The sequence below is a fragment of the Telopea speciosissima genome, chromosome 11, assembly GCF_018873765.1.
Source record: "Telopea speciosissima isolate NSW1024214 ecotype Mountain lineage chromosome 11, Tspe_v1, whole genome shotgun sequence".
NCBI classification, from domain to species: Eukaryota; Viridiplantae; Streptophyta; class Magnoliopsida; order Proteales; family Proteaceae; genus Telopea; species Telopea speciosissima.
Genome location: NC_057926.1, coordinates 38,383,435 through 38,455,523, shown reverse-complemented (window position 1 = coordinate 38,455,523; position 72,089 = coordinate 38,383,435). Strand labels below are relative to the sequence as shown.

General features: G+C 39.2%; 1 long non-coding RNA gene and 1 pseudogene across 1 annotated transcript; one reads left to right on the top strand and one right to left on the bottom strand.

Moving 5' to 3' along the window:
• Positions 1-3,715: 3,715 nt before the first annotated feature.
• LOC122645909 lies at positions 3,716-5,729 on the top strand (annotated as a pseudogene).
• A 51,897-nt stretch (positions 5,730-57,626) lies between these two features.
• Positions 57,627-63,606, bottom strand: LOC122646534. Its single transcript, XR_006330641.1, has 3 exons — positions 63,597-63,606; positions 59,557-59,567; positions 57,627-57,758 (listed from the first exon to the last, which is right to left on the bottom strand). It is a non-coding gene; the product is annotated as an uncharacterized LOC122646534 (long non-coding RNA).
• Between the last annotated feature and the right edge of the window lie 8,483 nt (positions 63,607-72,089).

Genomic DNA, 72,089 nt, shown 5'->3' with positions numbered 1-72,089 from the left:
ACACATGCCTTTAAATTATTCAAATTGCATTTCACATTAGAATCCAAATAATCCTAACACCTAAGGCAAGGGCTTATAGAAAAAGAAAACTAATATGGAAGGGACGGGATAGTTAAATTATCATATCATCGACCAAGTCAATTAATGTGAATCAATTGGGACAACACAGAAGATGAATAAACAAGTTAACCAGTGATACATATTTTTGCAGGCAAAAAGAAGAGACATCTTTAAAGTTTCAAGAACTAAAGTTAAATTTCAGAGAGGAAAAAGAAAAAACGGACAAATGGAAGAAGGAGAAATTTTTAAAACTTAAAACCCTCACAAGGCATCTCATTTCGGCATAACAACAATGATCTTGGATGAATACTGACAACAGGTGGTAGAGACCAATAACAGAAGGTTGAAGTCGAAGTTCAAACTTCAAAATTGGAATCATCGTAGGGCAGGTAAGGGGCGGCAATAGCTGTGGGAGTGGTACTCAAACAGCGGGCAGGTGCAAAACTTAGGGACTCTCAAACACCGTGAGAATCAAGGAGTCGAACACTGCGGACTCGAACACTCAGGCGGCAGCAGCTACGAAACCCAATGGAACTCCGAGGATTGCTTCGTGTTCAAACCACAACCCTAGCCAGAAGTTAGGGTTTTTCGTTACTGTTTGAAACACAGACCAATTGTACAGGTCTGGTTGAAAAAAAAATGCGAGAAATTGGGAAGAAGAGAGAGAGAGATGTACATACCAGAGAAAGGTAGACGAGATTCGTGTAATCACTCTCTCGGGGAAGATGAAGTGAGTGTGACTCTCGAGGAGATGAGGCATTGAGACGACAAATGTGAGTTGATCTATATCTTTGTTCATTGCAGATTTACATATCGGAAAAAGATGGAACCAGAGAGAATGGGTTTACCGATGAACAACTATCTCTGATGATTTCGTAATTAGCATTCGGTTTGGAAAAGTCCTTTCTTTTGAGAAGGGAAACCCAGGAGAGAAAAGCTTGGGAACCAAGGAGAGCAGGAGTGAGGGATCCTGTATCTCCCAACCTTCCAAAGAGTAAAAACACAGAGAATGGACGTGTCTTTTGAGTTGATTTTGGGAGGCATCCCGGGAGAGGTATTTTAGTACGCTTGAAAGTATGCCAAAGGGAAGGGTACCAATGTTTTAAAATTTGATTCCATATGTCGTTTGAGAAGGTAAGGTCAATTTTGTCCCGAAGTACCAAAGAGAAAGGGGTATTGTAGTCCAATGAAAAAATTGACAAAAAATGTAAAGTACATAATTTTATAGGATACATAAAACTCCTTATTTAATTAAGAGCGGTGCTGTCGCAATGCCCAAAGACATTTCTACATTGGATTTGTAAGCTACCTTTGATCAAATTTCTAGTTATCTTAGCAAAGTCCTTGTCTTTCTGTTGCAATTCTGCAACTAATTAGGTCCCCTAGGGGACATAAGAGTCAGGAAAATTCCTTAATTGTGCACAAGTTTTAGAAGTGGAATATTGGATCACCAATCAAACCAGTAGAGGACTAATGAGTTCTCTTAGTCAATAGGTTAATTTGGAATGAAAAAATACTAAGGGTGGAGTACAGCAATATGGAATCCAGGGATTCCATGTGAGCACGGATCAGGTCCCAATAAGGTCAGTCCTTGTACGTGGACATGATCCGTACTCCTGCAATTCAGATCTTCTATGGCGTGCTGCCCGTAGCGGCCCAAACACACCACCGTGTGCAATGTCCGCCTTATCCCTGTTCGGACAAAGGTAAAGCAGACATTGCGCAAGGTGGTGTGTCTGGGCAGCTATGGCTGCTACGGGCAACGCACCATAGACGATCACCATCCGAGCTCCCGAGGGTGGTGCATATTCCAAGTTCCAACAATTGCAATTCAATTAGGACTTTGGTGTATACTGGGCTGGCTATTCATCTAGACACCGTCCAAGATTGATTTGGTTGATCAAGAAGTCAAAAGAAACTACTTATTGAGGACTAAGAGGTTCTATCAATTTCTACCAAAAAACAAAAAAACAAAGGTTCTTTCAATTTCTGGGCTATTCATCTCTTGATTGTATTACTGAGGACTAAGCTCAAAATACAGTCTTCGGTCTTAGGGTTTCTGAAGATTAAGAAAACAGAGAGGTATACAAATCATATGAAGATGGGTGGCTAATTTATAACGAGGAATAGAAGATGCTACTTAGCTTATTTTTTACACTTAGTTTGTTCATAGAATTGGAATATATAATAGAGAAGACACTATACAGTCAATTCAAGGTAATCACATAAACATGGCATTCTCGATCATCCAAAACATGCATGTTTACATGAACAAAGCTAATTAGATTCGGCTCGTCTGCGGTCTGGGTGTGAGCGACCATCGTGTTGCCCAGGATAACTAGTGCGCCACATGGATTTCGCTGCTTCTAACGATTGGGGTGTAATCATTTCAAATAAATTCAAATAAGGTGTTTAAACCTATCCCATAGTTTAATCTCAACCTCTCCAACCATGCATGGTCCCAGCTATGCATTAATGGACATATTCATTGATATTGATAGAACAGATAAAGATCCTCTCCAATTCTTTAATCTGATAGGTCCTGGCATTACCAGCTTCCCTGCACGACACATGACGTTAAAAGATCCTATGGTGGAGATTGAATTGCTCCATTTCATGAAGCCCAACCTAATTTGGCTTCCGGATCAATCTCAATCCGATGAGATTCTAAACCCAAAACACAGAGTAGGAATGAAAAAACAAAAAAACACAGAAAGGGTATACACTTTCAAACCTCGACTTTCCCTCTCTCTTTCTCTCTCTCTCGGTTCATCACCTTCCCTCCTTCCCACCATTGGAGAGCTTCAAGGTCTGAAACCAGGTTTGGTTTCCTTTGCAAGTAGACCCACATCAATGGTGCTATGTTTGCTGGTGCCCAGATGCCACTGTTTGCTCTTGGGGTTACAGATGCTCTTGTTTCCTATTACATTGACTGGGACCCGACTCGCAGAGAAATCAAGAAAGTTACTTTTCTATTTTTGCGGAGGTGCTGTTTTGACTGTCATCTTTCACACCATTGAGCACCTTAGTTTTGGAATCATCAGAGAGCGACTAACTCTGAGGGTGCGAGAGAAGATGTTTGCAGGTATAACTATCACATACCAATCATGACTGAAAATCATACACATACAATCATAGACATAGAACAAATTCAATCTGTCTTTTAGAATTTCACAAACCAGTGCCTCAGTAGATAGATAAGTGATCCGGATTTCGGACAGTAGATATAATTGTCCTAAAAAAAGGGATAGAAGAATGCAGTGATATGACAGTAATTGCAGTTGATAGGTCTCTTATAACTTGTCACAAGAAGGTCGTGATTGACGCATTGGTCAAGTGCTCACTTGCTGAATGCTTTTTCTTGAGTTCTAGTCCTGGAAACAGCCTCTCTAGAAACAGGGGTAAGGCTGCTTACATTTGACCCTCCCCAGGCCCTACTAAACGTGGGAGCCTTGTGATCTGGGTATGGCCTTATAGGTCTCTTATAACTGCAATAATTCCTGGGGAACAATTAAGAACATATCTTCGATTGCCAGCAGTTGAACCTGGGTTACCTGGGTGAAATTTATTTAATTTCTCTTCTCCATGTTCCCTGCACTTTTTTATGTACAACTTAAACTTTCAGATCTTTGATTGCAGCCATCTTGAGAGTTCAATGCTCTCATCACACCTAGAAACTGATGCAACTCTACTGCGAGGAATGGTTGTCGATCGATCTACAATTCTCTTACAGAACATATTTCTTGTTATTACCTCATTCATCATTGGCTTCCTCTTGAATTGGAGGATCACACTAGTGGTCATTGCCACACATCCTCTGATTGTTAGCGGCCACATCAGTGAGGTTTTTCTTTTTTCCATCCTCTTGTTTAGCTGCTAATCATATGATGCATTGTTTGACTTCACATTAAATCCTGTCTAACTAGCATAAGAACCTAAATATATGTTACAAAAACTCTTCATGAAAGGTTATGGTGGTAACCTGAACAAGGCTTACCTCAAAGCTAACATGCTTGCAGGTAAGGCAGTGAGCAATATTCGCACCATTGCTGCATTCTGTTCTGAGGATAAGATAATTGATTTATATGCACATGAGCTTGAAGACCCCTCCAAATGCTCCTTCCGTCGTGGCCAGATCGCCGGCATTGCATATGGTGTCTCCCAATTCTTCATCTTCTCATCCTATGGCCTAGCCTTGTGGTATGTCTTTTGGGTTTTCAGAATGGTGAAAAAGTTTTGTGAATTACTTGCTGTAGTAAGCTTAGTATCAACTACAAAAGCTTTAAGGCCCAAAGCCATAAGAGAATTTGTGCAGGTATTGTTCTGTTTTGATGGGGAAGGAAATCTCCAGCTTTAAATCGGTGATAAAATCATTCATGGTTTTAATTGTGACAGCATTGGCACCAGATCTTCTAAAAGGTAGACAGATGTTGGCTTCAGTCTTTGATGTATTGGACAGGAAGACAGGTTGCAGGGGATGTTGGAGAGGAAGTGACAAGAGTAGAGGGTACAATAGAATTGAAGGATGTTGAATTCAGTTACCCTTCAAGGCCAGACATTCTGATCTTCAAGGATTTCAATCTCAAAGTAACTGTGGGGAAGAGCAGGGCATTAGTAGGGTCTAGTAGATCTGGTAAGAGCTCTGTGCTCCCCCTTGTACTTCAGTTCTACGACCCAACAGCAGGGAAGGTGATGATTGATGGCAAGCATTTCCTACAGTTGAATGATTCGACCCACCTTATGGTTTCTTTAATGGGTTGGAGACAGTTTGGCCCAAGCACAATTACATTCATGGTGCCTCACCCTTGTAAACCTTTGAACTTTATAGATCAGTAACCTTAAAAAATGGCCAAATCATGAAAAGGTTTAACAAAGAAGGCTAATGTATAAAATTTTAAAAGTCAAATGGTTAACCCTTCTCTATACATGAGCTGTCATGGATTCCTGCAGGAAAAGACATTAAGAAACTCAAGCTCAAGTCCCTTCGAAAACACATTGGCCTTGTCCAACAAGAGCCAGCGCTATTTGCCACGTCAATCTATGAAAACATTCTTTATGGCAAAGATGGATCATCTGAAACAGAGGTCATTGAGGCTGCCAAGCTTGCTAATGCACATAACTTTCATCATTAGCCTCCCTGAGGGCTACTCGACCAAAGTAGGAGAGCGAGGGCTGAAGCTATCAGGTGGCCAGAAGCAACGGGTCGCCATTGCAAGAGCTGTTCTCAAGAATCCAGCAATTTTGCTTCATGATGAGGCTATCAGCGCTCTCGATGTGGAGTCTGAGTGGGTTGTTCAACAAGCCCTTGACAGGCTAATGAAGCATCGAACAACGGTTATGGTGGCACAGAAGTTGTTTACCATCCAAAATGCAGATCACATATCAGTTTTGCAGAATGGAAAGATCATAGAGCAAGGGAACCACTCTACTCTAATAGAGAACAAGAAGGGAGCCTATTATAAGCTTAACAATCTACAGCAACTGCAACAATAACAGAAATAAAAGGAGTAAATGACCAAGATAACTGGTTACGATTGAACTTGTATTCTTTTTTTCCCTTTTTTGACTATTTGCCCCTTAGCTATGTGGGATTTATTGTTTTTCTTAACAGAGAATAAGTATACATGATATAAACATCTTAGAAAGTTAAAATATTATCAAATTAAATAATTAAAGAGTAAATGAAGAATATTAACCATTACTAACACTGATCTTCAGCTCAGTAATTACATTATTGAAGTGTTCTTAGAAAAAGTAAAGAAGAACATCTCAACGTAATAATTACAAACATTTGAAAGGCAAGTGTAATAGCCAACTAGCATTGCAAGAGTACTTACAGAATCATGAATCCAAAATCAGCATTCAGCTTCCTCCCCCCCTCCTTTTTTTTGGAGAAATTTAGAAACAAATAAGTCAGAGACATACCAAAACCAGACCCAACTCACCATTTGACACCCTTACCCTAAAACTCTCCCTAAAAAACCCTAACACGAAAATGCACAAATCCAACTTTTTCTTGCTTACACAACAAGACAATAAAGCAAAGAAGGCAAGGCATTTAAAGCCTAGTCCTGTAGTCCATCTTGTTGCAAACCCAGATAAGAATGAAGTTATTAACGACAAGCCCTACTCATAAATTGTGTTATAAGGGCGAGTCAGCTCATTTTGAAGCCTCACAATCTAAAGCTGAGTATCCATCATCTGCTCCGCCTCTTGCTTTAATGGTTTCTCTTCTTCATCTTTCAGACCGCCGCCAACTGTTTGAACAGGTACCCGTGTCTCCATTTGTTTCTCAGCAAGGCTCGCTGTTGAAGCTTCTCCTGCGTCAAATATGGCACAACCCAAATGGGTTCCATAGTCACACTCTTGACAATAGTAGACCCAGCATTCCCTGTCAACGACACAATGACAAACATCACACCAGAAGGTATCTGATTCATCGACAGGGAATTCAAAGCAAAGGGTTAGAGCATGTTTGGGATGATCTTTATGGACTATGGTGCGAGGCAAAGAGGCACATCGAATGTGGAGATCAAATTCACAAGGGGCACAGCTTAAGCTAAATGATTGACCAGAGGAACGACACCCATTACACTTGAATGAGCCCTCGGAGTAAGTTGGTTTGGGAAGAAGGGTGAGGGCATGTTTGGGGTGAGATGGATGCTCCATCCAACGACCTGCGTTTCGACATTGCTTGTGGAGAAAGTATCTACAGTGACTGCACCCATACAATAAACCTGAGGCAGGGAATGGACAACCAGAACAATGGATTTGTTCATGTTCTAGGGCTTTATAAGTAGTTAAAGGATGGGGGTGGCTGAAGTGATTCTCCTCCATCTCCATCTCTGTCTCCATAACTTCTTCTGTCATTTCTTTGGTAGTTGGATTGTTGCGTTGCGGCCTTGCAGTGATAAAATATATATAGGCTTTTATTATTAGTGTTGCAAAAGACGAATTTAAAAAACAAAGGGTAAATTATACTGTCACCCCCTGGTTTTCAAATGAAACTCAGATCACCCCTTAGTTTTTGAAAAAACTCAAATTATCTCTTTTCCAGTAATGGTGTTAGTCTACTGTTAGTTATTGATGTGAAATGATTATTTTACCCTTGTACTAAAATAATAGAATTAAATTTATAATACTATCCTTCCTTCATCTTCAACATTGGTCAAGGGTAGTTTAGGGATTTAAATTTATTTAACTGGCTGACATCATCATTTAATAGCATAAAAGTAACAATAGGGACTAATTTGTTATATTGGGGTCTAAACCAGGAAGTGATTTTAGTTTTTTCAAAAATCAGGGGGTGATCTGAGTTTCATTTGAAAACCAAAGATGACGTGTAATTTACCAAAAAAAAAAAAAAACAGACGGATTTTCCTCCACTCAAGTTGTCGATCTAAAATTGCCCTAGCAGTACCCCCTGGGTGGATGACACGTGAAGAAGACACATCCAACGGTCACAATTTGAAAACTTCAAATTACCTTTCAACTTAACCGTGGTTACAACACCCCTTATGCTAACCCTGGTAAAACAATTAACTCATCCTAACCTAACCCTGGTCACGACCAAGTCCTTCCTCACTCTCCCCTTCGTCTACTCCAACGAACTTCTACCTGAGAAAAATCCCAACTCTGGATATCTTCTCCTCCTCCACGGAACTCTACCAGAGAAAAATTCCAACTCTACCAAGGAACCCCAGGAGCTCGTAGTCCTCTTTTTGTTTAGGTGTCAATGATTTTGTGTGGGTGTATTACTAGCTCTTGTTCTAGACGTTTTGGAACAGGGGAGGAAAAAACCATGAAATTCTTTGTCGTTCAAGTCGAGGATGGAAAGCCAGTTGTTGGTCCTTTCTACAGGAATCGCCTCGCCAAGAACGATTCACGATCCAGCTCTCTTTCCGCCTCGCCTCCAATGGCCTCCATCGTCTTCCCTCTTCCCTCTCTCGACCATGCTTCCTCTGCAAGTTCAAGCTACAGAACGAAACCAGATCTCCTTCGTGAATCTTGGGCAAGGATTGCTTTGCGGTAGAAACCCTCTTTTGCGACATCTCATCCTCTGCAGTGCGATACGGTAGAAACCCTAGACATCTCCATAGTGATCTAATGCTCCCATGCATGGGCTAGTGGGAGATGTTAATCAGATCCGGGTCATGGAACCAATCCATGGGGCCCATGAGGAGTGGCCAATCCAACCGGCAAGAAAGGAGGGGAGTCGTTCTCTGTATGTGAACGACTCCCTCTCCCCCTTCCTTGTTTGAGTGAAAGACTGTAAGGGGGGGGGGGGGACTTAGGGTTTTTGCCTATAAATAGAAGCTCTAACCCTAAGTCCCATAATAACATCAGTAACCAAGATTTTTCTCTCTCTCTCTCTCTCTAAGTAATTGTGTGGTTTTGGGATTCCATCTCCACCCAAGGATTTATGGTGTGGAGTTCTTCTTCGTGGAGAAACCTTTCAAGATATTCGAAAATCATTTGAGTTCGTGAAGATTGTAACCAAACCCGTATGAGATCCTCTTCCGCTGCATTCTCATTTCCTTTCAGGTAACGCCCTAACAGGTGATGAATTATTTACAATAACAAATTGCAGTTTAGCAATGGTAAGGCCTTACCTATTACTCACATCAGTTCTACTTCTTTTCTTCGCCTTCTAAATCTTTTATAGTCTCTAATGTACTTCGTGTTCCCTCTCTCATCAATTCTTTACTCTCTATTAATACCTTTGCCAATGAAAATAATGTTTATTTTTAATTTCACAAATCTCATTTTTGTGTAAATGAACCGAAGACCCGTGGTACTCTTCTTCGGGGCAGAGTAGGAATGGACTCTACCGGCTTTCGTTACCTACTGCTTCCCCTTCCACTGCCAATTTTGCTGCTTCCTATGCTTATGATCATTGGCATCACCGCCTCAGTCATCCAAACGATTGTGTCCTTCGTCTCATGCTATGTGACTAGAAGTTTCCCTAGTCTGACTGCCCCAACTCCACCTGTCAGATAGGCAAAGCATGTCGCCTTACCTTTCGGGAAACACCCACTCGTAGCTCTTTTCCTTTAGAATTAGTCTTTAGTAATGTATGGGATCCATCCCCCCACGGTATCTTCTATTGCAATAAATATTTTATAATTTTCGTTGATGACTTCAGTAAATATATTTGGTTCTTTCCTTTAAAAAATAAATCTGATGTATTCACTATTTTTAAAACAATTTCAGGCTTTGATCAAATGACAATTCTCTAGGTAGACAAAATTTGTTCAAATAGACTAGGGTGGTGAATACCACTCTATCTCTCTCTCCTCATTTTTCACTGCCTTAGGTACTCAACATTGTTGTTTGTGCCCTCACAATCATAAATAACAAGGGGCTATTGAACGTCGTAATAGGCATAATGCTGAAACTGGTCTTACCCTTCTTGCCCATGTAGATATTGTATTTTTGCCACCCCCTCAGTGATGATGACTACAGGACACGGATGATTGACAATGCCCCCGCCCCCGCCCCCGCCCCCGCCCCCGCCCCCGCCCCCAAGATCTTTAAACCTCTCCAAAGAACCCACAATACCCCTCAACCAAGAAATATCAATTGCAAAGCTTAGGCCAAGCTTCTACGGCACCACGGAAAGGAGGAAAATCCTCCCATACATTGTAAGGGAGGGGGAGTAATAATTGAAAATCGAGGGGAGGAAATTTTAATTAGGGTCAAATATAGGGGAGGGGTCAATAAATTTCTCTTGTTTTTGTAACCTACTTAGTTTATACTTTATAGGCTACAAAAAGACAAATCCTTTTAAAATAAGGAAAGAATATTAAATGTAACTGTGGAAATTGGAGAAAATTTCTTGAACTCCTCTTAAAACATTATCATATAGTTAATTACAATTAAAACACCCCTCTCTCTCGGATGGAATCATCCTAACTGTTTTAACTTCTAATTCAGTTAAGATTTGGTAAAGGTTGGACTTTGGGATCCTAATGCTGCCCCCTAATTTATTTGATTGTTTGGTGATTGATACCCAATGACCCTCTTGTGTTCGGTCTCCTTAACTCTCAGTTTATTCTGAAATCGATTGAAGCTGAGATGGGCTTTTTCTACTTTGGAAGAGAACTAATAAGTGGGTTTTGATGTCTGGTGGTGTTTTGGGATTCTGGGAAGAACCATTGTCAACAGTGAGAGGATAACCATGGTACTGCCATATATGGAACATTATTGTTTGGTTGGCCAAGATGGTGGGTGATGGGTTTGAGAGATTGGATCTCTTCCTGCTTTACCTTCGCCGATGAAATTGCTGATGCCCTCAGAAGCAGGAATGGTGGCTCTGATAAGTTCGGGTTTGTTGGAAGAAAAGTTTAAAATCACTTTTTGGAACTTTGACTCTAGAACATGGTTTGAGGTATAGGATCGGATTGGCCGATATTAGCCAGATCGGATCGGTATCGGTCGAGGTGGATCCCGACATTTGATCGATACAACAAGATTTGACTGGATCGCTTAACTCGGTTGGATTGGCCGATCTGATTTGACCCTTGACTAATCCAATTGAATATTTTTTTTTTTTTTTTAAGTTTTTTATATTATCTTGATCGATATTATCTTGATCGATACCAATCGATTTTGACCAATCCGATCCCGAGATCACAATATCCACCAACTCTGGCCGATACATGACCCGGTCCATAAAAAAATGATTTTGGGGGTTTTTTGATCGATCCTGACCGGTTTGGATCGATCCGATCCCTGTCCAGAAAGGTTTTGGCCATGACCGATCTCAAGTCCGATACCAGGATTTTGAACCTTGTTCTAGAAACAATACTTTTAAATATAATATAAAAACATTATTCTTTTGCTCTCTTATCCTTCTCATTCTGAAATTGAAGATTTTGGTTGATATTTGTTTATGATTTTAGAGGTATGGATTGGTTTTGGCAATACTTGTCCTAGTTGGGTCGATCCAACCCGCAAGGGCTTCACCCCTGCACCCCATACAAGATTAGTGATGGGCTCCAGGCTTAGACCGATAGCTAGCCACAAACCTCATAAAATTTCTCTTTCAGATCACCACCAATAAAATGTCGAAATTGGAAAAATTTTGAAACGAGTACAAGAATTCAAGACACACACAAAACAGATACGTATTGAGATTTTATTTCTTGTGCAATTTATACATATATAGAGCAAAGAAGGCAGCAAGGCCCTTAAAGCCTAGTCCTGTAGTCCATCTTGTTGCAAGCCCAGATAAGAAGGAATGAATGAAGTCATTAACGACAAGCCCTACTCATCAGTTGTGCAATATAGCGAGTCAACTCATTTTGAAGCCTCACAATCTCAAGCTGAGTATCCATCATCTGCTCTGCCTCTTGCTTTAATGGTTTCTTTTCTTCATCTTTCCTTGATAAACCGCCGCCAACTGTTTGAACATTTACCTGTGTCTCCTTTTGTTTCTCAGCAAGGCTCGCCGGATGGCTCAAAGGCTTGCTTGAAGCTTCTCCTGCGTCAAATTTGGCACAACCCACATGGGTTCCATAGTCACACTCTTGACAATAGTAGACCCAGCATTCCCTGTCAACGACACAAAGACAAACATCACACCAGAAGGTCTTTGATTCATCGGCAGGGAATTCAAAACAGAGGGTTAGAGCATGTTTGGGGTGATATTTATGGACTATGGTACGAGGCAAGGAGGCACATTGAATGTGGAGATCAAATTCACAAGGGGCACAGCTTAAGCTAAATGATTGACCAGAGGAACGACACCCATTACACTTGAATGAGCCGCCTGGGTAAGTTGGTTTGGGAAGAAGGGTGAGGGCATGTTTGGGGTGAGATGGGTGCTCCATCCAACGACCTGTGTTTCGGCATTGCTTGTGGAGAAAGTATCTACACTGACTGCACCCATACAATAAACCTGAGGCGGGCAATTTACAACCTGAGCATTGGATTTGTTCATGTTCTTGGGCTTCATAAGGAGTTAAAGGATGGGGGTGGCTGAAGTGATACTTCATCTCTCTCTTTCTTTTTCGGTTTTTTCCTCTTCCTCGTTACTTCTAATTGTGTTCTTTCCTTGGTTGTTGCATTGTAGCCTTGCAGGGATTCATTATATATAGGCTTTTTAAGGACTATATATATACATGCATTCTCTGCTTCTTTACCATGTTCACGTTAAGGATGGAGGGAGTAGCTGAAGTGATACGCCATCTCTCTCTTCATTCCTCCTCTTTCTCCATTACTTCTTGTGTCCTTTACTTGTTTATGTTTAGGCTTCTTACGGACTGCATTCTTTGCTTCTTTACCATGCTCACGTTAAGGAGCTTCTTGGCTTCAGCCCAACCCTAAGGTCTCTTAACTCAGCCCAGGCCCAATTCAACCCTAGGTCAGTCCAAACCCAGGCATGTTGGGCTCAGGCAAACCTTACTTGGACCTGGTTGGCCTGGATTGACCCTGATCAGTTATCGTGATTGACCATGGCAGTCCCGTATATTGCCATTTTGAATAATTAGGGGTGTCAAGAAGCCCGGCCAACCTGATCCCGGATAGGGCCTGGGCTAAGCGTTTCAGTTTGCAGGGCTGGTTTGTGCTGGAATTTTTAGGCCCAATGCTAGGCCGGGCCGAGGGTGAGGCCTTGGGCCGAGCCTGGCCCGATCTTGTGTATATAATAAATGTATTATACTAATATGGGAGAAAGTTCTCTGTCCGGGAGTGTGGTCTAGGCTAGCACTCCCATGAGTCTATCTCTCTCCTTATTTGAAAAGACACCTCTATCCCCTTGTTTTAAGGAGGAGAGCGATAGACACATGGGAGTGCTAGCGTAGGCCACACTCCCGACAGAAAACTGCTTCCCTACTAGTATATACAACAAATATATATTATCTTACTATATTAACATATAAAATGCCATGCTTTTTTTTAAATGTCTCCATTCACCACCCACACCTTTTTTTAATCACACCACTTACGTCTATATTTACTTCTTTTTTGTTTTTTAATATATACAATGTTGGCTTTCAAAGTTTTTTTTTTTTTTGAGAATTGGTAGTTTTTATATATTTATTTTTGGGTAATTTACACATACCACTCCTGAGGTTTAACGAAAGTATAATTTCCCCCCTCCCCTAGTTTTGGATAATTTTGCGTACCCCACCCTGAGGTGTAAAAACATTAACAAATACACTCATTCCATCATTCATGACTAATAACATTAAAAATATATTATGAACTAACAGAATTACCCTTACAATAAGAAAAAAATAAAAAACAAACCTACAACTCATCATCCCCAATTGATGAGTTGCAGGTATGGGAACACCATTATGTCGGTTTGAACTCTGAATAGGGCAGTAGTTGTCAATCCATGGCAAAGAAAGACCAAAACCGTTTCAAAACAAAAAAGCAACATCTTCTTCTTCTTCCTCTGCTTCTTATTCTTCTTCTTCTCTTTTCCTTCTTTTAAAATGAAAACTTAGCCACATTAAATCTCTCTCTCTCTCTCTCTCTGCACATATGTGAGGGTGTAAGAATCTGGCAATCGTTATCTCTCGTTTAGGGTTCCTTTTCTCTGCTTTAATTTTGGGGCAAAAAACTTTCTCTTTATTAACTTTGAGGGACCCCTCCCCCAATGAATTTCTCTCTGCATTCGGAGATAACCCTAGAAATTTAAAATTTCAAGGATTACTCCGTCTGCGTCTGTCTTTGCTTTTCCTTCAATGTTTTTCTTTACCTAGGTGTCAATATTTGTAGGAATTTTTCGTTTTCATTTGTTTCTTTTTTAGGATTTTAGTTTAGAGTATACAATGATGGATGGATTTGATGGTGGACATGGTATTCAAGAGAACCCTTTCATGTGATTAGCAGAGACTTCCTCATGTCAGCTTCTTGTTTCTAGCTTGATCTATGATTTCTTTCAGCTCGTAGTTGGTTTTAATTTGCTTCTAGATCTGGGTTTAGGCTCATGTTTGAATTTTGATTGCTCTCTTCTGTGATTATTTTTTTAATTCTACTGCTTGATTGAGTTGCATTATGTTGCTTCTTGATCTGCTTAGCTTGAGTTTAGAGTTGTTGAACAATTTGTGGGTTTTCTCATAGTTGGTAGAACTTTGGTGGGTCTTAATACGATTCAGTAGCTTGAAGGCCATATCTGCGATTTCTAGAGTTTGTAATTGGGATTCGTTTGGGTTGTACGCTGCATTTGCTTTTGTATGGTTTAATTTCTAGTTTGATGATTTGGTTTTCACCCCCTTGAGTTCAGAGTTTAATGGTTTGGTTTTCAGACCCATACCTGCAACTCATTTTCCCCAATCGATTTTAGGGAAGATGAGTTGTTGGTTTGTTCTTTTATTTTTTTTTTCTTGTAAGGGTAATTCTGTCAGTTCACAACATATTTTTAATGTTGTTAGTCATGAACCGACAGAATGGGTGTATTTGTTAACATTTGTAAACCTCAGGAGGGTACGTAGAATTATCCAAAATTGGGGGGGTAAAATTATACTTTCGTTAAACCTCAGGGGTGATATGTATAAATTACCCTTTATTTTACTTTTAAAGGGGGGAATTGGGGAGGGAAAAGGTAACAGCCAAGAGACTTGAACTCGAAACCTCCTGGTGAGCATGGTTATGAAGTGCAACAGCTCACCAATTGCGCTTTCAAAGTTTGAGTCTTTGAGAATCAGCTGGTGAATGATACTTCCCTCTCTTTCCCTAGAATAATTATCACCTCCAATCGCTGCCCGCTCCAATTTCCTCAAATTCCTCACATAGGAGCGGAAATGACCACCCTAACCCAACTTGGGCAGTGTGTTCGGGTATGGAGTAGGGTGGTCATTTCCGCTCCTATGTGAAGAATTGGAGGAATTGAATTGGGCGAATTGGAGGGAATAACGATTCCTTTTCCCACCATGTTACAATACCGATACGTCAAACCATGGTGAGGATAGAAAGGGTATTGAAAAATACATGACATTGTTTTTTTGATCTACTTAGGTTGTACGTTAACAGTAGACAAATCCTTTTAAAATAAGGAAAGGATGATAAATGCAGCTGTAGAAATTGGAAAAGTTTCTTTAACTGCACTCCTCTTAAAACATTTCCAAACATAGTTATTAATTACAAAACACCCCTCTCTCCCTCTCCAATGGAATCATCCAACTGTTTTTACTTTTAATTCTCAGTTTCTTCTGAAATCGATTTTCTACTTTGGATTTTGGAAGAGAACTAATAAGTGGGTATTGATGTCTGTTGGTGTCTGCGGAAGAACCATTGTCAACAGTAGTGAAGGATATATATAACAATGGCACTGCCATGGGACATTACTGTTTGGTTGGCCAAGATGGTGGTGATGGGTTTGAGAGGTTGGATCTCTTCCTGCTTTACCTTAGCTGATGAGATTGCTGATGCCCTCAGAAGCAGGAACGTTGGCTTTTCCTATGTTGGCTTATCAACCTTTTGACTATTACACTTGGGTTTACCTTTTTAATTTTAAGTTTATGTTTATTCTTTTGTTCTCTCGTACTTCTCATTCTGAAATTGAAGTTTTTGGTTGATTTTTGTTTAAGTTTCTGGTTTTATCACAAGCAGCCGAGCAATCTGTTGGGATGGACAATGACTTTTCATGTTCCCTCATTTCTAGGGTTGCAATAAGGTCAAGTTGGGCCGGGCTTTTTAAAACCCTAACCCAACCCTGAGTCCCCTTAGCTGGGCCCGGGCCTAGCCTGGCCTTGTCTCAAAGCCTGAAAAATCCAACCCTAACTTGCTCTCAAGGGGCAAGACAACTGTGATGCTATATTTCTTCATTTTTATGTTTGGATATTTCAGTTCATATCAAGCTATTTCGCAATTTTAATGTTTGCTAGGCTTTCGTTTAGGATATGGTGTTTTAACCACATGGTTTGAAATTCTGTCTATTTTAGTCTAAGGTACATAGGCTACTAAGGTACATATGGAAGGTATACGTACATTCCCACTAACGTACTAATATATCTATTATTATGCATTTTTTTTTTGGTAGAAAAAGTAGTTGATATTACTTATCGTGTAGAACACATAAGTTGTGAAGTAGAAACAAACTCCACAAACCATCGATCGGAATTAGGCCATACTGTCGAACACGTTACGGTCCTCCTTGCCAGGGAGTCAACAAAGATATTTATCTCCCTTGGAACATAAGCAAAAGAACAAGATACAAAAGATGAAGATAATAAAAGAATATCTTCCAGGATACGCAACACCTCCATCATAATCGATCTGCCACCATATATGTTGTAGAAAATTGTCAACACCCATATGATCAAATTCCACCAACAAATCATTATAACCTGCTGTAACACCATCCAGTAATGCAGTTCGGATTGTCAAAGCTTCACCCACCATGACATTATTAAACATGGCTGGAACAGAAACCGCTCGAATTGGCAAACCCAGATGATTCCGAAAAACATAACCCAAACCACCTTTGCCTTCGGAATTGATTAAACTTGCATCACAATTAACTTTAATCTTCCCAACCGGTGGAGGAACCCAAACATTATCAGACACCATATGAGGCATTGAAGTTGCAGCCCATTTTTCAAATTTAGTAGGATTTTGAAAATCTTCAAAATCACGAGTTGCAGAGCGAATAACCTCTTATGGTGTACATCCTCGCCATCCAAAAACCATGTCACACCTAGCCAACCATATATGCCAAAGATAGAATGAAGCAAGGGTGCACATTCATTGACCATAGTCTTTCCCTAGAATGAAGAAAGATTTCCACATTCTAATAAAAGAAGAAAAATGATCAACATCCAAGGCTGAAGGTGAGAAACCAAAACTGCTACCAAACCATACCGCTTTCGCAAAATCACAATTGATAAGAGTATGAGTAATAGACTCAAAATGGCCGCATCGACAACAAGATGGATCAATAGCAAATTTGCGATGATGAAGAACCTCCCCAACAGTAAGACCAGAGTTACAACTTCGCCACATGAACCTCTGAATTTTAGGTAGAGACTAGAGACTTGCACTTCCATACAATCTGCCAAACATCATTAGAGATCCTACTAGTCGACAAAGAAGTGGACCGGAGGTAGTAGCTCTTTGCCAATCAATATCATCCTTCATAGTGGATAACATATGATATGCACTCTTGACAGAGTAACTCCATTTCGAGAAACCACCCATATCCTCCTATCTTCATTAGAATACATGCGAAGATTGATCCTTAAAATACGATCAACATCATCTTAATTGGAAAAAATAGAAATTCAATAAATCGGGTTTCCATTGCATAGACTCTTGATCAATAAGATCAGCCAAGCATGATAAATCCGGATTCAAAAACTTTGATAAACCAGTCTTCATTCCACCATCTATTGGAATCCATTTATCATGCCAAGGATCAATGGAAAAACCCCTTCCCATACTCCATCCCAAACCATCAAGCAGAAAATCTTTACCCAACAAAATACTGTGCCACTCCCAACTAGGATCATTGCCTGCTTTTGATTTAAAGAAATCAATATTTGGAAAATAAATGGCCTTCATAAATCGAGAAAACAAACAACCCGGATCAGACCATAGTCTATGGGCAGTCCTAGAAAGTAATGCTCGATTATGAAGAGTTGGATCACAAAATCCAAGTCCCCCCTTCTCCTTTGACAAACACATACGATCCCATGACACCCAATGGACTTTAGGTCGTCCCTCCTTATCAACCCAAAAGAAATTTGCAGCACTCTTTTTCACATATAGATGATGAGAGGCAGGTAATTTAAAACGCAAGCCAGCATAATTACCCATAGAAAAAACCTCAGACTTTAGAAGAACTTCTTTACCTGCACGAGATAATAGCTTTAACTTCCAACCTTGGATTCTTCCATCAATTTTAGAAGTAATATCCTTGAAAAGAGAAGCCTTGGAGATACTAATATCTATTGGCAAACCCAAATACTTCTTAGGGCCAAAACCATAGGGAATCTTCATAATACGAGAAAACCATCTCTTCAACTCTTGATGAGTGTTTGGTGTAAAAGTCAAACAAGATTTTGATAAATTAATGGATTGACCCGAAGCCTTGCAATATGTAGACAGAATATCCTTCAATTGATAAATCTCTTCCACCTTTACTTCTGAGAAAATAAGGCTATCATCTGCAAATAATAAATGAGTAATAGGAGGAGTCCTATTCTGTACTTTGATGCCATGAATGAGAGATTCAGATTCAGCTTTCAACAGAAGACACCTGAGAGCATGACTACATAAAATAAACAATGCAGGAGATAAAGGATCACCTTGTCGTAAACCACAGGATGGTGAGAAAGATCCCAAAGATGCTCCATTATATGATAAGAAACAGATCTCAAACAACCCATAATCATATGGACAAATTGTGAACAAAAACCCATACGTTAGACCAACCTCTCAATAAACTCCCATTCAATCCTATCATAAGCCTTCTTCATATCTAATTTCATTACAAGATATTTCTTCTTACTTTTCTTCCTTTTTCTGATATAATGAAACAATTCATGGGCCATAAAAACATTATCAGAAATGGACCGATTAGGGATAAATGCTGATTGATATGGACTAATCACATCATTTAAAATCAGTTTCAAGCGGCCAGCAATAATCTTGGTACTCACCTTGGAAACAATAGTACATAATGCTATGGTCAAAATTGGTCTGCACTTTCACGTTTTTAAACCTTAGGGACAAGACATATCAATGTCTCATTTAGAGCACAAGAAAGAGTACGAGTCTCAAAGAAGTTGCAAACTAAATGATGTAAATCATCCCTGATAATATTCCAATACTTCTGAAAAAAGGCTGGAGGGAAGCCATCAGTACCTAGGGATTTAAAAGGGCTCATAGAAAATAATGCATCACGCATCTCATGGAACTACATGAAATCGGTACAAACCAATATCATGCTAATATGCAATACGTTGATCCATACTGGCCAATCCATATCGATTTCGGCCTTAGCTGATAGCATTTCCTTGCTGAACTCATATCCATGTAGTGGTTTAGATAAGGGCAAGAAAATTAAAAAAAATCAAACTTTTAAAAGGGCTTTTTTCAAATGCACCCCTAAACTTTAACTATTTCCAAATACACCCCTACTTTCCAACTCTGTAACACTCATAGTCCAGTCCGTGAGTCTGGGACGTTAGACATTAGTTTCAGGGAATCTAATGACCAAAATGCCCTTATGATAAAAACCCACCAAAATTAAAGAGTAAAGTGACCAAATTGCCCTCATCTTCTCCAAATCGTTTAGGGTTTGAAACTGAAAAATTGAATAAAACATAAAATCATCCAAAAAAGAGGGGAAAGTGGCTCCTAGGGTTTTAAGGTTTAACCCTTCTTGCTTAAAACCGTCCTTTGCGGAAGAAAGGAAATAGAAATATAGAGCGTGATGGCTTCATTCACCATTGCTTTCTGTCACGCCCCATCCCAACAAGGGATAAAATACATTATAAGGGGTGACTAGGACGACGCTTGTCATCCTACTAAGCTGCCAGGATCACGACACGGTGTCCCAACGCATGATCATAACTAATATTAAAATAATATAATATCGAGTGCGGAAAGGGAAATATTACATTCCAAATGATCACTAGTTTTGCGGAAGCGTATAAAATTAATAGTTACAAGATGATCAAAGCCTAGATGATAAATACGTAGTTAATCCATTTTTCATTACCATTTAATAATGTTCAACAAGGGTATAACAAGAAATGTTTATACATGGGCCTACGCCCTAAAATAAACAAAAGGGGAACAAGTCCCTAGAATTCTCACGGCCCGTAGGCACAATTGTCACAAGGACACCCGTTGCCATGTTCCTCTAACACAGCTTCCGCTCCTCCGTACCGCATCATAATCTAAAAATTGTGTACACGAGGGGTTAGCTCTCCACCGAGCCGGTGAGGGGATGGGGATGCACAAACACACAATTCACATAGTCCAATGATGCATGCATATGTTAAGTAAATTTTTCACCTAACATCACAACTAAGTCAATGGCATATGCTCTTGTGACAACTCGGGAGACACTGTGGGTCACTTAACTTATCGCCACAATGAAACCTCAATTGTCACCTGGGACCTACGCCGATCGAAGCCTCCAAGACCACTCGGTGCGGACCACGATAACCAATACTACCATGGTGGCCTCTCCCACCTCCACGAATCCGTGTCGATTACCCAACACCTAAACCCCTGTTGGTAAGGGTCGTAGCATAAGGGTGTAAAATCCTAACCACACTACATGCAAGTCCTATCGTCCCGAGAGGTAATCCGGGCGCATCAACTTTTCATCGGTTTAGTGCCGGTTACCAAAGACGGCACGGCGCATACGATTCAACATGACATTCAACATAATTTCTTTATAAATATATATATTATCCGGGTTTGCACCGGCAGCCACACTGCACCGAGACCCATCAAAGTAAAGCATCTCCAATTAACATCATAACATTCATATATAAAAGTATGCAATATGCGCAAGCATGCTTAATAATTTATAATGATGACATAATATACAATGCAATAATAATATCAAGCCCAAACAACCAAACCCACTCACAATATGTGTTATGCCCCGATGTTATGAGTTGTCGCGAAATCAAGTAACACGTCACAAGATGAAAACTTTAAACTTAAATAAAGAGTGAAAATAGGGTTAATTAAGTAAAGGGACGGATCCCCAAAAGGTCTCCCATAAATCATTTAAGTATAAGGTTTCGAAAGTAGAGTGGTTGCGGGGAGTGGTTTCATGCCCAAATTCTGCAACCACATGTAAATCCTAGGAAACCAGGGGCTCGGACAATTTTAGTCAAGGTCGGTTGCGGATGTGGTTTCGAAAATCAAAACCGAGTGTAAATCCGACCTTCACAGGGGCTCAGACAATTTTAGTCAAGGTCGGATGCGGATGTGGTTTGAAAAACTGAAACCGTGTAAATCCGACCTTCACAGGGGCTCAGACAATTTTAGTCAAGGTCGGATGCGGATGTGGTTTCAAAACCAAACCGAGTGTAAATCCGACCTTCACGAGGGGCCTTCTCGGGAAGGTAATTTGGGGTGGTTTCTTGCAGGTCTAAAACCACATGTAAGTCCTAGCTAACCGGGCGTAGGAAGGTCTCGCCAAGGGTACCGCAGTGTGGTTTCTCGTGCGAAACCACATGTAAAACCACATACCCGAGATCGAAAATTGAAGGGTTTCTTGCTAGGGATTCATTTTCCAAGGGGTTTAAAGGTAGGGAGGCTTCAAGAAAGCTTCCTCCTAGGTACATTAGGGTTCTAAGACCTCATTAGGTCCATGTAATCCCATGGATTTAAGAGGGAAAACAAAGAGAACCTAAATTAAGACATAATAGGGTAGAAACCTTAAATTTCTTAAATGTAAAGAGATTACTTAGGCTTAAGGCTTGTAATGGAGTGAAATAACTCCACTATAGTCTAGGTTTAGAGGTTCCATCGATTCCTTGGTCGAATCTCTCCCATTTCCCAAACCTCAAAACTCAAAATAGATGAAGAGATGTGGGTTTCAATGGCTTACCTTCCCCAATGTAGAAAAGCTCCACGTAGAGGGCTCCACAAGGTGAGATTCCAAGCCTTCAACCAAGCTTTTCCATTCCTCCTTCTCCTTTTCTCCTTCCTTCTTTCTTCTTTCCTTCTTTCCTTCTTTCTTCTTTCTTCTTTCTCCTTTCTCTCCTCTTTCTCTCCTCCACGATTTAGGTTAGCGGGAGAAGAAATGAAAATGAATGCTTCTCCCCCCTTTGTCTTATTTATAGAAAATGGGCTTGGGTCCTTTAAGTTAAATGGGTCAAGTAGTTAAATGGGTGGATCCAAGATAAATGGGTCATTAGGCCAAATGGGTAGTTTAAGTTAAATGGGTCAAGAGGGCTTAATGGGTTGACCCATGGTCTTATTTAGGGTACAGGAATGGGTTAACCCATCTTTGGGTCAAATAGAGTCAAATGGGCCCTCAAGTTGAATGGGCCTCTTAACTAAATGGGCCTGCCCATAGGGTTTCAAATAGAAAAGAACCCACTTGGGGATGGGTCCATCCACCATGGGATTATAAGCCCATCACACGCTCCCTTAAATAAGGGGACCCACAAATAGAATATTCCCAACTCAACTAAAATAGCCCGGCGGTCTAAATCTTGACCCGCACTTCGAGGGCATCGAGGAAAAAGATAAATAAATAAGCCAAGGGCTAAAACTTACTTCTCCATTGCCATGGTGTGTCAATGGTAAGCCCGTATCATGGTCAATAATTTGTAACGGGTTTGACCACCAGTGAGAACAGCTCACCAGCACGTGGCAGTGATAACCACACGTCACGGGGAAGAAATAATAATTAATTATGATCCGGGGTGCGGGTATAACACTTTCGTTCCAACAACAACCAAAAGAGTTTTTATGACAACGACAGCGAAGAGATCTGGTAGAAGCAGAGAGGAGAAAGGACCGTTGGATTGGATCCTGGGGAATTTACAAAAGGAAGACCAATTTTATTAAACTGATCCTATCCTTATGAAGGTTGAGGAGAAGAACGGTGGCACCCCAAGCCATAATAACAATTTAGTTGCATTTCCTCCCAAGAAGAAGGTTGGTGGCTTTGGAGGCCTTTTTGCCAAGTAGTAGCGATTTGATGCCTTCTTCAGACTTTGGTTTTAGGCTTCTCAATTAATGCTGAGTTGTGTCTCACTATTTTCTGCCTATCTCTTCTCGGTTAACCCTTTGCAAAGAATGGTTCTAAGAAAAAAGGATTAAACCTTCAAACCCTAGGAGCAATTTTCCCCTCTTTTTTGGATGATTTTATGTTTTATTTGATTTTTAGTTTCAAACCTCAAACGATTTGGGGAAGATGAGGGCAATTTGGTCACTTTACTCTTTAATTTGGGTGGGTTTTTATCATAAGGGCATTTTGGTCATTAGATTCCATGAAACTAACATCTAACGTCCCAGATTAACGAATCGGACTAGAGTGTTACAAAGTTTGGAAAGTAGGGTGCATTTGGAAATAGTGAAAGTTCAAGGGTGCATTTGTATATATGGGCAATTTGAGGGGGGCATTTAAAAAAAACCTTTTTAAAAAAATTAGAGGCAAAACCTTCCAATATCGTGCCAATACTTTGATCCATATCTGATCCCGGATCTGACATCCTTAACTTAAACCATGCTTCAATAAACCATCCTTAACTAAGGTTGTCCCCTTAGTCCGTATCTTTTATCACTGGTATGGAGGTTCTGTCTCATTTGATGACCACTTACCGAGAATTAAATCTTTTTCGTGGTATCAAAGTGGCCAGATCTGCTCCTGAAATTTCACACCTTTTGTTTGCAGATGATATTTTTATCTTCTGCAGGGCTAATTCTGAGAATCTTTTGACCATTAAAGCTATCCTTGATCTCTTTTTTTACCTTTCTGGACAAGAGATTAACTTTGCTAAGAGTGGCATAAATTTCAGTAAAAATGTCTTTGTTGTTGAAAGAATTTGTCTCAGTTCTATTTGGGCATCCCTGAAATGAATAAAGAGTCTAAATACTTAGAAACTAATTAGTTTCATCACATATCTAACACTTGGACTCTGGACGCCTTTGATTGATAGAATAAATAATAGACTTGTTGGCAGGAAATCTAACCTCCTCTCTTTTGCAAGTCGTTCAGTCCTAATTAAAGTTGTTTTGAGTTTCTTACCTTCCTATCTTATGAGTTGCTTTTCTTTTCCTTTGAATATCTATAGAAAAATTGATTCCATTTGCTTGAATTTTTGGCATGGTGGTTCTACTAACACTAGGAAAACCTCTTTAATTTCTTGGAATAACCTTTGTACTCCCATGATCAAAGGTGGTATTGGCTTCAGGAAAGCCAGAAGCCATAATGATGCCCTTCTCTTAAAATTAGGTTGACGTACAACTCCTTACTAAAATTACCTCTCTTTGGGTACAGGTTCTCAAGGCTAGGTACTACCCTAACTCTTCTCTTTTTTATCCAACAACTTCTTCAAAAAGAGGATCTTGGACTTGGAATAGCTTAGTTCATATTATCCCCACTCTTAGATCCTTCAGCCTTCGAAGAATTGGGAATAGCCAGGATACTTTCTTCTGGACCGATCCTTGGATCTCCTCTTTGCCTGACTTTGTAATCCTTCCCGATGGACTGACCAATAGATACCCTGAAAAAGTCTGCTCCTTTGTTAATGGTACTAGTTGGAAGTTGATCTGCTTACTACCTCTGCCCCGGCCTTTGTGTCCGTCATCTTCCTTGTCCCCATCTTGGGGAATTCTGATAGCTGGTGGTGCACCTTAGGAAATGATGGGAGATTTAATACTAAGCATGCAGCATATTTTCTTCAATCTTCCTCCACTAATTGTGATTTTTCTATTTCATTTTGGTGGAAATTTTTTTGGAAGCTTAAGTTGCATCCTTATTTAAAATGTTCTTCTGACGTGTATAACATGCAGTGATTCCGGTTAAGGATTTACTTTCCAAATGGATTTCGATAGATTCCACTTGTGCTTTCTGTGGCACTTGTGATGAGACCCTCTGACACATCTTTCTCTCCTGTGACTCAGTCAAACATATCTGGGTAGCTGGTCCTTTGGGTCTAAGAACTAAGCTTATTACCCACTCCTCTCTGGAACATTTCTGCATATCTACTTTCCTGAACTGCAAGTTTAACAAATCAACTCTTATCTGGTTGTTTTCAGTGTTTATTTTAACTTGTTATTTCATTTGGGATGCTAGAAACAATTTCTTTTTTAAGTCTGTCAAACCTAGGGGTGTCAATAATACCCGGCTGGCCCGAACCCGCCCTGAGCCCGGCCCGAACCCGACTCGATCTCGCTAGCCCGAAGGGCGGGTCGTGGTTGAGATTTTGGCTGACCCCGGCGGTCGGGTCGGGTCGGGCTCAAGATGGCGGGCCTAGCCCGGCCCGGCCCGACCCAACCCGAATTCTTTATAAGCCTTTATATGGCTGAAAATACCAAAACACCCCTAAGAGTGATAAATAACCCTAATCCCATATGGCCATATTCCCTTTTTGTTTTCACTTTTCACATTTTCGCTTCCGTTCTTCTTCTTCATCCACGAGAAGCGAGAAAGCCGCCGCTCGACGAGTAGCACCTTCTTCTTCCTCGGTTCCTCCTTCCCAAATTCGCATCAAGGACTCAAGGTATGTTCTAATATTCAGCACTTCATTCTTATTTGGGTCTTTCCCCATCCTCATGCAAGTCTTGCTAGTATGCGTGGATTCGATCTGAAATGCATCTCTCTTGAGTCTTGATCTCGTATCTCGTGTTTGTTGTTTTTTAAATCTTTAAATCTTCCACAACACAAGCATTCTCTTTTTTGGTATGAGGGTGAGAAGTGTATGATTAACTCTTGGAGGAATGTATGAAGAAGAGAAAAATGATGCACAAAGTTAAAAATTTCAGGATTAACTATATCCCAACAATGATGATAAAAACCAGCAGATAAAGCATCAACCCCGGGAGATTTAAGGGCTTCAATGCTATACACTTGCTGTTTGTATTTCATCGAGGGTTGGAGTGGAGGATAAGGATAGAAAACCCCGAGAAAATTGGAGTAGTGAAAATAAGCATTCAATGAAGGATGAAGCAAGAGGATTGGATGAGATTAAAATTTCCTTGAAATGGGTTGCAAAGAGATGTGAAATTTCGGGGCTAAGGTAATTGTTTTGCCTTCAAAATTCTTAAGAAAATAAATCCTCCTTGATCGAAGATTTTGTTTAGCAAAGGAGTGGTAATATCGAGTATTTCTATCTCCATCTGAAATATATGATTGTCTGGATTTCGGAGCCGAAAGTCTCCTCTGCTTCAAGTATGAACTTAAGAGTCTTATAGGCCTCCTGTAAGTGGGAATAAGATTGGTCTATCAAAGTAGAACCTTCCAAGGATCAAATTTTTTCAAAAGCCTCATTTTTTATCTTCTCCAATCTTCCAAATACCTTGACATTCCGGTCTTTCAACTGAGTGAGATTCCATTTAATTTAACCATCGGTTCTCGGGTTGGATATCTCCCCAAGAAGAAGCAACGTATTTTTGGAATTCCGGGTGATTAACCCAAGCCAATTTGAAATGAAATTTTCCGAAAGACATCCGAGGGGAATTGGAGTTTAGAAGTAAAGGATTGTGGTCGATCCCATTGAGGATAGAGTTTGAAGAGAGGCAAAATGCCAAATAGATAGCCACTCTTTAGAGACCAAACATCTATCCAAGTGTTCAAGTACACGATTAGGTGGTTTCCTACAATTTCTTCAAGTAAACCAGGGTCCTGTAGGATAGATTTCTTCTAAACATAAATCATAAATGATGGAGTTAAGGGAAGCAAGAAAAGGAGAAGTTAGAATGAAAGGGTACCCCGAATTTATCATCTTGGCTTAGGACTTCATTAAAATCACCAATAATCATAAAAGGGTAGGTTAGATTTACAAGAAACTATGATGAGATCACTTTTAATTTTTTTAAAGGATTTGTTTTGTTATACTCTTAGATGATAGATATAGAGTCAAAGTATCGGACTTTGGCACCACTTTCTAGTGTTTAGTAGTAAATTTACACTAGTAAATTAATTTAACTTAGGGAAAATTACATCCCCTCCCCGTACTTTGTCTTAATTACACGTTCTTCCCTTTGATTTTCCCACCTTACATATGATTCCCTGTAGTTTTCAAAAATTACTAAGACCTCCCCTACCGTTAGCCTCCATCTGTTAAGTTGTGATGTGGCGTATTTATATTACTGAGAGTCCAAATGAAGGGGATAGGGGACCAGGAAAGAGGAAAAATCCAATAACAACCCAAGATGATAGAATAAATACACAAAATCGCATATTAACGACTATCTCGGAAAAGAGATCACTTCACTCTAAATAATGCAATGGGAAAGATCTCCCTGCTACTTATATTAGATGAACTAGCTTGAGAAGGGAGGGACAGAGAGAGTGGATAAGGGTGTGATAAGATGGTTTTTTGTGGAGAGGGAAGGGTTCTTAAAATGGGTGTGAAAGAGTGGTGCTTTCAGATTAGATCTACATATAGAGCAAGTCTCCTTCTTCTTCATTAATGTATCAATCTGAGTGGGAGCTCATCACTCACACCATATATCAATCATATAGAGCAAGTCTCCTTCTTCTTCACTATTTTCTTCAACTTATTGTTTCAAAGATCTTACACATGTCTGGATTTTTGAATTTGTACAGATCTCAATGGAGGAAAACTCAAATCCAAGGCAGCCAAACTCAAGTTCAAATCATCCAAATTCAAATCCAGATTGAATCAAGCTCTAAGGATCCTGTGACAAGCTCTACAAAGGCACAACCAAACTCTAATGCATCTGAGGTATCTTCTAATCCCCTCACTATAGGGTCATCTAGTGTTTGGAATCACTTCACTAAAGTTATACCTCCTAGTGGTTCAAAAGCTACTAAGTGTACATGCAAGTATTGCCACAAGGAATTTGGTTGTGCAAGTGAACATGGTACTAGTTCACTAAAACGACATTTGGATAGATGTCTTCATTGTCCAAGTAGTGAAAAAAATAAGAAGCAAAAACTTTTGGATTTTAAAGTTGACACGAGTGATGGTAAGAGTACAATCACTAGTATCTTAGCTTGAAATTTGATTATGAATTGTGTAGAAAGGCGCTTGCTCGCATGATTATTATGGATGAATTACCATTTATATTTGTAGAGCGGGACGGGTTTAGAGATTTTTGTAAGGCTTTACAGCCTAGGTTTAATACTTTGACCCGTATCTTGTGGCACAAGATTGCTTGCAATTGTATCGGGGAAAAAAGAAGTTGCAAGATTTGTTTAAGAGAACGCTCAACGGGTGTCCTCACCACGAGATATGTGGACTTCTATCCAAAATCTTGGTTATTTGTGCCTCACAAGACATTATATTGACCGAAATTGGAAATTGCAAAAGAAAATCATTAACTTTTGCGTAGTCCCATCACCACATACTTGGTGAAGCAATTAGTAATGCCCTTGAGCTGTGTTTGATTGATTGGGGTTGGATAAAGCGTGTAGTATTACTTTGGACAATGCAAGCGATAATGATGTTGCAATTCGAAATTTAAAGAGAAGATTTAATAAGAAAAATGGGTTATTGTTGGGTGGTGAGTTTTTCATATGAGATGTGCTGCCCATATTTTGAATTTGATTGTCAAGAAAGGTCTTGAGGATTGTGGAGATGTTGTAAGTAGAGTTCGTTCGAGTGAAGTATGTAAGGAGTTCACCATCAAGGTCACAACAGTTTAGATTGTGTTGTAAGCAAGAAAATATTGAGTGTAAGAAAGCTTTGAGTTTAGATGTTTCTACTCGTTGGAACTCTACATATCTTATGTTGCAAACTGCTTTGGAGTTTCAAAAAGCTTTTGAATGTGTAGAAGATAGAGACCCAAACTTTACTATGGAGTGCAAGGATGGGGTCCCAACTACTCAAGATTGGGAGAGAGCTAAAGTTTTATGCAAGATGTTGGAGTTTTTTACAATGCAACTACAAGATTGTGCGGGTCTCTTTTACTACTTCAAATCTTTACTTCAAAGAGATTAGTGTGATTGAATCACGATTGAACAAGTGGTCAAGAAGTGAAGATGACATGATTCGGGATATGTCATTGGCAATGAAAGAAAAATTTGACAAATATTGGGGTGGTAGTGGCAATCGACAAAATGAATATTATGTTGGTTGTTGCTTGTGTTCTTGATCCACGATTTAAGTTGAGATATGTGAAATATTGCTATTCAAAATTATATTCTCAACATGAGGTGGAAGAGAAAATTGAGAGGATTAAAAATGTCATGGATCGTCTCTTAAGACATTACCAAATGCAGGGTGACAAGTAGTACGGTGAGAGTTGATTCATCTACAACCTCTTTTGATGGTTCATCAATAGATGATGATGACGTGAATTTTCGAAAGGGGTTTTCATAATGCATTAGAAGAGGAGGAGCGTTTCCATGTGACATCTGACTTAGACAAATATTTGTTGGAAGGTATGGAGAAGGAGGATGAACTCAATTCTTTTGACATCTTGAATTGGTGGAAGGTCAATAGTACACGATTTGTGGTTCTAAATAAGATGGCAAGGGATGTTTTGGCGATTCTGTCTCAAGTGTTGCTTCGAGTGTGCTTTTAGCACCGGTGGTAGGATTTTAGACCAGTTCCGTAGCTCTTTGACACCTAAGATGGTAGAGGCATTGGTATGTACACAAGATTAGCCACGACAGGACACCGGTTTCAATTGATGTTGAAGAGAACTTAATTGACCTTGAGAAGATCGAATCAGGTAACAACCTTTTAAATTCCCTTATATCATTTAATTACAATAATAATAATAACATTATGAATGATGATTAAGTTTATTGATTTGTTCATTTGTTAAATGTGTTTTTTCACTACTAACAATGATTGTGGTGATGCAACTATAACTTTGACTTTATGGATGATAATGCATACTTATTTGGCGTGAAGTAAGGACTTGTATCCAAACAATAGTTCTTATTAGCTAATATTTTCTTTGACATCTGTTTGTATTAATAGAGTTTTTCCCTCATTTTGGGCATTTTTTTCCGGGAATCCCGATTCAAGCATATCATGGAGATGGATCATGGATCTTGTTGTGATTGATGGTTGATTGTGGCGTATTTTTATTCATGGATGATTGTAGATGAGTATTTTTATGGATGTTTGTGGCAGTATTTATATGGATATTTGTGGTAGATTATTATGGATGATTGTGGTAGTATTTTTATGATGTTTGTGGAAGTATTTTATTTATGGATGTTTGTGAGAGTATTTTTATTTATGGATGTTTATGGCAATATTTTTATTTATGGATTTTATAGATGTTTGTGAATTATTTTTATTTAAATTTACAAGTCCCTCTCTCCCTCTCTCTCCTTCCCATCTTATTCTTATTATTTACTGAATTTTTCGGTTTTTTTAGATATATTCTTTGATATATATCAATCGAGGTCAAGACAGGGTTAAAACAGGGTCAAGACAGGGTCAATCGGGGCCAACCCGACCTGCCCGACCCTATCGGGGTCGGGTCGGGTCGGGCCGGGCGAAGAAAAACACTGGCGGGGTCGGATCGAGGTTGAGGGTTTCTTGGCCTGCCGTGTCGGGTCGGGTCGGGGTTTTGGTTGGCCCAGCCCAACCCGACCCATTGACACCCCTAGTCAAACCTAATCCTTTCTTTATTTTAAAAAGGATAGAACAATGGATGAAGGATTTGTATATTTCCCCTCCCCATTTGCAGCCCCTGATTGTAACTAATTCTGATTCGGAGGTTTTTCAGCCTGTGGTTTTACCTAGTTTACCAATTTTGTAATTTTCTATTTTGTTATGCGCAAGGGTTACTTCCGGAGTCCTGAAATCCTCGGGATGGGCATCTTGCATTTTGTTAGATGGTAATCTCTTTTTGTTCACTACAGGTCCTATAAGAGTATATAATGATATGGAGCCAGAATTGGTCGCAATTATTAATGATTTATTTTGACAAACAAGAGAGGGCTGAAGCTAAAAAAAGTCTGGTACTCAAATACTCTGTTACCTGGACTTCTTCAAACTCCCCATTCTCCTTGGCCATTCGAACTATTAACCTATTTTTTGTAGATCTCTGATGTCACACCCCCATCCCAATAAAGGATAAAATACTATAAAAGGGGTATGATAGGATGCTTACCAACATCCTATCCACTACCAAGATCTCGATGCAGTGGCCAACGCACAGTCTTACACTAATATTAAATTACAATAATATTAGCACATGGAAAGTAAAAGAATATTTCATTCCAAAAGATCAGAAATGAGCAAAAGCATTAAAAATACAAAGGATTCAAGTCTACGTGATAGACAATTTAATGTTTTACATTTTGACCCAAAAGATTTACTAGAAACTGAAATGGTAGAAATACTACTAAATATATATAATACTCATGATAAACAAAATAATAAAAGATATAAATTGTGCCTCAATGGCACAGTCCGTGAGTGTACACTATCGTCAAGGTCCAAAATCATGGGCTCTAATCAGTCCACCTCAAAAGGATCACCATCATAGATCACCTGCATACAGCTAAAAAGGGTTACGCAACGGGGGTAAGCTCCACTGAGCCCAGTGAGGGGATGGGGAGTGCACATACACACAATTACACATAGTCCATGATACATGAAATGTTAAATAGATTTTCCCCCTAACAAACAATCTAAGTCATGGTATATGCTACTGTGAAAACTCGGGAGACACTGAGGGTCACTTATCCTATCGCCCCAGTGAAACCTCAATTATCGCGAGGGAGTCTACGCCGGTAGAAGCCATCATGACCGCCCAATGGCAAACCCCGATAGCCATCACTACTCCTGACCTAGCCTCTCCCGCCTCCACAGCCATTAGGTGCTCAAACTATCCAACACATAAATCCCTGTTGGCAAGGGTCGTAGCATAAGGGAGCATAAATCCTAGCCGCAGATATACTACATGCAAATCCTATCGTCTCGAGATGTATTCCAGGTGCATCAACGTCCCATTCCATCTAGTACCCGAATACCAACACGGCACGACGCATACAGACCAGGATGGCAAGCAATGATTTTAATAATAATAATTTTGAGGTTCCGACACCGTAACCCAATGTAATAAAGTAAAGCAGCATATCCACAATTCATCAGTTCATATCCAACATAGTTTATATGCAAGAATGCAACATGTGAAGAATAGATGCAAGCATACACAATTATATGATCTATATATATAAAACAAGCCTAAACATCACCCAAAACCCACTCACAGTTTGCTTGCTTGTTGTTTGGTGTGTTCGGTAAGATTTACCTTGGTGCACGTACGCCTGTACCAGTTACGAAGTCTGAGAATGCGTGAGAATATTGTTAGAAGTGTATAGGTAGGTCCCATAAAGGGTCCCAACAGTTTATTTGAACTCTGGGTCAAGACAGCAAGGGCAGGTGAAGGAACGGAGTCAGTCAGGTGAGTCTGATCGTTCCCCCGCCGCCATTCTTTTGAAATCTGAGAAGATTTCTACCTTCAACCTTTCATCCATGGAACCACAAGGGTCCCAGGGTTAGGGAGGTGAGTCCAATCCTTCGTTGGAGGTCCAAAATACATAGTCTTTTATAGGACTTAGAGGATTCAAGGGATTGGATCTAACTCCAAGGTTTTCCCCAAGTGTTACTATTGTTAAGTTTGGCAAAATACAACACAAACTTTCGAAGTCAATCACTTTCAATCTTCACCCCTATAGGTGTTATGGTTTTAGGACCCTAAGAGGATCACCTCAAGGTCCAACAACACCATCAAGGCCAAGCCTAAACATTAGTCTTGGGATTTAAAGGTTTGGAATCACTTTAGGATTCTCAAATTCTAGGATGAGGTCACAAGTCCCTTAGGGCAACAAGGGTTTTAAAGGTATCAAGGGTAGACCTTGGTACCCCAATAGGTCAATTAATTAATATATTTAGAAGGCACTTTAGATGATAATTAATCCCTATTAATATTTATTAAGTCTTACACAAGCAGCCACAAAGTGGGCGAAGTAACCGGATTACAATCATGTTCCTAAGTTGCTGTCAAAACATATCAGCTAGGTTTGAGCCCACTTTTGAGGTTCTTATGTTTATATTGGGTCCACGGTTCCTTCACATAAAATATATCCCTTTGAGTATATTTTACAACGCAACTTGAATCACATCGATACGATATATATAGACAAAGTTATGGCCAAATACTGAATAGTGATCATGCTGTAAACTGCAAGCAGATTCACGAACGGATTTTGTTGTGTGAGTCCGCCCGTGCATCCATTCGAACCCTGAGACACACCCGAGACACATCCGAGAAGGCGTATCCACGGGTGGATGCACGATTGTGAGTCCGTTGTTGAGTCCGCTCGCAGTAGAAATGAGTTTTTCAACTCCAAATTGCATCCAAATTGGTTCCCAAGGTCCCCAATGGCTTCCAAGGCTTATATTGATGACTTCCAAGGTTCATTAGGGTCCCAAATATCTTAATGGCACAATATATTAAGCCATCTATGATGTACATCCAATTCCTCAACCCAAACTTGGGTTTTTGGGTAAAAATCTAGGTTTTCATGGCTTGGGTTGAATGGCACTTCAAAGGGAGGTGCAAGGGTATGCAAAGGCATCCCAAAGGGACTACAATCATCTCTCCAACAAGAGCATTGGGTCCCAACTGGAACCCAAGCTCCTCCCAATCTCAAAATCCAAAACCTAAACTAATAAATAGAGAAATGGAGGAGGAGAGATCGCGTACCTTCAATGGAGGCAGCAAGCACAAGGCTAGGTGAGCCTTCTTTAACCTTCTTCCTTCTACTTCTCCTTCTCCTCTTCTTCCTTTCCTTTTCTTTTCTTCTTCTCCTTCTTCCTTTCTTTCCTTTCTTTTTCTTCTTTCCTTCTCCGGACAGCAAGAGGGGAGGGAGGAGATGAGGTGTAGGAGCATAGGACAGCAGCTTCGTCTCTTCTCCCTTCCCATCTCTTCTTCTTCTTCTTTTCCTTTCTCCTTTCTCTCTTCTACGGTTTCAGCAATTGGGAGAAGTGAAAGAGCTTAAGAGATTCCTCCTCTATTTACCCTCTTAAGGCTAAATAAATAACAAAATGTAAACTCCCTAAACTACCCTTACTTTTATTCCCTTTTTCCTACAACAAGCCATGGTCCAACTATTGGGCCAAGATTAAACCCATGGTCCTTGAACCAACCCAACTTCTCCAACCCAAAAAGAACCTATTGGCTATAAAATGAAATGGGCGTTAGGGCCTGTTTGGTTAAGTGCCCTCAAACACTTAGTAGCCTCTAGGTTTAAATAGGTTTTAGTTGGGCTTTAAGTCTTGTTTGGCCCATGTCTTTACCCATTAGGTCTAGTTAGTTAATTAGGACATGTTTGGTTTAGCCTTAAGTCTCAGAAGACCTATTAGCCCTCAGGCTTTGTTTGGTTTTGAGTTAAATATAAAATTCATTAATTCTTTAAGTTAAGTCTTATGGGCCCACTTTCATGGTCCAATTAATAATTTAATGATAAGGGTGAGGGTCCATTTAGTCCAAGAGTCTAAGTATGGTGTCTGGGACACGAAAATGTGGGTCCCACAAGAAAATAAATCAAAAGGGCAGGTAACAGTGCGGGCAGATTCACGAACGATATCAATCAAGTGAGTCCGATCGTGACTCCGGTGCTACTGTCAGGGTCCAAACTTCAAAAAAAATTACGGGGCTTTGACCCGTATTTTCAGGATTTCGAGGGGACACTTATAATAAAATATTAGGTTCAAGGTCATTAATGTTGACCATTGCCACCATGGCATTACCCTTTGGGTAAGGTCTAAATTGCCTCGAGGTATTAGGATATATTTCGGGTGTGGGTGTAACATCTGACCTCTCTAGGGATTTGGTTTTTTGACATATTGAGAACAATTTTTTACTAACTAAACTCAACTCATTAGCCTATGAAGTCTGTAATTCAAAATATCCCTATATGTATGATCCTTGTAAAAATTTGCCATCTAATTAATATATTTTCTTCCCTTTCATAAAAAATAAATCTCTTTTTAGTTTTGTGATTGATTGGACAAATTGATTTTTTTATTGGTAACCCTCAATGTGTCAAAATAATTTGTACCGTATTTTGTCATTCAGTATAACTCATAATTGTTATAATGAAGGGTTTAAAAACCAACACCATAAGCCCAATGCCTACCAACGACAAAGCAGGCACAAACCAACTTTGGTGACTGAAACTAGAGGTGCAAGTTTGGCCTTGATGGCCTGAGCCCTCTCTAACCTACCTAGAGTCAGGTTTGGCCCAGGCCATGGTTGAGGCATTGGGCTGAACCTAGCCTGACCCAACCCAATCTTGTCTTCTTTTTCTCCCCAGTAGGCCCAAGCCCTACATTTTCCTTCCCCCCTCCCTATGGTCACCGATACCAATAGAAGGAGCTGTAAAAGTTTAAAAGCAGGTAGGTGCTTTTATTTTTTACTATTTTAATGACAGAAATAGTAAAAAATAGAAGAAAAAAGGTAGGTTAGATAGATTAGCACGTTACTAGGTGAAAAGGAAGGGCAATCTGGGTATTTAAAAATATGAGGGTAGAAGGAGATGTAAAAGTTTAAAAGCAGGGTAGTATCAAAAAAGAAGTTTAAGGTAAGGTCATTTTAGTAAATATAGGCTAAGTGTAGGATAGTGATAGTAATTGCCCCTTTACACTAGTCTATCACAAGCGTGCTGGTGGTAAGAAAAATACGAAATTCATATACAAAATTCTTTTGTGCATCAGAAACTTCATTCACTTCTGGTTGCTCTTCTTTTACACTATAACTGATTTCTAACATCCACCTCTCTGGTGTGTTTCTTTTTCTCTAACATTTTCTTTGACATTTCCCTCTCCGCCTCTCTAGTGTGTTTCACTTATTGTGTGTCTCTTTTTTTCTCCTTCTCTTGTCATAGACCCAGCAAGCATAAGCCCTTCTCTAACCCTCCCCCCACCACCTCCATTGCTTGATCCCTCTTATGTAGATCCGGGACTTTTAGATTCCTGCTCCGATGATGATGATACTTTTATTTTAGATGATGATTTGGAGGATCACCTGAGTCATTTTGCCTTCCTTTGGTTGGTCGGCTTTGTTCTAGCTGGCAAGCCATATCACAGGAAATTTGTATCTGAAGCACTGGTCTCGACCTAGCACACTAACCAACCAGTGACTGTTTCGTCTTTGGCTCCACATACTTATGTCTTCAAATTCCTGCATCCTTTGGATCTCAACAATGTCTTGAATCAGGGTCCTTGGTCTGTAGCAGGCAATCTCATTATCTTGGAACATTGGAGGCCTTTGAAAGATTGGATCTTCTCTTACATCGATGTGTGGGTGCATATCCTTGAGGTCCCTGAGAAACTACATGATCTTTGTCTGATCTCTAAGCTTACTACAAAAATTGGGCCGGTGTCGAGGGTGATGCATATTTTTGGTTTCCAATCAGGTCAAAGGATACAGTATTTTTGTGTTCGAGTACAAATGGACATTAGGAAACCAATCAAAGCTGTTCTATGAATCAAGTACTGGAGTGGCGAGTCACAAACGGTTGATATTTGGTATGAAAGGCTTCCATTATTTTGTTCTATTGTGGTCTGCTTGGCCACGACGAGTCTCATTGCAAGTTACTGTTCGAAGATGAATGTATCCATCGTACATTCCACCAATGTGTAGCAGATCACATATGTTCGGAGTTTCAACGCCGTCGCTTCCATCCTCATCTGCGATGGATGATGCCGGATAACCATTCACTAGAACAGGCTAAAACTCTCATTGTCTCTGAGGCTGCACCACTGTCATCTCCACTTCCGATTCTCATGCATAGCCCCCATATTTCTTTATTGAATCCACAAAATGTTTCTCCATTAATTCCTCAATCGTTACAAATACGTCCACCAACCTTGACCCCAGACTCTCCACCACCGTTACAGTCACAATTTTTTACTCCATTTTCTCATGCATTACAGCCCCAACCCACATCGACTTTACTCCCTCCACAGCTGTCCCCAAACGTTTCCTTGTTAAATGCTTCTTCTTTTCCAGCTTCAAACCATAATGTTCTCCTTCATTACCTTAATCATATTCCACATTCTAAGGAAGTAATTCAAGCACTCTCCTCTCTCCTTCCTCATATGTCGGGCGTTTCCTTATCATGTTATCTAATGCAAATCAAATGCAATCCATTCCCACCTACCCTTTTCTGTTACCACATGCAATATTAACCCCAATTCTCCATTTCCACCTCCTTCCAATGGTGAATTTAATCCAATCAATGCATCCGAGATTCCCTCTCATCTTTCTTTCACTACAGATGTTTCCCACCCTCCCACTATTTCCCCTACCATGAATATTCCCTCTCATACACCTGTCCCACGACCTACCCAATCACCAAAGAGGCCAAGAGTTAATGCTATGGAGGATACAAACATGGATCCGGATACTGAGATGCATTCTGGTGACCCGTCTGCCAACTCAAATTCAAAGATGCTTCATTTTTTAGGGCATACCCCCATGGCAGCACCACGGGTCACAATGAAGATATTAGGATGGAACTGTCAGGGGTTGGGGAGTCCCTCAACAGTTCGTTCTTTTCATCATATCCTCAATTCGGAACGTCCTGATGTGGTGTACCTTATAGAAACAAGATATGGAGGCCAAAGTATGGAGAGATTACGTAGAAGAGTAAAGTTTGATTCCATTTTTTTGGAGGACCCTTAAGGAACGGCAGGAGCTTTAGCTTTACATTGGACTGAATCAGTTACTTTGAACATTCTCAACTCAAACAATCGCTTTCTTGATGCGGAGATTCTCTCGGGTGATAATCCAACCTTCTATCTCACATGTGTTTATGGTGACCCTATAAAGCATAAGAGATAGCAGGTATGGGATCAAATTATTTCTTTAGGCTCTTTTCACATTGGTAACTGGCTTTGCCTAGGTGATTTTAATTATTATCTAACTTGGCATGAAAAATGTGGAGGTTCCCAATCTGTGTCTAAAGATTCTGATAACTTTCGGGTCTTCTTGGATTCTTGTAATTTTTTAGATTTGGGTTTCCATGGTCCTTGTTTTACATAGAATAACAAAAGAGGGGGTGACTCAAATATTTGAATCCGTCTAGACCGAGCGTTATGTAATTCAAATTGGCGTCTCTCTTTCCCTGATGCTTGTGTGTTTGTAAAACCAGCTTTCAGCTCAAACCACTGCCCTATACTGGTAGATACTTCAGGCGGGTTATATTTGGGCCAAAAGCCTTTTCGTTTTGAATCCATGTGGCTTCATCATACTGATTGTAGGAATGTGGCCTCAAAAGGCTGGTCGATTAATCCATCAGGCAATGCCTCTCAGAAGATTGTTACAAAAATCAAGAATTGTAAGAAGGTGTTTAAAAAGTGGAACAGGGATACTTTTGGTGATGTTCACATGCAGATTAAGCTCCTTAAAGCAAAACTTGAGCAGGTGCAAAGCCTTCCAGCTACCTCCTTTTCTCAAGCCCATGAAAATGAACTACAACAGCTTCTAGATCAACAACTTGCAAGGGAGGAAGATTTTTAACAACAAAAATCAAAAATTGACTGGTTGCAGCGTGGGGATAGAAATACATCTTTTTTCCACATCTCCACTATCAAATAGCGGCATCAAAACAAGATTCTCAAGTTAAAATTTCCCTCTGGGCAATGGATGACTTCAGATGAGGAAATTTTTAGTATTTTATGTAATCACTTTCTAAATTTATATTGTTCTGAGCCTGTGGATCCTACCTGCCTCTCTCAAGTTTTAGGTATGGTCCAGCCTAGTGTTTCAGAGGATTTAAATACCACCCTTATTTCCCCTCCCTTGATGGATGAGGTTCGTGTGGCATTGTTTGCCATGGCTCCTCTAAAGTCTCCAAGCCCCGATGGACTCCCTCCTGTTTTTTATCAACGCTTTTGGGATATTGTTAAGGATGAGTTGTTTTGCTATGTTTCTGAGTTCTTTTGTTTCTGGCAGTATTCCTGTAGAACTCAACCATACTTATATTTGTCTTATCCCAACAGTAAAGAGCCCTGAGTCTGCTGATCAATTTCGGCCAATAAGTCTTTATAATGTGGCCCTTAAAACCATTATAAAACTTATTGCGGATCGCTTAAATGGAGCCCTACATCATCTGATCGCACCAAACCAATTAGCTTTTATTCTATCAAGGGTCATCTCAGATAATATTATGATAGCACATGAGATGTTTCACTATATCAAGAAGCAGAAGAAAAGCAAGTCCAAATTTCTCGCACTAAGCTAGACATATGGAAAGCGTATGATCATTTGGAGTGGAATTTTATTGAAGGTATGCCCTTGAGAATGGGTTTCCATGCTCATTGGGTGAAGCTTGTTATGTCTTGTATCCGATCTGTAACTTACAATCTTCTCATCAACGGTTGCATTAAGGGGTCAATTACTCCCACTAGGGGAATCCGCCAGGAGGATCCTATCTCTCCTGCGCTGTTCATCCTATGCTCTCAAGCTCTAACGACCGTTATAAGGAATGTTGAAGTTCAGGGTGATATCCATGGAGTCAGAGTTCGCAATAGGGTTGAGCCTATTAGTCACCTTCTTTTTGCTGATGATTGTCCTCTTTTTACAAGGTTTCTCTTCAAGAAGTAACTTCTATCAAGTAGTGTTTGGAGCTATATTGCAAGGCTATAGGCCAGGCTGTAAATTTTCATAAATCAAGCCTTAGCTTTAGCCCTAATACTCATGTGAAGTTCAAGAGATGGTTTTCAAGGGTGTTCAAAGTTCCCTATGATGATGGGCCTTCTAAGTACTTGGGGCTGCCTACAGAGTTTGGCGTGACAAAGTAGAATGTGTTTAATGAGGTGAAGGAGCGCACCCTAAATAAATTGCAAGGTTGGAAGAACCACTTTCTATCTCATGCTGGTAGGGAGGTTCTCCTTAAAGTGGCAATCTCTCCTATGTCAAATTCACGGGATCCCACTTTAAAATTCCAGTAACTCATCATGATTCTATCAATAAGGCAGCTGCAAGTTTCTATTGGGGTATGTTAGAGAAGGGCCCTAAAATGCATTGGATATCTTGGTCAAGAATGTCCCGCCCAAAATCAAAAGGCAGGCTTGGCTTCAAGGACTCAAACCTTCAAAACTTAGCTTTGCTAGCAAAGGCTACTTGGTGCCTTTGGTCTTCACCTGAATCTCACTAGGCTCGTTTTATTTAATCCATCTATTTTCCATCCATAGATTTCCTTCATGCAAGGGTGGGAAATAGGCCTTCGTGGGGATGGGGAAGTCTTTTGGAAGGAACGGCAATTCTCCAATCGAGTTTGATTTGGCAAGTGGGGAGTGGTGATTCGATCAGTATATGGAATGACAATTGGGTTCCTGCCTTACTCGGTTATAAGATCCAAAGTGTGATGCCAGCCGATTGTCAAGCTCATGTGGTTTCAGATTTAATTGACCCTCTAACTCTTACCTGGCGTGGGAATTTACTTCAACTTCTATTTTGTCCAGAGGAGAGGAAGGCTATTCAATCTATTAGCCTTAGTATGTTCCCAAGAGATGATAAATTGGTTTGGGGTGCTGCAAAGAATGGTTTGTTCAGTGTGAAATCAACATACCACATGTTGTCTAATATGGCTCAGGCATCTGATGCGAGGTAGGCCCCAAATCCAAGACCGCACAAATGGGATATGGTTCCGGACAAGGTTTAGAAGCGTATTTGGAATATTGATACCCTACCAAAGATCAAGGCGTTTCTGTGGAGGGCCTGTGCGGACGGTCTTGCAACAAGTGAGAGTCTTCAATCTAGAAATATTCCAGTAGATCCAAATTGTCGAAGATGTGGGGACATGAAGGAGACGGCAAACCATATCCTTCTTAGTTGTAGTTTTGCAAGAGCAGTTTGGTTTGGGAGTTCCATGTCATACATTCCTCCTACTGGCTATGACCCCTCTTTTCTGCTTTGGCTTCAGAGCTGGGAAGAGCTATTTAGGAGGGACAAAAAGTTAGCTAGAGAATCATTAGCAAGAGCAGCATTTATATGTTGGTACATTTGGCGAGCGCATAACGACTATGTCTTTGGCACGAAGGAATGGACCCCTCAAGAAGTCATTTTGGTTGCAGAGAGTGCGTTCTTGGAATACCACAAAGTGTCAGCAAGGGTTACAGTTCTCAACGGCAACAACATCAGCTCCTTCGCAACCCTCTCATGTCGCTGATTGGTTCCCACCTCCAACCGATTTTGTAAAGGTAAATTGTGATGCGGCATTGAAGCAGGGTAGCTTGGAGGGAGGCATTAGCTTGGTGTTTCGGTCAGATGTGGGAAGGCTTGTACATACATGCATTATTTGCTCCCCTTCATTTCACTTCTGCAATTCAAGGTGAAGCTCTTTCCATCAAAATGACCATTACCAAAGCGGTCACTCTAAGAATATCGCATCTTGTGGAATCTGACTGCAGAGAAGCTATTCTTGACCTTCAGGGTAATCTTACGCACCCTCCCCTTGTAATTGTGGATGATCTTAAGCACCTATGTAATACCTTTACTGTTGTTTCATTTTCTTTTATTCCACAAGATTTGAATACTATTGCAGATACCCTAGCCAGGAGGGCCCTGTCTAGTGTGTGTATGACAGATTGGCCCATTTTCACTCCTTGGCTCCAAGACGTGCTTAGAGTTCAAGGTCCCTCACATGATTATTAGTAAAGTTTCTTGTTATCAAAAAAAAAAAAAAACCTCTAGCTACAAGCAAATCCACTCAGTTTCCTTTTCTGTTTTTTATTTTATTTTAAATATCCTTCCAGTATATACCTCGACGCAAATGTGGAGGGGGGGGCGATTTTAAATTCGAATGACAATATGTGGGTCTTGACGTAAGGTGAAATTTGGTTGAGACCATCATTAAAAAATTTTCGGTACGAGAGATGTTGGGATCTGGCTCCTGTCTAGCCGTGGCGGGGAGCTGGACGGTGCAGCACCCACCTAAGATGCTAAATCCAACGGTCATCTGTTTTAAATCTTGTTTTAACCCATTTGATTCTCTCACCCTCTCCTTTGACGAAACCCGACCCGGGATTAAATTTCAGTATCCAGCTTCCTCTCCCTCACCTTCTTTCTCTTCCCCCTCTATCGACTTTACATAGGCAATGGTTTGTCGAGTCGTTGATCCCAACACTGAGACCTTGACCCATCAGATTCTTGCTCCATGTGATAGTGATCAAGCAAGACCTCCCGCACAATCTACCCTGGTAAACGCAAGTTATTATATTCTGAGCAGCATTGCTAGTACTTGAAGATAAATCCGCCACTCGAACTCCTTTCTCACCGAAATAGGAAGGGAAATCCCTCATCCTGAGACCAGGAACAACCACAAATTTTCTTTTTGCTTCTTCCGTAATGTTATCGGCTAACAATCACAATCTGATCTTTCTTTGGCAGCAGAGATTGAACCCAAACGAAACTAGGCTCGGAAGAAACTAAAAAAATAATGCAAAAGGGAAAAAATCTCCTACCTCAGTCAAATAACTAGGAACTCAATAACCCATCTCCCTGAATGCTTCGAGAACTGATTCTCAAAGCTCTAAATAATCTGGGTTTCAGATTGTTGGAGGACCCTTCTTCACAGAACAAGACACCAACGGTACTCGCTCAGGGAAACGACAAGCCCCCGCCCCAAAATTCGAGACAAATTTGGGGAGTGTAGGTTGTAAAAAGGATTTAGAGAAGCAGACAAACATGGGACTGAGACTTGCCTCACTCTCAATATCTCACAATCTCTGCTAAAACCCATCTCTTCAATAATCTAGGAAAATAATACAGGATAGGTAGACAAATAGTACTCAAATCATCTACAGGAAAGATGAAGAGATGCCAAGAGTAGCCCAGGCGGAGAAAACAGAAACTGTATATTGCTGGAAAGGCTACTTAAACGACCATACACTATACAGAAAAGGGAAAGAAAAAAATGCTCTCTACACTCGCATCATCTAAATCAGAGACCTTTCCTTTACCTGAAAGTTAAAAAAAAAAAGGGGGAGGGAAGAGAAAGACGGTGAGGAAGAGGCAGCTGGATTTTGAAATTTAGTCGGATCGGATTTGGTCAAAGAAGAGGGTGAGAGAATGAAAGGGTTAAAACGAGATTTAAAACAGATTACCGTTAGATTTATAGTTAGACAGGTGTTAGCATCTTAGGTGGGCGCTGCACCGTCCAGCTCCTGCCACGGCTGGACAGGAGCCAGATCCAAGATGTTGACCCAAGCTATTAATAAATGTAAAATATAATCCAATTACTTTTAAAGAGAGAGATATTGAATGCATTATTTTTGTAACCTGCTTAGGTTATAAATTAGGAGTAAACAAACCCTTTTTAAAATAACGATAAGACTATTAAATGCAACTGTAGAAATTGGAGAAAGTGTCATTAAAAACTCCTCTTAAAACATTACCAAATGAACCTCTTTTGGTTGGTCTACTTAACTCTCAGTTTCTTCTGAAATCAATTTTGATCCTGAGATGGGCTTTTTCTACTCTTTTGAAGACAACTAATAAGTGGGTATTGATGTCTGGTGGTGTCTGGGGTAGAAGAACCATAGCGCGCCAACAGTGAAGGATAATCATGGTACTGCCATGGAAGGTGACTGTTTGGTTAGCCAAGATGGTGGTGATGGGTTTGAGAGGTTGGATCTCTTCCTGCTTTACTTTGGCCGATGAGATTGCTGATGCTCTCAGAAGCAGGAATGTTGGCCCTCCTTCTCATATTGACTTAGGAGTTTTGGTTTGTTGATGGGTACCTTTTTTAATTTTAAGGTTTCCATTAATGTTTATTCTTTTTCTCTCTCGTCCTTCTCATTCAGAAATTGAAATTTTTGTTTGTTTTTTTGTTTCTGGTTTTATCTTAAGCTGGTGCCTAGCAATCAGTTGAGATGGAAAACGATTTTTCATGTTCCCTCGTTTATGTGTTTTCCCATCCACCCTTTGGACTGATTGGGTATGATTTCTATTTCCATTTCTGATTGATTTCATGAAATAGTCTACACATAGGCTTTTTAAGGACTATTTATATGCATTCTCTGTTTCTTTACCATGCTCACGTTAAGGATGCAGGGAGTGGCTGAAGTGATACGCCATCTCTCTCTTCATTCCTCTTCTTTATCATTACTTCTTGTGTCCTTTACTTGTTTATGTTTAGGCTTCTTACGGACTGTATTCTCTGCTTGTTTACTAAGCTCACGTTAAAGAGCTTCTTGGCTTCAGCCCAACCCTAAGGTCTCTTAACTCAGCCCAGACCCAACTCAACCCTAGATCAGTCCAAACCCAGGCATGTTGGGCTCAGCCCAACCCAGCCAAACCCTACATGGGCCTGGTTGGCCTGGACTGACCCTGATCAGTTGCCGTGATTGACAATGGCGGTCCTGTATATTGCCATTTTGATGTGTGGGGAGAAAGAGAGGGAAACACCATTCACCTGCTCATTCTCAAATACTCAAACTTTGAAAGCCAACATTGTATATAAATGCCCCCCTGAAAATAGCCAAACTTACAGTTGCCCCCCTGAATTTTTATTAATTCCATGTGCACCTCTACTTTTCAAATTAAGTACCACTGTAGTCCCTGCCGTTAGACAGAAACGTTATAACATAATGGATCCCAGTTTTTGAACTTCGATGGACCATTCTGCCCCTGAATAGGGTAAAATAACCAAAATGACCTTACCCGGAAAAAAAAAAACCAACCTTGCAACTCATCTTCCCCAAATCATTTTAGGGTTTGGGGAAGATGAGTTCTTGAATCAGAAATCAAGTCCCTTCCCTCTATAAATTCAATCTAAAGTGAGCATCAATGAGTAGAGTTGTTTTCGCTAAATCAACCCTTCTATTGATGCAAATGCTCGTCTCCCTCTCCACATTCAATAACCTCTGAATCTGAGAGCAGAAGCCCTCTCTCACCTTCTGCTAATCAAACCCACCAAATCATCAATCAAACAATTCTCACACAGAGAAAGAGAGTGAGAGAATAGGAAAAAAAAAAAAAAAAGAAGCTCACCCTGGCATGTTTGGTATCGATTCCGAAATCGTCGAGGGCATCATGGAGGAAAAATTTGAGGTCACTGTTGAGGTTTTCGCATCGACAGATGAGACGAGTGGGAGAAGATGATGAAGGATTCAAATGGAAGGTACAGAACCTTCTTCGATTTTCCTTTATTGTCTTTATTTTTCTGTTGTTAGAAACGTTTGAAGAATTTTGTAATTGGGCGCTTTTGGTCCTTTCTATGTGTGGATTGCTGGAAATGGGTGTTCATCTTTGACTCGTATTGTCTTCTGATTGTTGTTGGAGTCGTTTAACTGATTTCATTTCCAGAGATGGGAGTAAACGCGAGTAGCTTCAACTACTGTCAGGCTAATATCGTTTTCTTTCTTGGACTATTGTTTCATAATTTCATCTATGTTGGTATATTCCCTTAAGAATTTATAATTTCCCATAGTGGTGTCATTTAGTCTCTGTGATCAATCCATGTTTGGAACCTGTGGAACTTTGGCCCCCCGAAACACTGAACTGAATTGCACTGAGTGCTCAACCCAAAGATGGGTTTTATTTATAATTGCTTCAGTTTCGGTCGAGATAAATTGGACATGGCCAAGAACTTGGTCACATCATTCCCCGTGATTTCGTTACCTTGCTGCAACATCTTGAGGAGACCAAGTACCACCACTCTCCTGCCACTTCCATGATTTCTAATTCAAGAACTCATCTTCCCCAAACCCTAAAAGGGTTTGGGGAAGAGTTGCAGGGTTTTTTTTTTTTTTTTTTTTTTTTTTTTTCCAGGTAAGGTCATTTTGGTCATTTTACCCTATCCAGGGGCAGAATGGTCCATCAAAGTTCAAAAACTGGGATCCGTTATGTTATAACGTTTCTGTCTAACGGCAGTAGGGCTGCAAGTTTGGCCCTATCGGCCCGAACCAGCCCTGAGCTCGAACAAGGCCTAGGCTAAGATTTCTAGCCCTGAGTCAGGGTCGGGTCTGGTCAGGTTGAGACCTCGGGTCAATCCGACCCTGATTTTGGCCCTGAAGAAATTTCTTTATCTATAAAAAATAGAAGCTATTATGAATATAAACAAGTGCTTATTTCCCTTGGCAGTTTGTGTTGTATAAAAAACAATTGCTACCAAAAGGTCTTGGGTCCAAGCCTCCTCTCTCACATCTTCCATGGTCTTGTTATTTTAATTTAATTATTGCAGGACCAGAGCCAATCAGGGCGGGCTTGGGCTGGGCTTGGCCCGTCAGGGTCAAGGTTAGGGTCAAGGTATTTAGGCCCTGGGTCAGGGTCAGGGTCAGGGTTAGGGCGGGTCTAGGCCCAGCTAAGGGGACTCAGGATTGGGCTAGGGTTTTAAAAAGCCCGGCCCAACCCAACCCTATTGCAGCCCTAAACGGCAGGAACTATAGTGGTACTTAGTTTCAAAAGCAGGGGTGCACGTGGAATTAGTGAAAGTTTAAGGGGGGCAACTGTAAGTTTGACCATTTTCAGGGGGCATTTGGAAATCACCCTATATTTATATATATATATAAAAAAAAAAAACGTAAAATTCGATTCCTCTGCACGTGTGAGAGGCAACCATCACCTGCATGCACACCTGCACGTATGTGCAGATTCATGTTCAATATAGACGTAGGTGGTGTGATAAAAAAAAGGGTGTGGGCGGTGTGATTAAAAAAAAGGTGTCGGTGGTGAATGGAGACAATTTTTTTTTAACAAAAAAAAACATGGCATTTTATATGTTACTATAGTAATATAATAAATATATATTTATTGTATATATTAATATAATACATTTATTGTATACATAGGGTCAAGCCAGGCTCAGCCCAAGGCCTAAGCCCAGGCCCAGCTAGGCCTAGCATCGGGCCTAAAAATTCCAGTCCTAGCCAGCCGTGCAAGTTGAAACGCTTAACCCAAGCCCTATTTGGGCTCAAGGCGGGCTATGGTTGGCCGGGCTTTTTTTGACACCCCTAGCCGTTACAATATCGATACTTTGGGTGTCAAAATCAAACCGAAATCGAACCAACCATTTAAATCGAAACCGTGAAACCGTATAATAAATGGTTTAGTTATGGTTTCAAAATTGAGGCCGTTTAATTAAATGGCTCAAATCAAACCGGATCGTTTAACCAAATAAACCGTTTGACTCTCTTAAATGTATATAAATGTATCAAATCCAAGCTAAAACCATTTACCGAAACAGAACCGAACCGTTTAAAACCGAAACCTTGAAATCGTTTAATAAATGGTTTGGTTATGGTTTCGAAATTGAGACCGTTTACTTAAATGGTTTAAACCGAACCGATCCGTTTAACCAAAACCGGACCATTTAACACAGTTCACACCATGGTGAGGATAGAAAGGGTATTGAAAAATAGATTACATGGTTTATGTAACCTACTTAGGTTATAAGTTACAAGCAGACAAATCCTTTAAAACAAAGGAAAGAATATTAAATGAACCTGTAGAAGTTGGAAAAGTTTCTTTAACTCCTCTCCAATGGAATAATCCAACTCTTTTTACTTTTAATTCTCAGTTTCTTCTGAAATCGATTTTCTACTTTGGAAGAAGAGAACTAACAAGTGGGTACAGATGTCTGTTGGTGTCTGCGGAAGAACCATTGTCAAAAGTACTGAAGGATATATATAACAATGGCACTGCCATGGGACATTACTGTTTGGTTAGCAAAGATGGTGGTGATGGGTTTGAGAGGTTGGATCTCTTCCTGCTTTACTTTGGCCGATGAGATTGCTGATGTCCTCAGAAGCAGGAATGTTGGCTCTGGCTGATCAACCTTTTAACAATTACAGTTGGGTTTACCTTTTTAAATTTTAAGTTTTCCATTGATGTTAATACTTTTTCTCTCTTCTACTTCTCATTCTGAAATTGAAGTTTTTGGTTGATTTTTGTTTCTGGTTTTATCATAAGCTACCGAGCAATCTTTTGGGATGAAGAATGACTTTTCATGTTCCCTCATTTCTAGGGTTGTAAAAGGATCAGGTTGGGTCGGGTTTTTTAAAACCCTAGTCCAACTCTAAGTCCCCTTAGCTGGCCTCGGGCCTAGCCCGGTCTTGACGCAAGGCCTAAAAAATCCAATCTTAACCCACTCTCAAGGTCGGGTCAGGTTGACCCTGATTGACCCTAACCATGGGGCATGACAACTTTGATGCTATATTTCTTCCTTTTCGGATTGGATATTTTAGTTCATATCAAGCTATTTCGTAATTTTAATGTTCGCTAGGCTAACCTTTAGGATGAGGTATTTTAATCACATGGTTTGAAATTCTATCTATTTTAACCTAAGGTACCATGAGTTACTAAGGTTCGATATAAGTATCTTCCCACTAAAGTACTATTATATCTATTATTATGCATGAAACTACACGAAATCGACCGATTTAAAGTGTCATACTGATTATTATGCATGAAACTTCATGAAATTGGCCGATTTTAGGTTGCCATATTGATTATTGTGCATGAAACTACATGAAATCGGTCGATTTTAGGTTGTCTTACTGATAAATAAACCAGAATTATCTTTAGGAGATGCAGGGACTGGTAGAGCTGAGTAGAAGAAGAAGAAGGGCCAAACTCGACTCAGCTCAAGGCTTCAACCTTGCCTGGTCTAGCCTTAACTCAGGGCTAGAAATTCCCAGCCTTGACCCACCCCTCAAGGCTAGGTATCTCAGGTCTCAGACCAGGTTCAAGCTGACAGGGCCAAACTTGCCCCTACACGTTTCTATGTTTTCCCATCTAACCTTGGTTTTTGGAATCAATTTGGGATAGACTGTATTGGCCAATCCGTCAATACATATCGATTTCGGCCTTAGCTAGAAGTGTTCCTAACTGATCTCATATCCATGTAGCGGTACAAACAAGGATAAGAAGATTAAAAAAAATCAAATTTTAAAGAAAATTAGAGGTAAAACCTTCCAATACCGTACTAATACGCTGATCTATATCTGATCCCAGATGATATCCTGAACTTAAACCATACTTCAATAATCTCTTTTTAAGGGATTTTCTTATTGTTAAACCTCAAAATGTCAAATAATTTGTACCATACTTTTTTATCAATCTAGTATGACACATAATTATTGCAATGAGTGGTTTCGAAGCCAACACCACAAGCCCAATGCATATCAAGGACAAAAAAAAGGCACAAACAAATTCTGGTGCCCTGCAACTAGGGGTGCAACGGGTTGGGCCAGGCTTTATAAAACCCAAGCCCAACCTTAAGTCCCTTTAGCTAGGTCAAGGCCCAATCCGGCCTTGACTTAGAGGCCTGAAAAACCAAACCCTGACCCGCCCTCAAGGTCGGGTCAGGCTGACCCTGATTAACCCTGATCATGGAGAGGGAGAAGGAAATGCATGGGCTGGTCTGGGCTGGACCGGGAAAAAAATTATCAATTTTAAGTAAAAAAAAAACTTTAATAAAATATATCATATCACTTATTATCTTTATATATAATATATTATATCACAAAATTACGGGAGACATTTAAAATTTATAATATTCTTCTAATCCTGAATCAGGTCAGACCTGGCCTAGCTAAAGATACCTAGGATTGACGTGGGGTTTTAAAAACCCTAGCTGCAAGCAAATCCACTCAATTTTTTTGTTTTTTTAATACCATACCACTATATACCTCGACGTAAAAGCAAGGGGGGGGGGGGCGATTTTAAATTGGAATGACAATATCGTTGAGACCATCATTAAAAAATTTTCAGTACGAGAGATGTTGACCCAAGCTATTAATAAATGTAAAATATAGTCTTTTTTTTAAATTTTGATAGATAAAATATAGTCCAATTACTTTAAAAGAAAGAGATTTATTCCTTTTTTGGGATAAAGAAAGAAAGAGATATTGAATACATTGCTTTTGTAACCTACTTAGGTAATAGCGGGTTACCTCTACCCAAAGAAAAGGTCATAAGTTAGGAGTAAACAAACCCTTTTTAAAATAACGATTAAGACTATTAAATGCATCTGTAGAAATTGGAGAAAGTTTCATTAAAAACTCCTCTTAAAACATTAACAAATGAACTCTCAGTTTCTTCTGAAATCGATTTTGATCCTGAGATGGGCTTTTTCTATTTTTTTGCAGAGAACTAATAAGTGGGTATTGATGTCTGGTGGTGTCTGGGGAAGAACCATTGGCAACAGTGAAGGAAAACTATGGTACTGCCATGGAAAGTGACTGTTTGGTTGGCGAAGATGGTCGTGATGGGTTTGAGAGGTTGGATCTCTTCCTGCTTTACTTTGGCCGATGAGATTGCTGATGCCCTCAGAAGCAGGAATGTTGGCCATCCCTTCTTCCCATATTGACCGAGAAGTTCTGGTTTGTAAGTTTGTTGATGGGTAACCTTATAATTTTAAGTTTTTCATTGATGTTTATTCTTTTGCTCTCTCGTCCTTCTCATTCTGAAATTGAAGTTTTTGTTTGATTTTTTTGTTTCTGGTTTTATCATAAGGTGCTGTCTAGCAATCAGTTGAAATGGAAAAGGATTTTTCATGTTCCCTCGTTTCTGTGTTTTCCCATCTACCCTTCAGCCTGATTTAGTATGATTTCTATTTCCATTTGGGATTGATTTGATGAAAAAGTCAACAAGTAGTTTTTTAGTCAAAAAATTGAAATTATTTTTGTTGTATCAATATAAAATATTTCGAGAATAAAAAAATTCATTTGGTTATTTGGTAGTTCAATTTTTGGGAATAGATTCTCTTTGGGAAGGGTGGTGGTGACAGCGATGGCAGGATGATGATGGTGGTGGTGGTGATGGTGGTGGTAGTGGTAGTGGTAGTGGTGGCGGTGGCAAGGGGGTGGTGAGACCATTAGGAGACGAAGAAGGGTGGTGTTTTATTTTTAACATAAAATTATTATTTTATCCATCAATTAACCATGTGTTTAAGAGCAAGAGTGAAATCAAATGAAATAAAGAGGTTCATAGTTATTTCAGATTTTTTATTCCACTTGATTTCTATTTTACTGAAATAAAGTGCAAAAATTAAACCAAACAATTTTCAAAATAGAAATACCCTGAAATTAAAATAGAAGTCATACTAAATCAGGCCTTCAATTCATGGTTTTAGGTATGGGTTTGGAATCAGCCGGGCTGATCTGTGTCGATTTCAGCCTCACTGGCAAGCCATCAACCAATTGATCAAACAATTGTTCACGGAATAAAGAGTTGAAAGGATTACATATAGTGTTGCTTGATATTAACTACCATAATCACTGGTTTGTTAAAGATTAGCTTAATATGTTGTTTACTTTTCTAACTCATTGACATATCTTGTAATGGTTGTACTCGGCAATTAGTAGTTAGAAAGAAGCGAAGGACTAGGCTGTAGGAAATGTGTTAATCAAATCCATATTTGTATAGATTAAATAAAGGGAAGCAGTTTTCTATACGGGAGTGAGGCCATCACTCCCATGAGTCTATCTCTCTCCTCCCCATATGAAAAGGCACCTCTGCCTTAAATAAATTATCTTAAAAAATTTAATAATGGGCTTTGATAGTCTTTAGGTTTACTCTAATTTGTTCACGACTAAGGATAGGACTGAACCCATTCATATGGTTAGCACACTGTGTACCTACAAATGAATATTCCAAGCACAAGTGCGAGTGTACATACAGTGTATACATTGAACCAGATTGCATGAGAATTTCATATGGGTATTAATGTTTGCTGATTTGGACCGGAATTTTCATCAGTAGTCTACTGTCAGTCTCTTGACCTAAGAGGTCCTTATCAGTGCGGTTACAAATTGTGAATTTTGACACATCAATGGTTGATGTCTCTTTCAACTATATATGATTGTATTGAATTCACAATGTTTGGCCATATTTAAAAGATGCACAACATGCTATCCACTGCCCTAATTCATCCATGCAATTCATGTCATGATGTGAACACTGAGAATTGTATTGATAATGCAAACTCATTGATTTTGTCACTTGGTTTTCCAGTTGGTTTCTGGTGATGATGGTTCAAGCCAAATTTACGGTTAGATGCACAAAGCTATACCCACTTGATCAACTAGTTTATGTAAAACTTACTTGGGTACTGTTAGTTTAACAACCAGTTGGCCTGGAATTTTTATCCTCTCAAGTGCAGTGCATCCAATGGTGGCTAAGAACATGTCCTTGGATTTTTATCCTCTCAAAGTGCAATGGCCACCATCGGATGCACTTTAAATGTGCACTAGGCAATGCACCGGGCATTGAACTGGATTATAAGAATTCCGCTTTTGTGAGGATCTCAATGTGAGCTGCTATAGGGTTCTCTTAACAGTGTGTTCTTTGGCGAATTATAATTTATCATTGGTCTGGGGACTAGCCAGAAGTTAGAAGGTCTACATTTATCATGGTGGATGGCCAAGGTTTAAAATTTTGGGTGATTGAGTTTAAAATTTATATGAATCTCAGGAGAACTCACTCCTAAAAGCAAGCTCCTAAGGTACGGGAGACCAAAGTGTAATCAACTCCCATCAAGTCCCTAATTGAACTGATATGGAATTAGCCCCCAATATGATTGATTGAGGATCGTAACTGATCACCAAGCTCCAAAATTAAGATCCACGGTGATCCACTCCAAATTTGGTAGCTTTTTTTAGACGGCTTCTCTTTTCCCCAGGGTCTCTATCTGGCAATAGGTAACCCTTTCTTAATGGCTCCACTTTGGCACCAGGTCAATCATTCTGTAGCCAGGGTAGAGACAGTGGATCAGCCGCTCTGATTACATGATACAAATCTTAAGATAACTCGCCCCTAAAAGCAGACTCATAAGGTGAGGGAACCCTTGGCCTTATCAACCCCCAACCAAGTCTCTTACGAAACAAATGTTGGATCAACCACCCATATAACTGATATAGACTAGTATACGCCCCCACACATCCAAACCGACACCTATGGGGGGCCATTCCGGAGCAACTAGTCTTTTCAAGTAGCTCCACTCTACTTTAAGGTAGAAAGTTTTTACCTGACAGCATGTAGTCCTTTCGTAGTAGCTTTATTCAGGCACTAGTTCACTCCTTCCATGGCAAAAATAAGGGTCAAAGATTGGCTGTTTTGACACCACTTACGAATCTCAAGAGAATTTTCCTCTAAAATCCAACTCATTAAGTGAGAAAAACCAAAGCCTTATCAATCCCTACCAAGTTCCTTATGGAACCGATGTGAAATCAACCCCCAAATGACATATGTGATAGTAACAAACCACCATGCTTTTGAATCAATCTCTACGGTTACTAAATATAAACTAGGTAGATCTTTCTTAGTGGCTCCACTCCCCTTCGTATGAGGGTAGGGTGTCGAAAATCGGTTACTCTAATACTTACTTATATGAACCTCAGGAGAACTTGCCCTAAAAACTGACTCATAAGATGAAAGAGCCCAAAATCAACACCCACTAAATCCCTTACGGAACCGATGTGTATCAAACCCCAATATGAATTATATAGTATCATTATGAGAGTAGATTTTTTTTTCATGAAACACATTGTTGGTGACTTGGTAATACTGGACCATTGGTAGCAAATTCTAAAAAGGATCCAAATTTGGTCAGATAAAACAGAGTGCTAGTTAGGGACCTCCCTAGCATAGATGGATGTGGTCCTAGAGCTTTATTATTTTAATATATTTCCCATTCCATATTGGGATTTGAACTTTCTTTAACTTTGTATAAATGAATATGATCATGGGTAAACAAATTTGCAAGATTTATCTCTCTATGTACGAAATATAATCTGGGTTAGTCATCAATAGAGAAACCTGAGTATCAAGTTGGGGAATAAAGAAAGGATGTAATCCACACATTAAGACCCTACATATACAAAACAAAGTTTAAATAGTAGTATGTGAATCCAACTAATAGACTCAGGATAACCAAACAGTTTTTCAAGAAGATTCAGGATGAATCAAACTGACACACTCAGGGTAACCAAACAGTTTTTTAGGAAGATTCAAATCACAGAATCATAGTAACTAAATAGTTAATTTGTCAGAATTACGAATCCACAACAAAAAAAATCTCTATGGAATTATGTCCAGAATCAATACATTCACCAACAGATTTACGCAACCAAACCCATCCTCAGGTGTTCTTAGTGAATCGCATCCATAATTGTAGGCTTGTAGCACTTTGATGATCTTTCTTCTTAGTAATATTTGCATCATACTATCATAGTATTTCTTTCTCCTAAACCCTAATAATTTCTATCCATCCACTTATATTATTCTCCAATCATTTAATCCTATTGGCAACCCTAAATTGCTATGGGGCTACATCATGAGCTAAAATGGGCCAGCATACAAAGGTTTCTACACCTGTCCTGAATCAGAAGTGCAAGCTTTAGAAGGAGATTCTTGAGGTCGTAGGCAATTGCTTTTACTTTTTGCCAAAAATATATGCCATTGGACAAGCTTATGGCCTGCCAACGCAAGAGATTCTCTGCTTATGCAAAGGGTACATCTTAGGGGGACCAGAAATATTCCACATGGAAGCAATTCGTAGTCACTATTTCATAGTTCATCTTGATGTGACATGAAGAAGAAATCCTTACAATATTGAAAACATAAAAAGAAAAAAGCGTCTCAATGCACAAGGCTCCTGCTACTGTAAGGTCTAGAAATGGCAAATGTAAACAGCCTTACCCCCGCTTCACGAATAGACTGTTTTCAAACTGTTTTCTAAATAAAAAAATTTTCCTGAAATTATTTATGAATTTTCCAAGTGGTGGACCGAGCATGAGCCTCCCACCAAGGTAGCAAGTTGGGTGGGATCTTAACAAAACTATGAGTTTTTCCCATTCTAGTTGTTAAACCTATCAGTAAATTGTTGGTCTAATTGCCACTACAACTAACAATCCAAATTTCATTTAGAAAAGTCAACATTTCACTACTCAACCTGGAGACCTAACCCCACTATCAGGCATAGCGGCAGAATTTGATATGCATTCTTGTTGCAAGAGAGAGAAATCTCTCGCAATTCTCTCTGATCCAATCGACCAGAAATTTGAGATTATATGATAGCTATCTTAATTCTCTATCAAACCCAACCAATAAGCACCTGATTTAACAAGAAGATAGTGAATGAAGGAATTTGATGAGAAACAGAGCCAGGGGGAGGTTCTTTACTTCTTTTTAAGCAGCCATTTTTGCTTATGTCTAGTTCTAGTTGTAACAGAAGAAGACCCTCCTATAGTTAAGGACGGATGTTTTGGGTTGCCAAAGAAGGATAACCTGTGCCCAAAATCTCAAGCCAAACCGAATGAAGAATGGCGATTCAGTTCAGTTACTATTGATAACAGCGAAACAGAGGAAAACGATGGCAGAATGCCAGATATTGAGGAAAAGAGAGAAAATAGCAGTGGGATTTCTTGGAGGCTATAGTGTATGATCTGGGTCTGGAGCGAAATAAAATGGTAATGGCCTGCACGCCTACAACTTACTTCATTATAAATTGTTCACCAGAGGCTTCTTCTCTAGCTTGAGAGGCATTCAGCAAGAAGTACCTCATCTCCGCTCTTTTAAACCATGTGATCAACTGATCAAGGATCCGAATAGAATTTTCACCAAAGGTGAAGTAAAGCTAATTATAGGATGGAAAGGGAAGACTGCACACCTTATATCCGACTGCCAATAAACTGTTGAGACAATTATCTTGTTGGGCCCATCCAAGGATCAACAGCTAACCTGTGGGTGTTTCTGTGAGGCCCTGAAGCTTTTTCAGACCTGAAGGTAAACTAAGAAAAGTGTATTGATGTGGATGGAAAATTTATGAAACCAGTTTGTAGGAGAAGGGTGTGCAAGTATCTTGGCCTACTTAGTTGTCTGGTGCCTTTTTTTCTTTTGAAGGGTGAGTGGAAGGGTATTTGCCATTTCACCTACTTGGGATGGATATTGGTGCATACACAAGATCTTCTACATCATAGAAACTAATGATCAAAGGGTTTGTGGGACTGCTTGCAGGAATTGATAGGCAGATATGTCGTAGGAGTAGCTAAGATTACTATGATGCCAGTGTGATATAGATGATCCCACTGGCAATATAGATGATCCGACTAACAAGAAGAGTTAACACCTTTTAAGTGATGAAACAGTAAGGGCTAGAAGGGATCAGCAGACAAAACCTTGTTCCCCTATAAACCGAACAAAGTCCAAACCAACTGAAGGTTGTATATAGTACTCAATTTATAACAATCCAGACACTGTAAAGAGTTTCCCAGCCAGCTTCCAATAGGTTGACCAATTAACTCTAAAGAGTGTACTAATCTGCAGATTTCTGGGCAACCTCTAGATGAACAGCACTCAACCAATAATCATAGACATATCAACAGTGGTCCAAATTAAAGTATATGAAAACAGCAACAAACGGCAGAGGGATACTAGGGTTTTAACCTCACTAAACAATGACAGTACATCTAAGCCAAACATATAGAGTCAAACTTTCTTTGATAGAGTACATACATCTGTACACCAGATCTAAGTTGCAACCAATCCTGGTTCTCAGAAAACTATATGCTCAATAGCTATGTGCCTCCATTAGATCTTTGTTAACGGATTGATCTTCTCAGACAGAGCCTTTTCTAATTTTGGCATAATTGTCGAAATATCTCATGAGAAGATTAGAGATTGCATAGATATACAATGACAGTGATTTACTGCTTCTAGGGGAAATGCTTTTCCTCTTCTTTTGTATGCTACACTTTTTGGTGGGGGGTAGATAGGCATGAACCCTTGGTTCAGATTACACAACCCTTTTAATAGGATCTCAAGAAAATCCTAAAACAGAGTTTAGGTCAACAATAGGGTCAAAGCCAACCTTATCCCATGAAGGTCAGATTCTGGCAAATGTTCATAAGCTGTTAGAATAGGCAAACCGTAAAATACAGCAACGTTCTAACGGTCAGATTGAGCACAATGGCCAAAAAATAAAATTTGAAACCTGTAATCCAAAATCAAGTGATTTCTCATAACAACAGATCAGCAGGTCTAATCTAGCTAAAACTCTGGTCGAAAAGCATTTGAGGAAGACCTTTGACACCTCAAAAGATGAGGGTAATCTGCTGGCCAGATTCCCTATGACACCCAATATCAACTTCAGCAATTTGGTGCTCAAAACAGGGCTGCCACCAACTCTATGTTGGTGATCCTTTGCTGTGTTTAAATCCCAACATGAACAGGATATGAACAGAAATAATGATTGAAAATTCACCCTTTCAAACTCAGTTTAAATCAAGTTCAGTGAAAACCATTAACAATTGGAGAAAGAGCACTTACTTGAGAGGAGAAAACAGAAAATAGAGAAGGGGATTATGACCTTTGATTTCCCATCAATAGGCCTATATCAGAATCTCTCTAATCCCAAGAGTTTCTCACTCTTCATTGGGTCTCACAGCAACAAAAATGCAACAGCCATTATTCATAAAAATCGTTGGGTGGCAATAGCCTGCAATCAGTTTATTCAAAAGAAAATCCCTAGCTAAGTAAGAGGCTTGTCTAACCCAACTTAAATAGCCAATAGGAAACACAAAACAAAAAGGACAGTTGAAAGGAAACCCTCTACACTAGGTAAAGGATTTAAACTTAAATAAAACAACTTAAACTAACTTAATAAAGTAAAGCCTGTACTCCTACCTCCAACCCATAATTTAGGCCCATTACAAAGAAAACCCATTGGACCAAAGGCTCAACACATTTATAACCCAACTCAAGGCTTGTTTTCACTGAAATAAACTCAATTCTATGTTTTATCTGCATCAATTCTCCCCAGATTAAAAAATAAATCCATCCTCGGGTTTTGCAGTAATGAAGGGGAAACAAGAAGTGAGTAACAGCTTTGACCATTCCCAAAAAACTCTAGTCATGTAGGGACATTAGGAATAAAGTCTTCAACCTGAGTTTTCTCTTCAAAGTAGTAAGATGGAATCACAAACTCAATAAATTCTCCAAAGGTAAAAAATAGCATCAGGTATGGTGACAGCTTCATACAGAGTGTACTCAAAGTCTTCCTTAATCACGACCTCATCTGGTACTACTGCTTTAATCGTGTCTTCATCAACCTCTGTAATACAATCCTCCACATTAGCAGCCTTCGATTGTTGGTCATCCATCTTAAAGTCAAGCACTGCCTTTTCATTGTCATTGCAGGCTTCTTTGATTTCTTCATCTTTATCTTCAAATGAAAAGGAAAATCTTCATGTAAACTTTAGCTCTTGAAGGAAAATCTTCTGCATTGCAAAGAACTTGATTTTCACCTTGAGTCATTGATTCCTCTACGATTTTTATTTCCTCTTTGCCTTCACAATCCAAATCAAATTTGTGTAGGAAAATTGGATACTTTTTTTACCAACTCAAATAAGCTTTTTCTCTTTAACTATTTCCTTCATTTCTTCCTTTGATTGTGCAAAATGGAGCTCAACCTGTGCTTTAACATTATTGGTGTCAGACTTCCAACACTCTCCAACTTGCAAACTGAATTTCATAGATGGATGCTTCAAGTTGTCTTTAGCTTTGAATGCCTTTTGGTGGTAATCTTGTTGAAGGGAGAGCTTTCTTTGGATATGTTCTAGTAGATACTTGTTCTTCAAATCATGCTTCATCGCTTCCCAAGTCCTAGGCTCACAAGTTCTGACTTTAAGCTTTCCCTCATGGCATCCCCACCAATCTTTAGCATGACCATTTAATCGCAAATAAACAAATCCCAACTTCCACTCCTCTGTAGAGTTGTACCAGTCAAAATATTCCTCTAGGGAATCTAATCAATCAAGGAATAACCAGGGTCCATCTGTCTAGAAAAGTAAGGAACTTTTGGCTCCACCTTTTTTGTAGTAATATCAGCCCTAGGAAGTGCATAATATGTATCTGCAGAATCAAAATGTTGCACCATCTTTGTCATTCATTCATCCAACTATTTCAACATATCAGCAAGTTGTCGCATAGAAATCTGAACCTCTATCGACTCTGTAGGGTTAGAACCTAATGCAGCCATAACTTTGATACCAAATTGGTGGGGGTAGATAGGATAAACCCTAGATTCAGATTACAGAGCACTTTTAACAAGATCTCAAGAAAACCCTAAAACATTATTTAGGTCAACAATAGGGTCAAAGTCAACCTTACCTGATAAAGGTCAGATTCTGGCCATTGTTCATACACTGTTCAGAATAGGCAAACCCCAAAATACAGCAACGTTCTAACAGTCGAATGAGCACAACAGCCAAAACAGTAAAAGTTTGAAACTTATAATCCAAAATCAACTGATTTCATATAACAACAGATCAGCAGGTCTGATCCAGCTAAAACTCAGGTCGAAGGAGCCTTTTAGGAGGATATTTGACACCTCAAAAGATGAGGGTAATCTGCTGGACATATTCCCTATGACACCTAATACCCACTTCAGAAATTTGGAGCTCAAAACAGGGCAGCCACAAACTCTATGTAAGTGATTCCTTTGCTGTGTTCCAACATGAACAGGATATGAACAGCAACAATGATTGAAATTAACCCTTCCAAACTCAGTTTAAATCAAGTTCAGCAAAAACCATTAACAATAGGAGAAAGAACACTAACTTGAGAGGAGAAAACAGAAAACAGAGAAGGGATATGACCTTTGAATTCCCACCAACATGCCTAGATCAGAACCTCTCCAATCCCAAGAGTGGATTTCCGATATTAATTTATTGCACCTCCTCGTTAGAAGACGAACATTACCATTGTCTATGTGCGGCAAAATCACTAACCAGTAAGCTAGCAAGCCTTGAATACCTAAGTACTTGATGCTGATACACCAATCCTCATTTAACCTCCACTTTCTTTAAAGCCATTAATTTTGTGGAAATCATAAGAATTCATTCTCTACAGAACACTCCAACGTAACTCATTCTCAACTTCCCCTCCACCTCAACTTGCAACACAATCGTGACCTTAACTCATCTAAGCCTTATACTTACTAGTTTGGGTCAGCTAGAAAACTCCCCCCTTGCATTAACTCTAGCGTTCAAAATAACCTCATCTAACACGTATTATGGAATAGAATTATCATCAAAATTCTTTTTTCCTTCTCACAGGACTCTCACGTCTCAATTTCCTAATTAAATTTGAGCACTAACCCACAACATCGAACAAGACTTTGATTTTGATAATACCCAACACCCCCAACAAAGATGAACACAATTTGCAACAATAGATTACGAATTTTATGGACATAAGCAAATCAAATAACCTTTACAAGGAGAAATAATGCTTACATTCATAGGGCGTAGAAGCAGAGGAGTGATGATAATAAGAGATAAGGTTCGTTGAAGAAGCTGAGGGCTGTCGCATTGGGGGAGGTCCCCGGTGAAAATCCCCGCTGTCCTGCTGTTGCTGCTGCTTGCTTCTGCTGGTGGGCCTGGTCACCGTACATCATCCTTTCTTGCAGAAGAGGATAAAACCCTAAATCTCCATTTGCAACCCCCCCCCCCGGAAGATTATCTGAATCTGATTAACAATAACAAATAAGGAAATAAACCACAATTTCACCAAGTTAGAGGAGATCTCTAGCAACTTTATAATGTCATGGAAGGGGGAACTGGCAGCAATTGGGTGAAGCTCGAGCGGGAACGAGGAGACAATACAAAATTTCCCGGGTTCTAGGGTGTTTTAAAACTCTGCTAAGAAAACTGAAATCTACACCTGGGTGCCAACGGTTAGAGAAACTACTATTAGAGAGAATTCCGATCCAAATCGGCCTGAATCGGTTCAGGCATCAGAAATCTAAATTATTTTTATGGTGAAAATTGAATCGGTTCAGGAATCAAAAATCGGCCCATTAATCGGTTCGATTCAAGATGAATTATAAAGAAAATGACTAGGAAACAACGATGTGGAAATTTGGGATCAAATTATGTTTTACAGTCTGGGGTACCTTTCATAAATATTGGGACTAAGTTTCCCTCCACTTACACTTACGGTGAATGGACATGGGGGGGGGGGGGGGGATGTACTAAAACCCTATAGAGGTTGATGAACCCTAAAATGGTGTGGTGAACCTTTCTACCCAATGGAAGAAAACTTTCTCCTAAATATTACGCTTGGAGTATCTCATGTATATATAAATTGAGTAAATTATTCTCCCCCCTCCCCTCGATTATGCTCAAATGACAAACCCCTCCCCTGGGTATTGTGTAATGACTCTCCCCTCTCCTGCATTAACAAGATTCTATCAACCGTACCCATTCCGTTAAAAATGACTGTTAAGTGATGACATCACCTTAAATATATTCATTTAAACCCACAAATACCCTTATGATTGTGATGTCCCAAGAATACCCTCCCTAATGCCCTTCTTCTTCTTCTTCTTCTACCTGCAACGCCATTTGCCCCCAACCCAGATGAACTATACGAATAAGAAACCAGAAAACAAAATGATTTGAACAATCAAACAGCACCAAGTGCTTTCCACCCAAGTTTTTGTTTTTTACATCGACACCATACTTGATCGCCACGCCTGTAAGGGTATCAAATTTAGAAACATAATGTTCAATATAATTAACGCCACCGTCGGAGAAGAAGATGACACAGGGAACAAAAGCAAATCATTGGACATTGTCGTCTGATTGTTCTCCCTGCTATCACACATTCGATCTAACACAAACTAGTGATTTCCATTTCCACTGCCCCACTTTTATCTAACTGCATCACTAATAATTTTCCTCAATCCAAGAAAACCCTAAATCCTTCCAATCCTAAAGAACTCTCATCATACCCTCACCTGTAACCCTTCGAAAACCAAGGATTCTCAAAAGACCCACAAAATTTTCTCTTGTTTTGCACAGATCAGGAAATGCCGCACCAAAATCTTAATAGAATTCACACAAAAAAAAAAAAAAAAAACCCAGTGGTAAAATCGCAGGAAATGAGGAATTCATAGTTATTCGTAACCTTTTGATACGACAAATCATGAGGAAAGGGATTAAAAGAACAAAAACCCATAAAAAGACCAGAGATGGAGCGAAATGGGTTTCTTAGATCTCAGTGCACCGTTATCAGATTTGGATTTAGTCCTGTGTTCCAGTGTAGAATTCTGCTTTGACGATTCTTCCTCTGTTCTAGGCTTTAGGATGCTATTAGGAGGGTCGTTGGCATTTTCTGCATCCAGTAGTAGCCAATTTTCCGCTGTTGATGGTGGTTCTGGGTTTTGAAATCTGGTTGACAAAGGGACAAAGGGATTATTCAGGTTGTTTTTACCGACAACGATGGCCTGCATTTGGATCACCGTCAATAGGCCGTCTTTTGCCAAGACTGCTCTGACTCATCAAGGGCGATACCGGTCCAAGCCGAGATGGGAGTTGCAGGTCCAAGAGATTTGAGTTGCAGGGGGTTTCAACTCCTCATCTTCGAGTTTCTCTTTTCCAATGGTTGAAGACGATATGGAAAGGAGAAAGAAGTAGAATGTTTTAAGACACTAGGGTAATATGGTCTTTTTGTAAGACTTAACTCTCAGAGGGTAATATGGTCTCTTTGTAACACTCAACTTTCAAAGGGTAATATGGTCTTTTTCTAACACTTAACAGTCATTTTTAACGGAATGGGTACGGTTGATAGAATCTTGTTAATGCAGGGGAGGGGAGAGTCATTACGCAATACCCAAGGGAGGGGTTTGTCATTTGAGCATAAGCGAGGGGAGGGGGGAGTAATTTACTCATATAAATGGGAAAAGGTTGGGCACACCTAAGGGTGTAAATCGGTTTGGAATTCAAATAGAACTTGTTCAGTTCGGTTTGGTTTCAGTTCTTATTCGGTTCTTGCATTTTTCGGTTCCGGTTCCTATACTCGATTTATATATTATAATATAGTAGTATTATAAAATATTAATATACTATATATATATAGAGTATAATATATTATACTATAATATCGTAGTATTATTATATAAAAAAGGGTAGATTACACGTCACCCCCTGGTTTTCAAACTAAACTCAAATCACCCCTTCTACAGTAATGGTGTTAGTCTGCTATTAGTTATTGGTATGAAAGGACTATTTTACCCACCCTTGTACTAAAACATTAGAATTAAATTTACAATACTATCCTTCCTTTATCTTCAACATTGATCAAGGGTTTAGGGATTTAAATTTATTAAACTGGCTGACATCATCACTTAATAGCATAACACTAACGGTAGGGACTAATTTGTCATATTGGGGTCATTTTAAAGTGGGAGAGACAGAGAGAGAGCGAGCCTGAGGGTGTCAAATTAGAGCTGAAATTGAAAACCAAAATCAAAACCGAACCGAATAAAATGTGATTACTACTTGATCTGAAATGTAGGAACTTAATTCGGTTCAGTTCTTGTTCAAGCATAGGAACTATCGGTTCAACCGGAATCGAACCAAATAAAATGTGATTACAATCTGATCTGAACTATAGGAACTGAATTCAGTTCAATTCCGGTTCAAGCAAAGAAATTGTCGATTCAATCGAAACCATGATGTCCCATCCCACACCCTCATTGGTTCCACCCGTTAGCTTACCACACATTGGTGGTGTGTCTATCCTCTCCCTAATAACTTAAATCACATCATACCCAATAACTGTTACTAGCTTGGATGCTGATCAACATGTCTTTGATTTTGGTTCTCATTGTACAATGGATGAATCTCCCCATGCAACACCATCACCGAATTTAGATAACCCTTGAGCTAATGCACTCGGATCATCCTACCCTAATTTTTTTATGGTAGCTTTTCAAAAGATAACTGTAAAGCTAGATGGGCATCTATTATTTTTCACAATCAATCTATTATTGCCTCCCTCCTGTATGGACTGTGGTTATGAAAGAAGTGCACAAGAGGCAGAAGCTCGCTTGGGGACTGCTCTTGCCTCTTGGGGTGCAAAAAGCAAGATCCATAGGCCTCGACATCTGGATTGACTATGAATTGAAGAACTTGTTGGTTGGATCACTCGAATCCTCATCTCCATGACCATGGGAAGTGTTCACCTTTTTTTTTGTTTGGTTAATTGGGAGCTTTTACATATATAGTTGATAGAAGAGAGGGGGGGGGAGATCGAACCGGGGAAGGGATAAGATACCAGCCAAGAGACTCGAACTCGAGACCTTTTGGTGAGCATGGGCCGAAGCGCACCACGGCTCACCAATTGAGCTAAGCAGTTGTTGGTAAGTGCTCACCTTTTTATCTAGCTGTTCAAGCTAGACTCAATGGACATATTTTGAACAATGCCGAGTCTATATCTCCCCTTTAATCTATCTATGTTTTTCTTCACTCCAACCCCTCCACACACAACAAAAAAAAAAAAAACGTTACAAACTTGGAAATGTAAAATAGAAGAGTAACATCGACACATTAGTATGGAAGGAACTGTAGTAGTTGATGAGAAATCCCACATGTTTATTTATCTCAACAAACCACCCTCACCATCTCAGTGTGTTTTTTTTTTTAATGGTAACTCTGTCAACGAAATACATTGAAGGGAAAATTAGTTTGCCGAGATGAATCTACCTAGGGCTGCAACAAGGTCGGATAGGGTTGGGCCTTTTAAAATCTCAGCCCAACCCTAGGTTCCCCTTAGCTGGGCCTAGGCCCAGCCCTGACTCAGGGTCAAAAAAATCCAATCCTGACCCTAGGCTTAGGGTCAGACAATGGGGGGGGGATACATGGTCTTGCCAGGCTAGAAGAAGAAAAAAAAAAAAAAGATGATGAAGAAGAAGAGGTAGACAGGGTCGGGTTGTGCCTGGGCTAAGCTCAGTTCGAGGCATCAACCCTGGCCCGGCCCGGCCTTAACTCAAGGTCAGAAATTTTCAAAGCTGACGGCTGATGTGCCCTCAAGGCCAAAGTATCTCAACCCAGGCCATATTCTGGCTCAAGATGGGCTCGGGCTGTCAGGGTCAAACTTGCACCCCTAAAACCACCCACCTTTTCACGGTATTATAACACCCTATCAAGAGTTTGTTTCTGTCAAGAACGTGTGACATGTGACATTTTTTATCTCTTACTTAATGTTTCATCAAATTGTATATTCTGAAGATTGTTTGCCGATGAGAGAGAGAGAGAGATTATACATGGGCTGATCCATCTCAGCCCAATGTTTCACATGCTTGGGCTGGGCTTGGTATGGGCCATGAATGTTCAGGCATGAGTAGTTCCATTAATGGGAATTATAAATTATCATTAATTAAAAACCCATAAATGGAGTCTTTGAGTGTATGAAATGTTTGGTTAGTGAAGATTAATTACAACCAACCAGTCAATTAGTCCCTCCAGCCAGGAGATTTTGGAAGTCAAAATTAATCAATCAAGCTTGCTGGGTCAACCCTAACCATATCTTTTGATACATATCCTTTGGATAATCAGCCAAGTATCATTTCATCATTTCATTAATTATTCAAATTAGCATTTAATTTTAATCACATTACATATTACCTTTTTTGGCTTTTTCCTCTTAACATTTACTCCCTCATCTTCTCTTTCCACCACCCACCAAGTAAAAAGAATTCTATCTTTCCTATCTTTCCACAAACGTGTCCTAATTCCTAGATATTATATTTAAGATGTTAGTTAATTTATCATTATAACAGTCAATTATGGATTTCTAATCTCATTTCATAGAATCCTAGCTATAAGCTATAGTTTGAATCTTATGGCAAGATTAATATAATACATATTGACATTTCATGGTGGAATATGAGATCTCAGTCAAGGAAAGAATAATCCTTAATGTGATTATGATTAATTAATAACAAATTAAACATTATAAATATGAATTAAGAAAGTTTATTTGAGGTCTTGTGAAGGTTATATATATATATATATATATCAAGAATCAATACTCATAACATTAAATACAAAATAGAAGATTACAAATGTACTAGTAGTTATCTACATGAAAAGCTACACGTACATGAACAAAGATCCAAAGGAACCAAGGTAGAAGGAAAAATTAGCTGTTATTAATTTTTTTTTTGTTAAGGCTAATGACATAGAAGATGATTATTGCAAGGCATAATTAACCAGTGTTGAAGAAACTCAAGACAAGAAAAAGTCTAATCTAGATTATGAAATTAACACGTTTTCTAATTAAAGACGCTATGGTTAGTAGCTTAACGACCATTAGGAGGTACTAAGAAATAACTTTACTTGATGATTAGCTAAGATTTCATTAAGAAACTCATGCATGGCACATAATTTGATTGGTAATTAAGTGTAATTTCACAATTGTAATTTGACATGAGGGTTGATTAAGTCGCATTTACACATGCTTATCTCATGATTAGATAAAGGATGACATCTAATATTCTAATCTATGTAGATGGTTTAAAAGGGTTAGTAATAATCTTCCTAGTAATTGTCTCTCTTAATTTTAAACTAAGGAAGACCAGTTTAGGTAAATATTTCCTTAAACCAGAGAAGGGAACAAGAAATTATTCTACCCTTATAAGTTCCCATTCAAGTAACCTAGTCCAATAAGAAAACCCATTAGAGAAACTTGTAGAGGTAAGTGATGAGGTAAGGAAAGAGGAAAAGCCATACAAATTTCTACCCTCTTTTTAACTCCCCCATTGACTAATAAATATAATGATGTCACTTAAATGCACCACTTTATACTAAACCTAGAGCTGACCATGGTTAATTGGTCGGAAGAACTGAGTAAGAAATGACAACCATGCCCTCTGCAAGCTTGAAGATGTTGGAGTCATAATTTTGGCCTTTGTGATCATTTTTTCCCCTAAAAGGATGAGCTATTAAAATTAAAAATACAAAAGAGAAAGAAAACCGGATTAACGTCTAGGCATACCCATACGAATATCAGAAACAAAAAGATAAAGAATCCTCACCTTAGTCATGGTCATCAAAGAACCCTATCTCAAAACCCAAAAGTAAATCTAGAGAAAATCATAGGTGAAAGTTTTCATACACGGTCGTGTAAACCGTGTATGTGAAAGAGTCTCTCACAAAAAGTTGGAAGAGTCATAAATCCCCACCCATTAATTAATGCCTTGAAACTCCCACCCTTTCACATACACGATTTACACGACCGTGTATGAAAACTTTCCCCCAACGATATTTAGGTCTACAATTAATATCTCTATGAACTTCCTCTTTTATGAAAGAAGAAAGTCAATCATTGAAGGAAATTTCTCTTTGAACTTTCCTAGTGATCATTAAACATTAATAAGTCTTTTCTTTTAATATGCCTTTTAAATAAGGGTGTTTTTAGACGTCATTATGCCTAGTGAAGTATAATTCTTCACTATTTGTGACTTGGCAGGACATGGGTTATGCTATGTGATAGAGGACTTTACATGCATCTCAATGGTCAAATTTAATCCACAGTAAGGAAGGAAAGTTGCTCAAACTCTGATTCAAAAGTCTAGTAAAATCATCAAAATGCCATCAAATGGAGATGGATATAAAATACAAAATGACATCTTTTGTAATTTTAGTCACTCCGTCTGCTCATTTTAAGCTGATCAACCGAACCAATGAAATGCTTACTTGGTCCTCTATCACATGGACTAACCCATGTACTGTCATGTAGCAAATTGTGAAACGTTATACTTCAATAGGCATAGTGACGGAGAAGAAAACACGTTAAACAAAGAATATTTAGTGGTAACTGCCTTCCCCCTGCTTGTAGTAGTTTAATTATCTGTCACATGATAGGTTAGATGGGGCCCAAATTTCAGTGACAGGCGGTGCCTATTCCCTCTGCATGTGCCAAGTTCAAGTCCAATTTGGTTTGTCCACGGGTCCTAATAATTTATGGAAAAATGATTCAAAATTATTTATCTCTGTAATTGGACTAGGATTAAAATAAACTGCAATGCAGGTATCTGGCGGGGCACTACAGTGCGACCTAGAGAGCTCAACATATGGAAGAAGCTTCATCCAATGGTGCGAGCTCGATGCAAGGCAGTTTTTTTTCTTTTCTTTCATCTCAAGGTCGGCGCTGTTGGATGTCTCATGTTCCACCTGTCGAGCTCTCAGCTCCGCACTACAGTGCACCACCAGATCAGGGCAATACAGAGGATTTTTTTTCCAATTTGACAATTGAAAATACAACAAAAATGATCTCAAATTTGACATATGACATATAAATGTAATCCTGAATCTCCATATTCAGTGGTAACTGCCTTCCCTGTGTATACGGGTAAATCTGCTTCCTTTGCTTAATTGAAAAAAAAGCCAATTTTATGGTCCAATTTTCAGGAAAGAGCAATAAATGAAAGTGTCCAAGGGTGAAAGGTTCTTTACTTCTTCAAACTTTGGTCTATATTCTTGTACAGAAATCTTTGAACACTAATCAAGAGTAAATTTGTACTATGTTTAAGGAATTCCTTAATTTGAATTGAGGAAGCAATGTAATGAGGGCAATATCAAATTGATTTCAACCTTTTTCTATCCACAAAAATCGCATCTAACATCTTCAACTTCTTTTGATCCATGCCAAAGATCAAAAATCATTTTCAATAAATTCAGTAAAGAAACCCAAAACTTCTTCATGAAGTCCATGTTGAGTAGACCAACAACTACTGAGTGACTAATCAGCTGACCTCTTTCTTTTTTTTCTTCCTTTTTTGTCCAAGAAACCCATGTCTAAGATTTAAATTGGAACAAAAGAATTTGAAATTTATTCAGGATATTGCGGAATTATATTATTAAGAATTTTCTTATAATCTTTATCCTTTCAAGTGCGCTGCATTGCCTAGTGCATCTTCAAAATGCATCAGACGATAGCCACTACACTTGGGAGGATAAAAATCCAAGTCTCAAGTACAATGTACCGTTTGATGCACTTTAAAGGTGCATTGAGTAGTGCATCACACTTGAGAGGATGAAAATCCAAGTCTCAAGTGCGGTGCACCATCCAATGCAATTTTTTTTTTGTACGAATCCGATGCACTTTAAAGGTGCATGGGTAGTATGAAAATCCATTTCTTATTAGGTGTCAATATATTTGTAACTTTACTTTTTTTGCAATTTTTTTAATGCAATACTTAATGCAAGGGTAAAAAAAGTTACGCAGAAAAGTTGAAAGTCATTTAATGTAGTTCCTATATGAAATGACAAATTTACTTATTTTGGGATAAGACGGAGGGCAATTAAATGAAGGTGTAAGTTCTAATCCCACTTATAGAGGTGCCATTATTAAGTGTCTTTATTTGTAATCTTCTAATGGCTTATATGTACATGCATATGTGAACATGTTATTATTTGGTTTGCTACATCAAATTGATTTTACTCTATACTTGATCTCATTGTGATTAGGATAGAACAAAAGAAAGTAGGGACATGGGAGATGCAAAATCATAGGTACGTACTTTACTCACATGTTGAGTTTTTCAGGTTTCACAGTAGAAAACATATCTATGAAAATCCTTGGATATGGGACATGCATAGTCGTAGTAGTTATTGGAACTACTGCTATGCATGCATGTCAATACATGGAAGAATATTTGATTGATTTAAGCTTTAAAATTTGACAAATGACTAATCCAGACCATGATCTCTCTATCCAACAATAGGAATAGTCACATCATCTATTTACATGCCAAAAAATTAGTGGACAAGTATTATTTTAAAGGGAGAGGGTGGTTCTTTGAGCAAGCGGCATAAAAAAGCCCACCTGTACGGTGCAGTAAAATGATATTGTATATTGAAGGACAATACTAACATTTCACATAAGGAAAAGAGAGAGAAACACAAAAATACTAGTGTACCGTACACTATCGATCCGGAGAACCTTCTCCCAATTTAAGCAAATTTCCTTAAAACAGAGAATTGAACAAGAAAATCTTCTCCATTCAAGCAAACATAATCCGATAAGAAACCCGAGAAAATTTCTATACAAAGAGACTTGCAGAGGTAACCCATGAGGTAAGGTAGGGGGAAAATCCATACAAATCTTACCCTCTTATTAACTCCCTAATTGACCTATTCAATATAATGATCACCCTTTATGCTTAATTACACGATATACTAAACCTAGTCCTAACAAATTAGCTTTGAAAAAGACATGGTTACTTATTATTTTTTAGAATTTATTGAGGGTACTTTGGTCAATTCAGTAAAATAGGAAAGAAAGAGATTTACTTTGGTAATAAAATGAGAAGGCAAAGGTGTTTTTGGGAGTGTGAACATTCATTGAAGTCATAACACAGAGGGACTCTTGATACGATGACAACGCCAAAGATTTTGGTTGACCACTTCTTAGAATCTCTTTCCCTTTCTTTCCACTGTCAATGTCATCTACAGTTTTCTCTACACTTTGGCTGTTTATATAAATTATTTATCTTCCACCACACTTTTTTTTAATTTTATCTTCTTTGTATATTCTGTCTAACTTCTACCTTATATGAATTCCATATATGTATAATTGCATACGTGCATGGTAACAAACCTTGCTTGCATTTCCATTGCTTCTTCCCTATTTCATTCTACCTATTATATTTCTTATTATTGTTTTGATATACTTATAAAGAATCTGAAAAGGGTTTTTGGTAATATAAACTATTATGACTAGTGGTTGTATAATAAAGGTTAACTGTACATTTAAGAGTAGTTGATGACTTCTTTCCATTAATTATTAAGAAACTTTCAGGAATAGAAGGGGAAGTGCTTGAAAACATATGAGAAGAAGAATGAGAGGAGGGTTTTGGTTGGATACCAACTTTGAGTATGGAACCAATGAATAATTTTAATAAACAGATTTGCTTCAAACAAAAAGTGTGTATGGAATTACCTTGTCAAAGTTTGAAAGTTGATTCTATTATTTGTATTATCATCTTCATCACCCTGACTAATAAAAACTATTTAGGCTCAAATCCTGTTATTGTCAAAAAAGGAAAGGAAACAAATAGATAAAAATTGGTTTAGGATCAGGAATAAAATTCTTGTAATTAATTTGCTTGGTCTGTCCTGATATTGCTAGAAATAGGCATATGGCTTATTCCTGGGATCTTTTTCCTTTTTCTCCTTCCATAATTTTGACGTATTATCTTTTACTTTGTTTCTCCTCCACCATTTTTTGTTGTTTATCATTTTGTTATTGTTTCGTACCTCCTCGTATTTTGTTGTATCTCTTTTTGATGGTTGTCTCTTTAGTTAGAGGTTATTCTAATGGTTGCCATCTTGGCTTGTGTATTATTCTCCGCCTTTTTTTTAATATATTTTTCATTCACTAAAACAAAACAAAACCAAAATAAAAAAAAATTTGGGGTTTGGCAGCCCCTACCTATATGGTAATTATTAAATTTTGATGCTTAAGCATGTTTATGATCACACGATGAATAAAGATTCATATCGTGATCCACGTAGAAGTTTATCGTTGCTTGTCATGCTGAGGCTAGATGATGTTGGCATGGCATTTCAATGAAAGTCTGAACTTTGATATTAGCAAAGTTAGATTGAAATTAACAATACTATTGGTGTAGATAACAGTTATATGCCTTTCCAAAACTGCTCATGGGTGTGGAGGAAAATTCTTAAGTATAGAGTTAAAGTTTTTCCGTTCATTCGTCATATTATTGATGATGGTCGAGCTTCTAAGTTGTGGCTTGACCACTGGCATCCAATGGGAATCCTTATTCTCAAGTTTGGGGACATAATTAGATATGATGTTGGGTTAGACAGGTTTTCTTAAGTGTGGTCCATTATGAAGGAATGTAACTGGTGTCCTAATCCTTTTTTTTATTTTTTATTTTTTGTCTCCAGTGAATCTCCAACTGATATGGAATCAATTGAGCAACATTGATAGATTGAGTAGCACAGATCCGGATTCCATCATTTGGAAGTAACTCTTCAAGTCTCTTCTCTACCATGTTGACCTAGAATATAGTGACGCTCTACCCCTAGTGGATCCGGCTCCTAATGTGTGGTTCCAGTCTAATTGCATCCATAGACAGTCTTTTACAGCTTGGAGATGTATGGAAGATGTGCTTCCTACCAAGGACCAGTTGAGTAGGATATCCATTGAAGTTAATCCTCTATGTTACATCTGTTGGACGGGGCTAGAGAGTAGCTAGGGATCACCTCTTCTTTGATTGTTCTTTCACCATTCAAGTTTGGAAGGAAATCTTGAGACTGTTGTCTCCTTATAGGATCCCTAAGGAAAAATGTTTTGATGGAGGCACAATGGGTTAGAGAGATTTCCGAAGGTGACTCCTTTGGTGACATTGCAAAGCTGACATTTCGTTGTACTATTACCCACATATGGATGGAATGGAACTTCCGCCTCTTTGGAAATATAACTCAAACCAAGCTAGCTATCATCAAAGATATTCGAATTGATGTAGAGGATCGTTTCGCGCCAACACTCCCCCCCCCCCCCAAATAACCTAAATTCAATATGGATGCCTATCTTGTGGAGCTTTTTTTTTTTTTTTTGGGGGGGGGGGGGGGGGGGGAGCCCATATAGACACA